Raw genomic sequence first — 65925 nt, forward strand, 5'->3', positions numbered from 1 at the left:
TATCAGCTACAGGGGTAACTCAACATGCAAAGAATATTTAGTAGATAGGTCTGCTGGAAAGGTGGGGAACCACCCCGGTTCTGCGGCCCCGGAGTCGAGTCTAAGTCCTGCCGGACCCTCTTTCTGTAGTTAAATTGCCTCTCGTGCAATTTAACTACAGAAACGTGGTCAATGTGAGAAATAAATATTCCCCTCATTTGTATTTATGCAGATTTATTCTGCCCTTGTCCCTGAGCTGCTGGTTCTTTTATTCTCTGTTCCTGCTCCCCGCTTGTTGCTAGCGAGCTGGGAGCTGTTTGACATGAATAAACACATCCCTGGCACCCCACTGGGGCAGCCCCCCTGGGCTGGGGCCGGGACCACGGGGGTCAGCGGGCAGTGATGACCGGCAAGCTCTCGGGCACAGGAGGAGCTGCTCCTCACATCAAAATGTGTCTGGGGGTGGGCTGTGCCCACAGCCCCTGCTCAGAACGGCTACACGGCAAGAGCTGATGGGGATGGGGCCAGATTTAATCAAATACCTTGAAAATTCCTCCTGGCCCTTTCACGAGCCAATGGGGTGACTGAGGTGCCCCCAATACCCAGGGACTCCAGTCCAGTCTCTCCTGCTGCGCCTCGCTCCTTCTACCTGGCCACGGCAGCCTGCGAGCAAGCGATGCCCCGAGCACCCCAACCTCAGCGGGGGGTGGGATGCCACCCCCACCCTGCCAATTAAATGCAGAGGTAACGATGCTATCGAGCTGTGGTCGTTAGTGCTGCAGTCAGTGCCCGTCTCCAGCCTCTCGCGCTGGCTGTAATGAGCACCGACGGGCTGGGGGCTCAGGGAAATTGGACTTTATGCCAACCAGCTGCATGTGCTCAGCAGCACGAAGGTGAAGAGCAGAGGGGTCGGGGTGTCCTTCGATGGCAGCGGCAGAGCTGCGAGGGGAAGGACAGGGACGGATGGCATTGCCTTGGCCCGAGCTGCCTAACGCATAACGCCTCGCTGGGCACGTTCGGTTTCCAATTCCTAAGGAAACAGAAGGAGCCGGATGAAAGAAAGTGCCAATTCCCAGCCCAGGCTCACTGGCTGTGAATAATTGCAAAGACAGGTGTAAAGATTTCCCCGGTAATCCTGGAACCAAAAATGCCAAAAAGCAAATCCTTCCAGGTGGTGTGGTGCCATGGGGGGGTGGTTCTCACCTCTGCTCCTGCAGAACAAGGGGCAGGTGGTCATGGGCTACTGTGAGCCCTGCAGAGCCAGCAGCAGCACCCAGGCTGGGGCAGGAGCCTTTCAGAGCAGCTGCAGAAGACAAATGAGATTGATGTAAGCGAAGAGGCAGGAATTTTGCACTGGTTTGATGCACCAATATTAATGTAAAATGGTGCCACGAGGGACGTCCCTGCCCCTGGCACTGCCTGGCTCCACTGTGCGAGGTGGGTGGCACTCTGACATAGCTCATGAGACCTGTCTGCAAGGGCACCAACATGGTTTTGTGCAGAATTTCCCCAGACAGTGCCCAGGGGTGTCACAGAGTGGGTTGGGGCCACCCAGCGGCTCCTCTCACCCCACTCATCCTCCCCGCGGTGGCTGGGACGTGTGTCCCCATCCTTTGCTGGCAGGAAGGGATGTTGGATGGCCACCTGGCAGAGCCCCTTGGCCAAGCATCACTCTCAGAGGTGCCAGCTCTTCCTGCCTGGCATCACCTCAAGCAGTGTTTGCCTTCGCGGGGTTTTCTCTGACCACACACCATCCTGCTCTCACCTAGCTTCTGTTAGCTCAGGAAACCAGGAGGTCTGGGACTGCGGGCGAGGGTTTACTTTGGCCCATGTAAACGCAAAACCAAAGCCGTGAAGGCAAACATCAGGCTGGGCTTTTCCTCTGGCTCCGCTCTCCTCTTTCGTAAGCTGCTTTGTGGTACAAGAGCACCCAGCCCTACCTCAGCTGAACAGGGGTGGGACAGCAGGACTGGCAGGTCTGAGCATCTCCTGGGCTTTCCCAGGGAACAAGGTGGGGAAAGAGTCGTGGGAGGATGAAGAGAAATCCATCACCTGAGGTGAGGAAAGTTATTGGCGAGGGGAAGCGGCTGGGGAGGACAGGCACTGAGGATTCCAGCCAGATGCAGTTTGTCCCCCGAGACCTGGGGCATCTTCCTGCTGCCCAGAGGATCCCGGCTCTCTGCCAGCAGGTACCATTGCTCCCGGGAGGCCTGTGCCGTGCTTTCTTCTGAGCATGGGATGAGGAAAGCTTTCCCACCAACAGTAAAAGGGCTTTTCAAAATGGAGTTTTGATCAAGAAACCACGGGAAGAACCTTTCTTTAAAATATCAGGGCATTTCCCTTTTTTAAAGAGAAACTGTTTTTTTGAAATGCCTGCAGTTTTGTTCTGAGAGCTTCAAAGAAAGCCTCCTACTATTCTTTTTTAAACTTCCTGTAATTAAACAACAGAACGACAACATTAAACAAAAAAAAAGAAGCAGTGGGTTAAAAGATGAGGCTAATTAACCCAAAGAGAATGGAGCATCTTGTTTAGGCTCAAAAGCCCTGTATCAGCTCAACCGAAAGTGAATCTTGTTTTTGTTTCTGTGCTTCAGCCATTACCCTTGGCATCTTCACGGATGCAGAAAGGGGAGGAGGACAATTCTGTCTGGCTTTTCATTTTCACAGCAGTGCGCTGAATATTAATCAGCCCAAACCCAGTGCTGTAGGCACTGCTGCAAATTACCCATTCTGCAGTCAGTCGTAGTTTGCTGTGTAATTTTTGCGTGCAAGCCAACAGCAGGGGCTGGGCAAGCTAATTCTCCTCTGTGACCTGACTTTGCAGATAGCAGACACACCATGTCCCCGAAGCACCCTGATAGCTCTATTAGAAATGCCGCTGTACATCAGGTTGCTGTCATACCAGGGTTTCCTTTCAAGGCATCGGGCACCTTTCTCCTCCTCGTTAGTGTGAGAAGTGCTCGCAGGGGAAACGAGGTTTGTTCTCGCATTAATCCTCTCCCCACGTGGCCGACCCAGCCCCGCTTCCCACCCTCACCCTGCCCTGCGCCCTGCAAGGGGCTCCTGGAAATGAAGCCCAGGGAATGCATTTTTTCCTGGTCTTAAGGAGATTCGGGTGTTTTCAACACTGACGGGCTTTGCTTTTGACACTGCTGAAGATACAACGAGAAAATCCCTCCAGGAAAAGGCACTCGGCCGGGCTGGCAGCCCTGTCTGTCCCAGTGCTCCCGGTGAGAGCAGCAGCTCCCCACAGCCTGAACGCTGGGGAAAGCGGCTCCGACCCAGTAGGAATGGAGACCCTGGTCAAGGTCCTCCTTGGAATAATGTGAAATAATTCCCTTTCACTTCTAATTTCCTAGAGGAAGCTCTTCTAATAGGGATGAGAACCTGCTAGGCACACGAAGCACCGCACCATGTCCCTGCAGCTGGCACATTACAATACACAATAGACAATAACGTGTACTTATTCATTGCACGGCTCTCAGATCAAGGGCTCCTACAGCTGGGGAAGAGGGCATCGGCTTTGGCCAGGCTGTGGTTTCTTTGCAGGTCAGCAGCTGACGGCTCAGCCACATCAGCGTGGGCAGAGCTGTGTTCCCACTGCGCGGGGCGGCTGCACTGTTCTGAATCCTTCTTTGCTGTTCGATCTCGTGAGTTCTCCAGGTAAAACATCAACATCGCTGACAATCTCCATGCTGAACACTGAATCGTGGCAGTATTTGCCTTCAGCAGTGGCTCAGCTCAGCCCGTGTTCCCATGGTTTGCCGCTGCTCCAGCTCCCCTACATCCCCAAGCTGTGCCCGTGTTGAAGCTCCAGTTCCTAAACCCTCAACAGCACCAAAATATCTCAAGCCACTCCTGCAAGGAGATATTTTGCTTTTTGCAAACCAGCTTTCTAAAAGGTCACCGATGTCCCAAGCCTGCCCAGAGCAGCAGCACCCGTATTCGACTTGGGGGCGGGGGGGATGTGGTTCTTCTGCCACAGCTTCTGCATCCTGCAGAAGGACAAGGGCAGCATCTTCCTGGCATCGCACCAGCCTCGCTGGCTCCAGCAACCCCAGAGGGTCGGGTCCAAGGACCTGAGGATGTTTTGGGCTCTCTGCAGTGGAGGGGGCTCTGCCTGCTCTCTTCCAAGAAGACCCCGAGGCTGCAGACCAGGCGGAGACTCTGCTGGCCAGGAAGTCCCTCCAGAGGGTTTCTGACCATCCAGGATTTTGGGGTGTGTGGCAGATGGAAGGCCTCTGCCGGTGATGAAGCTGAGCAGTGCCGTGCTCCAGGAGCAGGATCCCTGACCAAGGATGACCTGAACATGCAGTGTGTCCCCAGGGCATGGCCCAGACCAGATTTCTGACTGAGAAGGAGAACTTGTATGGGAAATAAGAGCTGTGAAGCACCTCTAGCCCTGGGGCTATTGGCCAAGGGCTGGAGCTGCTGCCTGGGCACAGGAGCGGGTACACAGGGAGCCTCCCCTGCAGGAGGGGGCACAGAAAGTAATTCTCTGTTTTCCACAGAGAGCATCCAATACAGCTGTCCAAATGAATTGCACCACCTTTGCCTCTCAGGAGGCACTTTAATTACTCTATTGACTCATGCTCTTGAGAGCACCCTGCGTGGCAGCGCTCAGCCTGGGATTCGAGGGATGCGGAGAGACGGAGCGAGGGAGCGTGTGGCCGTCCCTGCCAGCCCCAGTCCATCGTCCTTCCCTGCTGGCCGGCAGGCGCTCAGCCACTCCATGTGCACCCCTGAGCAGTGCCTGACCATCTTCACATCCCTGATCCCTGCCTGACTATTAAATAACTCAGCCAGCAGAGGAAAAAAAAAAAAAACTTGAAAAAATATCTTGGAAGATATAAAGCCATTAATGAAAAACATCAGAAAATAGATATCAAGTAATGACACCACGATGAGAGCTTATTAATAGGAAAGTCTAAAGATAAAACTAATTTAAACCTGATGAGACAGGACATCTCATCTTCAGGAGAATGAGAAGTCAATAGTTAGCTGTCAGCAAAGGAAAGAAATTGCTCACATGGGAGGAGGGAAAGCCACAGGACTCCCAAGCCCCAGAGAACAGCAGTTACCGTGACAGACTTGTAAGATACACTCTGAATTCACAAAACCCTGAAAAACCGGAGCTGCCATTCACCATCAGCGCCTCTGTCGTTGACATTCAGTTCACAGCCCAGAATCGCTCCAGGAAGGCTCATTGCTCCGGTGAGGGGCTGGGGACAGATGGAACCTCAGTCCCCAGCGCTGCCGGGATGGGTGGGCTGCAGGGCAGCTTGGGGCTGGCCTAAAGGGGGGGGACATCAGTGGGGTGACATGGGAGAGGTGGGCAGGGCTGCTGTGGTGGAGAGCCCGTTGTGTTTCCATCGTGGCAGAGTTCACCATCAGCAGCAGAGCAGCCTTTAGGAGCAGTCGTCACCTTCCTGCTGGAACCCAACCACAGCCAGTTCCAGAAAGGAGTGAACTGAAGATATAACTGATTTTAGAAATGAAAGACATTTTAAAAAGTTCTTTATGTTGCATTAAATCCCTAAGCTTTCCACAAAGAGCTAGTTTCAGCAATGGTGATGAAAAGCCACTGAAAGAAACCTCCATGGACCTGCAGCCCACAGCAGTATTGGTAGAGGGAGGAGGAGGCGGCCTGGGGGGAAAAAAAGGGCTGGCAAGCGCTTGAAGCCTGTCTGCTAAAGTGAAAACCCACGAGAAAAGGGAAGGAGAGTGTTCCAGCCCCGGCACAGCCTGGCAGGCTGCTTGGCGCATCGCTCGGAGGCAATGCATCTCGTCACCTGCCACCGCTTCAGCAGAGCAGGGGTCTTCGGCTGACCTGAAGCAAACTGTGCTTACAAGCCGCCATCAGGGAAAAATGTCAATCTTTCCCTCCAACTTCATTGATATTCCGAGGGAAACCAGATTGCAGAGCACTGGGGGTTCTGGGGAAGGACGTGACACACCACAGCCAGTTCTGGCACCGGGAAAAGCCCAACTGCTCTGCCTTAGTTGCTTGGAGAAGGGAGCAAGGCTGGGGCGGGGGAGCGTAGGCAACGATGAGCATCTATTTTGAGATTGTCCTCAGGCCAATAAATGGCAGCGATGAGCAGATCAACACTGTCTCAGAGCGCCCGCTGCCGTCTGTCCCTCCTCTCCCTAAGCACAGCCAAGACCTGAGGACAAACAGGTTCACTCTTAAAGGCTGTGTGACAGGGTTCTGGAGAACAAACGGGCTCTTGTTCTCTCAGAGACTGACCTTTCTACCAGGTGAAGGTATTTGTGTGTTCCTGGTGATGTCCAGCATCACTCAACACACACTGCCAGCAGACGAAAAAGCACGCAGGGTGCGTGTTGTGAAATCCCAGTGGCAGGAGATGCCTCGGGGCATGGCCAGTGCTTGAAAGTAAACGTCATCCCAGGACTTTAGCTCTGTGCTGGGAAAACTGATCTGACAAACACCTCGTTAGGTGTTTGCCCACGGGTGTAACTGGGGTACAACTGGCTGGACAGAGGCAAAAAAAAATTAGTTTGTGTGTTCTCCAGAGGGACCTTGGGACAATTCCCTGGGAAGGAGGGAGGTGTTAGAGAGGTGAGGTGGGACAGGGATCTGCTCACCCCCAAAGGGACCAGCCAAGTCCTCAAGATGCCCGAGTAAGTGCAGCCTGTCCTCCTGTGCAGCTCAGCCCATTCAGTGCCAGAGACGGGACCTTGTGTAAATCCTGGTGCCCCGCAGTGTTGGGACAGGCTGGAAGGACTAATGTTCCTCCTCCCTCGTGCGAGAGGCTGAGTGAGAGGGCAGAGTGCTGGCACTGCCGTTACTATTGCCGTGAGCTGCCGTGTAACACTAAGATCTATCTGACACTCACCTACAAGCCCAGCCCCATCCTACTCGGGCTGGGGGGACGGGGACCTGAGGGAGTCGGGGAGTCAGAGAGGTGTGAAGGAGAACTGGTCCCCGGAGCTGCTCTGTCCTGGCAGCAGAGATTGTGCTCAGAATGAGACTCCACTTTAATCAGAAATTAAATTAAAACAAACCAAGCAGCTGAAGCCACAGGGCAGGGGCTGTGGAGCCCGGCAGCACCATCCTGTGCCCGGTGCTCACTGTCGCTGCAGCCAGGGCACGGAAGACACCACAGACCTGGCCTCAGCAGCACTAAATCCCAATTTTTATCACTCCGTACCAGTAACACTGGAACAGGTTGAAGCTGCAATGTTGCACTGGGGTCCCCAGGCACAGGGGTTTTACTGACACAGCCACAGCAGTGACCCGCAGCCCATGCTCGGCGCAGCACAAGTCACCAGGAGCATCCCGAGGGACGTTTCGTGTCTCTTTTATGGAGCCGACTGAAGTCCCCAGAGGGTCACACAGGCTGGAGGCTGACTGCCTTTTTTCTGAGCAGGTAGAGTTTAAGCTCTTCCCCTGCAGTGCCCTCGCCACCCAGCCCTGCCACTGGCAAGCGAGGGTTCACCACCTTGGCCACCGACTCCTAACGAGCCTGGTCTAGTTCCGCATGTACCAAACGCGACTCCTGGGCTCCTGACTGAAGGAGTTTTATGCTGATGCTCTGCATTTCACACACATCCCCCTAATCCCCTGGCTCTTACCTAAAGAACCTGCCTCAGCAAAGGAGCTGGACACAGATCACTGCTGTGACTTTTCCTGTACCTTTTCCAGGGTGTGTCCAAAACACAGCATTTCATGGGAAAGGTTCGAGGCAGGGTTAAAAGGTGGTGGGTCTCCTTGATTTGGGAAATCCACTCTGCCCAATACTGGGAATATAAACTTGGAACCATAGGAACATAAAGAGCAAGCAGATAACCCCAAAACCATGTGAATAAATACTTTCATTGCTCTGATGTGCTTTTTATTACTTTTTTTTCCTGCCTCCTCCACCTGGTGACTTCTGGTCTGGTGTTATTGCCAGTAGTTTCCATCCCAAGCGAGTGGATACAGGAAAGCTGAGCACACAGAACTCTGGGGCTGCACAGTGAGGAGGGATTTAGAGTTGTGGGTCTGACCCGAGGAAGCCTCCCGAGAACAAAACATCCCGAGAACAAAAATGTTACATCCCGAGAACAAAACACCACCCAGCGTCCAACCAGTAGCGTTTTGCCTCTGAGGAACATCTCCTCCTGTGCCCAGAAGCAAGTGGAACCTGGCAGGGGCTGACTGCGGCTCTTTTCCAAAAGAACAAGAGTGGGATCCAGCTTTCAAATTATACCAGGGGTGCTGTGTCTTGGGGCCCCTCAGGAACCCACCAGAACTTGTGCCGAGAGTTTGGAATACAGAGGTGAGGACTGAGCTTCATTACAAGACGCATCTTACGAGGACACTTACAAAATTAGCTGAAATTAAGACCTTTAAACACTATACTCTGGGTAATGAAAACATATCAGCTGGTAACAAATCCCAGATAGCCATGTTCTTACTAAGTCTGGGTGCTGATTCCTGGATCCGTGTTTCTCTACATAGCGGAGATAAAGCGCACGTTTACTTTAACCACTATTTTGGTTTGGACCCAGAGCTGTGTCACAGCAGCAATCCCAGCAAAACAAATCCCTTCCAGCGCTGAGGTATGCCGAAAAAACGCAACACTTCAGCTTCCAATTGCAGAAGGCACAGGTATAAATCAGCCTGGGAGATTTAAAAATTCCATGGAGTTCAGGACTCTCGTTCCTGCTCAGACTGGGAAAAGAAACGTCGAAGAATGAGCAGGAGGCAGAATGAACACAAGACAGAAGCTCAGCTTTCCCAACAATTGAATTCAGGGAGCAAGTCTGTCAAGTGATACAGAAACCACATCCCACCTCTAGCCCCCGAGAAAAAAACATCCCTGCTTTCAGGCAGCACCAAATGACTAAACTCAGCCTCCAAGGTCACCGTAAGCGCTTCCTAATGGTTGCTTCGCTGCCTTAAAACCTCAGCCTTCATTCCCGAGGCCTATAAAAACTAAGGAGGCGAGGCAAATGGTGAGCGCTACGGCTCCTTGGGGAGTCTGTGCAGTGAGCATTATCACCTCCTCATCAAAATGTAAAACCCAGCTCTCCTCCTCATTAGTCTCTTGCTCTTAAAATAATGATTGTAAAACCACCACAGCTGGCCTCAAAGCTGGATGGAGCGGGGAGGGCACACCACAGGCTGCATTGCTCGCTTGGAAGAGGTGCTTGTGGGGAGACGGTCAAAAGGAGCAGTGAGAAGTGGGTGTCAGCCCTTTTCAGGGGGTGCTGGCTTGGGCCACGGTTTCAGGATGCATGGAAAAAAATCTGCTGAAAGAGATGCTGCAGGGCAGTGAAAACTGGGCCACTTATCCCAGTTGTTTTAATTAGCAAGCACATGTTGGCTTCGGTGCCTGTCACTTCTGAGGGATGACGCTTACACACCCTGCTCCTTCCTTTGGTACCTCACACCAAACAGCTTCTCGCTGTCTCTTCCTTAAAAACCCGCTGGCCCAAAGCTTACGCTCACCAGGCAGCAGAGGTCCAAGACCTGGTTTGTGAATTTGGGCCTAAGACACTTTCCCCTGTGGAGGCAGGATTGCAGAACAGCAGGGCGTACGTGTGTGTTAGCACCCACACGGACTAGTGCTGATGGTGCAGATTCACTTCTACCGGAAGAGAATCAGCTCTGAGATAATAAGCAAAATGTATTTGTTTCTTAAACTAAGGTCTGATGAATATTCAGTGAACCATGCTGTTTTCAAAGAGATACAATTATATCACAGAAAGAGCTGAGCAGGAGAGAGGACTTCTAGCAAAACCCTTTCATGCTTATTTAAAAATTCTGCAAATTCATGTAGTGACTGCTCTATTAAGAGCTGATCAGCTGTTCTTTCAAAATTTGACACTGGAGAGAGCCTTTCACAATGATTTATTTTAATAACGTGATTATCTATATTAAAAGGGATGATTCTTTCTCACATCTCTTAAGAGAGAGTTTACTTGCAAGCGCAGGTTACAGGCATTTGCTGGAATTTAGCAGATCAGCCTGGAATATGACATGGTGTGGCCAGGGTTAGCTGCAGGCTGATACAAACAAGGACCTGTACGATGCACTTAAATAAGTTATTGGCCATTTAAATTGGTACAGACATTTCTCTCCTCCAGTGAGCAAAGCAAAGGACATCCACAGATGTTTGGATTACAAAGCTGCACCTAAAGTTTTAACGGACTGGAGATAACCCTCGGCCAGCAGCCAGTAACTTACATGCATCCCCTTAAGCCTGGAGACAGAGAAATCCTTCCTCTCTAACCTAGATCCAAATATCCCCAGTGTAGGGGTAAGGCTGCACTCCCTCAGCCACAGAAACAACAGATTAACCATCACTCATGCACATTAACATCATTTTATATTCCAGAGTTGGGTGCCATATTCCATCATACAGATACAGTGCAGGTTCTTCCCTGCCCTTTCCAAGCATTTTGCAAATAGGGAAGTTACCAATATTTGGAAAGAATTCATCACAATCTTCTGTTCATTGAGTTCTTCGTGCCCTTTGGCATTACTCCTTCCATTCTCCAGCAGTTCCTGGAGCTGTATTTTCTAGGCACTACCAATTTTTGCAGCTCCTAAATTCAACTGAGCCAGTAGGAACAACCTGCTCTGCAGGTAGATGTTTCTCAGGCCGGGCTGCAGCAGGGGACAGGACCAAAGTCAGGGGACAAGACAGACCGTCGGCACTGCAAGGGTGGGCCAACCTGAGAGCAAGTGAAAATACAAGATGACACTGTTTGGCAAGTCCATACCCAGCTTCCATCCCTTTTGCCTACAGACTTGCACAGATCTGGGGGTGGTAGGTTGTTGCCAAAACAGAAATAAATATATATTATTATTTATATATATTTATATATAAAAATATAAATATATCTCCCTGTTTCTACCCCATCTCCACCTGACCAAGCTTCCTTGTTTCTTCCTAGAGAAAACACGCTGCCTTTGCCCGCTGGCAGCAGGGACACCTCAGCGAGAAGCCGCAGAGCAGGAGAGGGTAGTACGGCAGAGCAGAACTCCCTTCAAGGTCTGAGAGCTGGCAGAGGTTACCTGAAAGAAACAGCACAACAGTCCTTAGGAGCAGAAAGGCTGAGGAGGATCCATTCTAATTTTAGGCTCTCCTGGCAGCAGCTGCTGGAGAGAACAGCACTGAGCAAGAAAAAGAGCCCAAGGAAACAAGTGTTGTTGACAGGTCACCTTCACCAACACATAGTCCCCTGGTTGGGCTCTGACCGGAGCCTTACAGCCCGCAGCATCCTCTGTCTCAGCATCGGGGAAGATCACCTTGATGTTGCCGTCATTCCTCCCACACAACTCCAAGGGAGAGCGCTTGCTGGGCTGAAAGGAGGACAGGGAACATTACTTGCATGGCAATAGCTCTGATTCACTGCTAGGTTTTACTGCCTCAGGAATTAATTGAGCACTATTGCCAGTATTAAAATCCACGTTCCACATTGTTAAGTGTGCCATGTAACAAAGTCCTATGGCCAGAGCTGCTGTGTTGACACCCACACACCAAAGCCAAAGTTTCAAAGCCTGCTCTAATTCAGTGCTGGGCCAGAGACGTGTCTCTGACCTATGCCATCCCCCTGTGCTCAGCTCAGTGCTCTGCAGAAATCAGGCTGTCTGCTTAAGTGTGAAGATATAGAGTCACTCGATTGTGCAGGAACAGTGAGAAGGGAAGGCAGAAGTGACGATTACTGTGTACAGCCTAAGAGCCTCTTGGCCAGCAAAAAGGGAGGACAACTCTGTTCCAGGCACACTCACCCCCTCCACCAGCACCAGCTGATTCTGGCCCACCGTCGCCTCATTTGCCCTTGCAGCCTCCTCTCGGAAGACAGTAATGAGCTCCTCCAGCCGCCTCTGCTTTACGTCTGCAGGCACATCGTCCTGCAGCCGGTGATATGCCCGTGTTTTCTGTAAACAGACAGAGCAAGTGCGGCTCCTCAATAACCAGACAGTGAGATCAGAACCCCGTCTGACCCCAGGCAGCTTGGCTGCTCTTCAAGCAACAGCTTCTCACACATTACAGTTTGTATTTACAAACTCAAGGAACTTTTTCAGCACCAGCAACATCCTTGAGTTCCTCACATTCTTTCTGCACCACCTTTTTGGTAGAAGGTCTGATGTATCGGTGGCTGTGTGAAGAAGTTCTGTACCTCCTATGTGAGATGTGTCTGTTGTCTGTCTGTCCATAAGCACAGGCAATGGATTCTATTACTTCGAGACTCATGTGCTGAAAGGTGATCCATACTCCTGTGCTTCCTTATGTTTCCCAATCTCCTGTCTTCTTCCCTGTCAGCATCTTACACTTTGGAGAGCATTCTAACAAGAGACTTGTCAATTATTCACTCTTCTCATGGAAATACCTTCTGAAAATTCACCACTTCTCTCCAAACTCAATTGACAGAGTCTCTGTAGCCGGGCTCCAGCCCAGCTACATCAGCACAATTTCTCATCAGCAAAGAAAAACGTACCTGCAGCCAGGTCTCTGCAGACATGGCTGCTTCATTGCAATCACTCTGGAGCATCTGCAGAACCAGGTCATCCAATCACTAATCAACCCTGACACTGACACAAGGGGGCTGGAAGCCTTTCAGGCACAGAGGTGGCCCTTGCAGAACCATACACCCTAGAAATGCCGCCTGCAAGCAAAAAATTCTACCAATATCAACTCTTTAGGTATTATTTTCAATAGCTATTTTTTTTTTAGTGTCTTATTGTGAGAAACAGCCCTCAGGAATTAGGTGACATACCCAGAGACAAGAGTCTTCTCCATCAGGTCCTGCACTCACCTGTCTCATGCTGTAGGCAAACAGGAATCCTACGTTGTAGCGGACTTCCCGCAGCAAGGACACAGTCTGCTGGTGATCTTCTTCCGTCTCTCCACAGAAGCCAGCGATGAAATCGCTGCTTAAGCTCACTCCTGTAACAGAGATGCAGCTTTACACTTCCCTCAAGGAAGAGATGAGCACATCACACAAGAAAGGACAGGAAGATACAGCTGTGCTGAGCTCAGACCAAGTTAAAGGGAGCCCCTACCTGGAATGGACTCACGCACGTGGTGTACAAGCTCTAAATATGCTTCTCTTGTGTATCTGCAAAGAACAACACGTGGATTCGCTAATCAGAAAACCACAACATTGGTGAGGAGAAACCAGCATTCTAAATCAGAGGGTAGGGCACAGGATTCCCCATGGCGATTGCTCACCCTCGTCGCATGGCCTCCAGGACTCGTGTGCTCCCACTCTGGGCTGGGAGGTGAAGCTGTTTGCAGATGTTGTGTCGCTCCTGGATAAGCTGCAGGACCTGTCACGGAAAATCAGGAGACAACATCACGGAGAGCTCAAGTCTACAAGGATGCCAAGGGGAAGAGTCTTCCTCGGATAAAAGCCAGCAAATTGCAAACCTGCCAGCTTTAGCACAAACATTCCCCCTCCCAGGAGCTGCTGTTCCCATTCCGTGATCCTGTGTTCCCTTTGGGAAGGAAACACAGCCCACATCCAGCAGTTCAGAGCTGCCTCCTTGCCTGCAAGCAGAGGTCCAGCTGTTTATTTCACACTTGCCTCATCAGGAAAATCCTTGGGGTGTGGAGAGGTGAAACGGATCCTCATTTCTGGATCAATTCTAGAAACCTGGTCTAGAAGATGTGCAAAGCGCAAGCCTCCTGGTTTAGCTTTGTAGACTGTGCTAAAGCCACGACTGAGGACCGGGGCAGCAGCCGACTGAAACTGCACCTCAGACATGTCTCGAAAGCTGTTGACGTTCTGACCCAAAAGGGTCACTTCTTTCACTCCCTACAAAGATAAACAGGAAAAAACATAACCTGACGAGGATGGCTAAGCTGAAAGGGCAGCCACATTTTTCCTCTTACTTCAAGGAGTCCCCATGGGAAGCTCTCCCTTCCCTGTCTGTCTCAGAGCATTACAAGGGGAATCAAAAAGCCACTGGTGGAACCCTACAGTAACCTTGTCTCCACAGATCAAGGTGGTGTATGTTGGTCAAAGGTATCCCTGAAAACACTTTCACTGAGAACCATCCCTCTGCCCATGGTTTGGGGCAGGGAAGGAGGCTCTGCCTCACCTGATCCGAGAGCATCCTCACTTCCTGCAGGATGGAGGCAATGGGGCGGCTCCTTTCACGGCCACGGGTGAAAGGTACAATGCAGTAGCTACACATGTTGTCACAGCCCCGCATGATAGATCTGCCGAGAGGTAAAGTACAGGTCATGCTATGATTGCTCCAGCAGAATCATCCCTGTTGCATCCTGCCCTGCTCTGACTTGGCCCAGCACTCCCTTGGCCGGCAGCACGCGCAGCACCAGCTCGAACACGCTTCTGCAGCTTCCCCTTACACACCGCTCCAGCCAGAGCTGGCTTCTGCTTGCCCCTAGCCAACACCTTCTCATTTTTTCATGCACATTTCGAAGAAATTTGGAAAGCAACTAACGAGGCACAGACTTGCACTGCAATCTAGCAGCGATGAAAGATCCTTCTGCATCCTGTTCCTACAGCGGGTGACACTGTCCTCCTGTCCTCTATGGCCACACTGAGCAGAGTCTGATTTCACGTTCGGGAATCTTATTATCAAAACTAAACAAATGGAAACAAAACCCGCAGAAGTTCCAATGCACACAGGATTAGAAGAATTAAGTAGGAAAACCTGGGGAAAGACACAGCAGAAGGCAGGAGATGAGAGAGGCATAGACTTCAGAAAGGCACAGACGTCAGTGGGACAGAAACCAGTCGGTGCAGCATCAGGCTTAGACAAGGAACGTTCTCAAAGGAGAGTAAGAGAAGCCTGCAGACAGCCAGAGCACGGGGCAGTCTCTCCAGGGCTCAGTCAGACAGCGAAGAAGCAGCAAACACACAGTCTGGTAGACTCCTGCCTCTGGGCTGCCGGGAGCGAGCGCAACCAGACATTGCATCTCTTGGGTAGCTGCTGTCACTGCCATGTGTGCTCTGCACAGCAGTATTTCCAAACCAGAACCAAATCAGAAACATGCACAGCAAAAAAAAAAAAGGTACTTACACAAATGCTGTGGTGCCACCTGCGCTAGTCTGGACAGGCAGAATATCTGCATAAGTCTCATCTAGCGATAGCAGGACATTAGCAGCTTGCTGGCCAGACTCTGCCACAGCCAGCAGCCGGGGAAGGTCACGATACGCATCAGGGCCTGCCACAATATCGACTAGCTTCTCCCTGTGCAGAATCTCCTCCTTAAGCCTCTCAGCCATGCATCCTGCCGCCAAAGGAGAAGGGTCCTTGTGAGGAAGCGCTCCCCCTCTGTTACACCTCCGCACCCCTTCACCAGCTGCTTTCACCCTGCAGAAAAGGCTTGATGCTGCCAGAGGGGAAGAGGAAAGGCAGCACGATGGGATGTGGCACCACAGTGTCCCGCCAAGTACCTAGAATCCCAATGCGGAGAGGTAAGCGAGCCGCCTGCCGCCGGGCTTTCAGCGCCTTGAGGTGCCGCAGGCGATTCCAGATAGCCTGCTCTGCCTTCTCCCTGGGAAGCCAGGAAAACCGTGGTTATTCTGATTGTTGTACTTTAACAGCCCCCCAACTTGAAGCAGCCCAAGTGCTTTGAGAGGAGAATTCAGCTAAAGACAGGGAATCATCCACCTGATGGATCTGATGACACACGAAAGTGCCATTTGTGGTGCATGGATTATGTCTTGACTCTATCTTATCTCCTATCATTTCGCTTGCTTGAGAGCATTTGCGCTGCAGAAACAACCCGGGGACTAAGCGTTTGCAGAGAAAAAGTCTGCCTTTGCCAGCCAATACGAGCTACCTTGAGAGTGACAATCAGCATTTGATACTTTCTGCGTTCAGAAAAACAAAGTTCCCTGTATATTTATATCCCAAATTGCCCCTAAATGTATTTCCCAAATTTTTAAAGGACAGACTCTGTGCTAGAGAGTCAGTTGGTTCAAGAGAAGACGGAATTAAAAAAAAAAAAAATTAAAAATCGTCAAAGCACAAATCTGTGCAGGTCTCTAATGGCCCATGATGTATACACAGAGCTTATGCTACCAAAGAGCTGCTTCTCACTATACAGAAAAGCAATTCATAGCATGATTAATGTTACACATCGTAACATCAGGCAGCTCGACCCTCACCTAAACAGGCAGCGTAACATCTGCATGCTCTTTTCTGCACGCCAATACATTTATTGCCTTGGTTTTCAAATGGTAATTCCTTAAAAACTGTCCAAACCCAGCAGTGACAGAAGTGTCCTTACCTGACGGAACAGGTGACAAGGAGAACCACGTCTGCCTAAATGGAAAACAACAGAAAAAAGATGAATTTGTAAAAGCCAAACAATAAGTACTCATGCCCTGCACGGGTAACCTGAAGAGGGAGACTGTAAAACTCACTTAACTCAGTGAAAAAGATCTGCCCGAGTACACGGTGGGTTTCAACAAATTAAGGTGCAAGAAACTAAGAGAAGACAAGCAGAGTCTTCCACTAAACGGTAGAAGTAAACTCAGACAATGATGTGGCAGGAGCATCCCGCTGTGTCCAATCGCTCTCCAACTGAGAGGAAACCCAGCAATTTAAAGGAAAAAAACAACCCACAGCCTTCTACCATGCTTGTCAAGTAGCTTCCTTTACTCTGCAGAGCTTAGACTGCAAAAATCACAACATCCTGCAGGACTTCACTCCAGACAAAAGCTGGGACTCACAGGCACGGCAGCGGTGCGTTCCCTGGCAGATCTGCACGGCAGGAGAGCTGCCAAGGTGCCTTACCTCATCTAGCTCCTTTGTCCTCCTGTAGCCATTCTTCTGCAGGATGGCCCAGGCGATCTCCGTGTCATTGACGTTCATCTGGCAGCCATACGTCTCCAGGTACACTGCAACAAAGGCAGTGTGACGCAGAAGCCTGCCTCGGCTCTCATCTACAACCTGCTTCTATGACCTTTTTTCCATAGGAAGGATCCTTCAGTCCCACCGCTGGGGAGGTTCAGGCAAGCGGCACAAAAGCCACCTTCACTTGCAGCCCATAGAGGATAAGCCAAAAGTAAAGATGGGCTCTGGGAAAGCTGAGCGCATCAGAGCGCATCACTCCAACACCACAGGTGTGGCTCGGGGCTTGTAGAGAAGCCGAAGCTGTGTCCTTACTGAGATGTATCACTTGGTGCAAAGAAAGGTCCCCTCCTCAGGGCATCACAGCCTGAAAGCCCCCAGCTTTCAGCTCACAGCCCCAGCTGGTAGCCCAGCACACAGAAGGTGGAGAGGTCCCAAGGACTCTTTGTCAGGAAACATAGGGACAGGACAAGGGGTAATGCTTTTAAATTGGAAGAGGGGAGATTTAGACTAGATACCAGAAAGAAATTCTTTACTATGAGGGTGGTGAGGCACTGGAACAGGTTGCCCAGGGAAGCCGTGGATGCCCCATCCCTGGAAGTGTTCAAGGCCAGGATGGATGGGGCTTTGAGCAACCTGCTCTAGCGGAGGCGTCCCTGCCCGTGGCAGGGGGGTTGGAACTCGATGATCTTTAAGGTCCCTTCGAACTCTAACCATTCTATGATTCTAAATCCGGCCCCCAAAGCATCTTCATGGCGAGGAGAGACACACTAGTGGGCACATGGCCAACGAGCTGGACATTTTCTAACACCAACATCCCCTTTAGGGCCCCCAAAAGCACCCAAACTACTCGTTTCCCCCACACACGCTGCAGTGACCCTCTGCTCCGGCTGCGAGGAGACACCACCGGCCCTCACGGCTGGCCTTGGCCCGGCTGCGAGGCCACAGCCGCAGGGCACGGCTAGCCCCGCCAAGCCCACGGGGCCAGCTCGGCCCCGGCCCAGCCACCCTACGGCACCCGGGCTGCCCGCGGAGTGGGGACGGCGGCACCACAGACCTCTCCCGGCCCCGGGGGCCGAGTCCGGCGGCGGCTCGGTCCGCGTCTCCCCGGCGGCGTCCCCTCTGAGGAAGTGCCGCAGGTCCGGCCCCGCGGGCAGCGCGGTCCCTCGCCCCACCGGCCGCTCGCCCGCTCCGCAGCGCGCCCGGCGGGCGGCCCCGGGGCCCGAGCGGAGGAGCCCCGCCGCCCGCAGCGCTCGCCCCCAAGGCAGCGGCATGGCCCGGTCCCGCGGGGAGGCCGCGCCAGGCCCCGTTGCCGCGGTGACGGACGGGGCGCGACCGAAGAAGGCGGGAGGGGTTGAGGCCACGCCGTGCGCCGCCGAAGCCGCCCCGCCGCCGCCGCCCGGCCCTCGGCGCTGCGTTCCGCCCCGCCGCCGTTCCGGCGGGCCCGCCCCGCTGCCGGGCGGAGGAGGGGAGCCGCCGCGGGAAAGGGGAATAAGGGTGGAAACGTGATCGTAGAAGCACAGAATGGTTTGGCCGCTTTAAAAGCCATCTGGTCCGACCCCCCTGCGGTGACCAGGGACATCTCCAACCAGGTCAAGTTGCTCAGAGCCCTGTCCAACCTCACCTAGAATGTTTCCCACAAAGGGGGATTTTTTTTGTTGCTTTTTCCTTTCCCTTACTTTTCGCCTGACCCTTCTTGGGGGATGAGGGGGAAGGGGTAATTGAGCGGCTGTGCGGCCCTAGGTGACGGCTGGTTAAACCACGACACAGTGACAGCACCACCAGAGCCACGAACCCAGCGCCTTTATTGCCACCAACTACCTCTGGCGTAGGGGAAGTGGGAAGGGGACCAGGGACCCCCAGCTCTCAGTAGCTCTTGGGGACACAGGGTTCAGGCCTCGGGGGTGCTTCTGTCCCTGGCTGTGGTCCAGGGCAAGGCAGGCAGCGAGGAACACTGCAGCAGAACTGATGGGGGCCGGGTGGAGGGAAGAGGTGAAGGGGACATCGTTGGTGCTCAAGATCCTTCTTGTCGGCTTATCTCTATACCCGGGGCTGATAGTGAACGTTTGCTCCAAGCAGCAGTAAATTCTGGGAGAAAGAAAGAAAGTGTGGGGCTGTGACAGGCCCTGGCAGCCACTTTCGGTTGCGGGCTGCTGTGCTCCCGGAACCCACCACATTTTGGGGGAGGGAGGATGGATGGGCACATGTGGTTCTGCCAGCCCCTGTGCCTAATTTTATCCCTGGAAGGGCTCTGAGGACATTTCACAGCCTTTCCTTGCAATAACTGTTCAGCATCCCCGTAGTGGCACTCCTCTGGGGCTTCTCCAAGGCCTCCCACAAGAAGGGCTTTCTCTGCTCCCTAGGAGAAAGGGGAGGGCTCCTTCCACAGGGGCTGGCAGGAGTTGCCTGTCCCACCACAGGCAAATGTGTCCAATGCACACGAAGCATCCCGCTGGCTGGAGAAGGCAGGAGCTCCGGGTAATGCTGCCACAGAGCTGCGTGGGCCATAAAAAGTGTTGTGGGAAATTCTGGCCCCGGGTTTAAGAACTGGAGAATGATGTGGTGCCGCCCTGGGGGCGCTGAGCCTGGACCCCCACACATGGACAGCAAAAGCGGGGCTCTGTTTTGCAGCTCTGCTGCTGGGATCCCAGCTGAGTGTATCCACAGCATCCCAGCACGGGTCAGGGAATGGGGTTAGCACCGTGCCAGCAGCAGCAGGCAGCCAGCCTCCCCGGCAGAGGGAGCAGGACGGGCTCTGGCCGGGGCTGGGTGCTCCCCACACTCACCTGGTGAAACTGCACGAGGATATTGGAGAGCTGTATTCTGTCCAGCAGGGGCAGAGGGAAACCTTGACCTAACCTGTCTGGAAAAGACAACACACGTGGCCACATTGGGATGAGAATGGGACCAAGAGAGAGCACAGGCTGTGCAAAGCATGCGGCCACCTCCTCATCCCAGGCCTTTCTTCGCCCGCGCTGCTCCAGGGGTAGGCAGAGGAAATTCCTCCCAAGCTCCACGGAAGGGCTGGGGGCTGCATGTTGTGATGTGCTACCCCCCCCGCACCCCTGCAGCCGCCAGCCCCACTCTGGCCCCACGTGCTGGGGAGTCATGAGAAGCAGGGAGCCGGGGAGAGGGTCTGGAAAGCATTAGGATGTGTGTCGTGCTCATTTTTTTCCATTGCGTTCACTGCTGGCTGCGTGTCACAGCACCGAGAGGCTCCCGCGCACCGTGGCTGGGCGCTTTTACTGCCGCCTCCTGCGCTTGCTGCAGGCTTTATCCACTGATCAGGCTTGGCGACAGGATTTTAATTATTGAGCTGGCTATGCCCAGGTGGAGTGACCTGAACAGTGACTACCCCAGTGCCCCTACACCCCCCAGCAGGTTCTCACCATTAATACGTGGGATGAGGATACTGGAAGCAAAGATGTTCATTATGGACTGCATTGTTCTCACCTGGGGAACAGAGAGAGGGGGAAGGAAAAGAGCTTTAGCTTCTTCAGTGAAATTCCAAGAGAAAAATTCAGTGAAATTCCAAGAGAGTGGGTACCCAGACACTGGAGGATAATGAGGAAAATAAGCAGAGATGAGGAGTTGGGATGGGCACATGCTTCACCAGAGACCAGCAGCTTTGTCTGGCCCTGCTCTCAGGGCAGATGTGTAGGGATGAGAGAGGCAGCGGCAGCTGGCTCTGCATCCTCTCCCAGTCTCAAAGGCTGAGGCAGGAGGCATCCATGGTGCCAGTATGGGGCTTGGGTGCAGCCCCATGTCCTGTGTTGGGGGGCAGGGGAGAATGAGCCCCCTGTAGGCTCTTGCCTCCATGCTGGGGGATCTGGCTATGGTCAGGGATAGCTCACCTGGAAAGTGCCGACATCTGAATGCTTCAGAGAAAGCTTCATCCTATGCAGAGACAGAAGTGGTGCTGTAAAGGCTGTCCCAATGGAGGGACCCGTTCCCGCTCCAGTGCCGCTTGCCGATGGCCGTCCCCACACCCTCCACCCTGGTTCATCCCCGCTGCACTGTGTTCCATCTTAAGGACCCCAAAACAATAGCACACCCCCAGCCACTCCACCTCCTACTGCTCCTCCTCCTTACCTGCCCACGGTCAGGTTCCCAATGATGTGGCCAGATTTCACATTGATGACAGCAGACACGTTGCCTGTCTGGGGAGAGAGTGCAGAGCTCTGGCAGTGCTCACCCCACCTCACCCCAAACCAGACACCCAAGGGAATGGCCCCGACCAGCTGAAACGCAGTGGGACCACTGCCCGACCAGTGGCATGTTTAGTCATTTGTCAGTTTGAATATGTCTCTGTTGGGGACAGGTCCACTGCGCTAGGACTGGGCTGGTTTTGGATGGCGTCTGATACCTCTCCTGGCAGGAGCTTGGCACCAATGGCTCGGCATTGCTGAATGCAGCAGGAGGATGTTGCACAGCTCAAACTCCCATCTTGCCACACTGAGATGCAGGGGAGAGCTCACCAGCCACACTGCATCAGCCAGAGCTGTGACTGCTCCAGGAGCTGCCCATTGAGAACCAGAGTCACCACTGCAGGCTGTTCCCAGACTCACCAGGCTGAGGAGGAAGAGAGGAGCCAGGCTGGAGTTGGGAAGGATGGCGTAAGCCTGGATATCCACAACAGGCTTGAGTGAGAGACCTCCTGGTCCGATGTTCAGGAATGGAGCAGAAGGCGCAGAGAGCCTGAGCTTCATCTGCATGTCTGGGTACTTCTCTTCCAGCTGCAGAGGAGCAGGGAGATGGCAGTGACAGTGGCACAAACCCCTGTTCCTGGGGGACACCACCTTGCACAGAGCAAACCCCTAGCTGTGCACAGCAGGAGTCCTGTGGAGGGAAGGCTGGACGACTCACCTGGGGAACAAAGGCTGAGAAGGTGGTGGTATTCAAGTGGAAGTCAAGAGTCTTTGGGATCTGCAGGGGGAAGACAGTCACACAAGGGCCATGCAGCACAGCCGAGCCCATGGTGATATCAGCCCTCCCGTCCCCACGTGCTGCTGTGCCCAATGGCCCCAGCCCCGACCCTCAACCCCCAGCTCTCAGTCTCCAGGCAGCTCATCGGAGGAGCCCTCCAAGACCACAGGCTGCTGCCAGAATTTCTCTGCAAAAGGAACCCACTGCCTGGAGGCACAGGGACAGCCCCTGTCCCATCTGTGCCACTCACCATGGAGTCTGTGATTTCGAAGACCAGTGCTCCAGCTTTGTGGTAGGCAAAGCTGGCTGTGTTGAAGAAATAGCTGGAGGCCCCAAAGTAAACCATGCGGTCATGATCCGGGGGCAAGGTTAGCGCCAGCGGAGAGAAGGGGACGGCGGAGCGTTGGGCCAGGGAGTAGCATTCACCCTGGGAGGATGGAGAGAGGTGAAGCAGGAGAGACGAGGGTGGTGGGACTCACCTGCTGATGCAGGCTGGCAAACAGCATTTGCAGGAGGTGCCTAAACCTTGTTCCTCACCTGCCTGCAGCGGTGGCATCAGCCAACTCAAACCTTCCCAGGGCAGTCTCTTACCTTCATTGCTGCATCCAGGGACTGGGTGGTAGCAGTTGGAGGTCCCACCAAGGAGTAATCAACCCCAGCAATGGCATCTATCTTGGCTGTGACTGTAAAACAATGGACAAATGCATGAGCAGGAGTGACATGGCACAGGAAAGCAGGGAGGAGATGGCCTCTGCTGACATCCAGGGAGTGCCATGCCTGGGCTTCCCTGGTGCAACAGCTCAGTTCCACTGTCATGTCATGTCATGTCATGTGTGCTTGCTCCTGTTTAGAAGCAAAATATCACATTTCCCTCCTTAAAACCCCATGCAGCACCCCTCTGGTACCTGGCAAGGTCTGGACGTACGGCTGGAGATTGCTGCGCACAGACTTGGCCACGATATCACAGATCTGAGGGAAAGAAATGCAGCGAAGCTGAGCAAGGGCAGCTCTGCCGGGGGTGGATAGTTCATGTGCCCCAGGTCAAAGCCTCAGCCGCGCTCTCTGCTTTGCTTCCCAGTGCCATTTTTCTGCCTTGCAAAAGCCTGCTTAAATAAAAGAGCACACAATGGCATTTTTCTCTACCCATTAGGTACCATATTAATTAAGTATCCAACTTACAAGCAGGGTTTATTCCCACAAACATCTGCTTGCAGCAAGCTCCCCACTCACACTTCAGCTCTGTGGAGGCCCTTGGAAGCAATCTCACGTGTGCCCTCAGACACTTTCTGTGCCCGTGCTGGAATTGATTGTGCTGAGCGGCCAAGTCTTGGCTGAAGCAGAGCAACTGAAAGAGGTAACACACCCCTACAGGTGCAGGACCAGTAATTGCACCCAAAAAGAAGAGCTCACATGAGTTCCTACAGCTCTGTGCTGCCAGAGCAGAAAAGCAAATCTCTCCACCGCTGTCATCTACGGGTGAAGCCTCAGCATTAGTGGGAGATTTAATTGCAGGCTAAACACCAGCCCTGGAAATTTGCTGCAGGGCACAGTCCTGCAAATGGCTGAGATAATCTGCACAAGGTCTCTTCCAATGCTTTCCCCATAATGGCACAGATAATGCCAGGTAGATCAGACCATCATCTGTTCAACCGGGCATCCAGCCTGCAGCTACTGATGGTGAAATGCAGAGTGGCTGTGCAACACCGGGGAGGAAGAGGAGGGAAAGAGCCTTGGGCATGGTCTTACTGGCTGCTCTTTCCTGTGCCCAGCCAATATTTGTTGGTCTAGGAACACCCTATCACTGCCTGGGAAGACAAACACTGATCCCAGTGACCGGCACCTTCCAATGTTTGAGTACTGTGGAACCGGGAGCACAAGGACAGCACAAGCACCTGCAGTCAGAGCAGGAGGCAGATCTGGGCTGCCAGGGCTGGGGCTGGGTTGGGATGGGGCTGTGCCCCAAGGCCTCAGTGCAGTACAATCCTAGCCCTTGCTCGGGAGCTCCCCTCCTTCCAGGAGGAGAAGAAGCAGAAAATGCCTTTGAGCCCCAGCTTTGCCCTGCTGCCAGCCCATCTGCTGCTGCAGGTCCTGGGGGCCTTGGGAAAGCCACTACACGGCATCGGGAATAACGCCTGGGCAAGATGGGATCTGCTGTGGGAGTGGGATTTGCCTGTTCTCCAACTGCCTCCTTCCTGAGCAAGGTTCACATCCAGGGAGGCTGTAACTCCTGCCAGTTAGCCTTGCAGTAATTATTGCTAACAGCTTGTTTCCATGTCTTCTTGCAGGTCTCCTGCACGTCCCCTTTTGTACCGGGTGGATGGTACCGGGGCCTCCCTGATGCACCCCGTTAAAACAAGACGGGAAGTGTCTGAAATCCAGAAGGGAGAGTTTCCCCCCCGGGTCTCCCCAAAGCACACAGGAGCGTGGCCCTTGAAAGGACAGCTCTGGTCAGGTTTCCTCTGTTACAGTGAGTTTGGCCAAGACATAAGATCTAATTAACTGACCACATGGAAAGAGAAGTCTTTGTTAATTAGGAACCAGTTATGCTGGGCTGTGGCAAAGGCTGCAGGTTTCAAATTCAGCCTGAGCCACACGATGCTACGCAGACAGCAGGTAGTGATGCCCATTCCTCCAGCTTTCACCAAATTGACAACAGACCCGTGTGCTCCGGCTCTAGTTTAATCTCTACGTGTGCTCTGACCCTCAAAGCACCTCAGCTACAAGTGAGGGCTAAACACCTCCAGAAAAACTCAGAGCTTTACCCTCCTCTGCTCACATACCTTGCTCTCCAAGATCTTCCGGAATTTGGACTCAATAGCTTTATGGAAGAGGTTGTAAAGCCATCTGCGGAGAAAAAAACAGAGAGGAGTCCTTCTTTAGCTCAGAGGCTGCTGCAGAAGTATTTGCCCAGGAAAGGGAGAGACTAGAGATGCAGCACTTTTGGAAACATCATTCGCTTCCTCATTTGGCATCTACCTTTGCCTCGGGGTTTACAGTTGCAAACAGACCTGCCTGTGAACCACCTGCACGCAGGACTATCGACTGCCTTAAATCTGCCTTAAACGTGCAGCCACAGCAGGACAAATTCAGACCAGATTTAAGTTCATTCAGTTGCACATCTGCATGAGAAGCATATGGCAAGAGTCCAGAGACAGTTCAGGATGGTGTGCCAGTGCAGGCAGCCCATGGGCAGAAGGGGCAGCCTCCAAGGGACTGCAGATATACCAGTATCTTATTCTTTGCATCAGGGCTGGAAGCCACCTTCCCACGAGAGATGGGCCCCACACCCCGATTCTAGGCCTGCACACTGAAATTACGTACCCTAACCTGCCCGAAAAGTGTACTCGGACTTTGGAGATGCGGGTGTTGCAATAAGATGTGTCAATGGTGGGTTTCCCAGAGGTGTTGTTGCCCAGTTTCAGGTTGATTTTGATATAGACGTTCTCCACCGTCACATCAAATGAACCGTGGTCTCGGCTGCAGGGAGAGGAGGACAAGAAGGGGACATTTCTTACTGGTGAATCATGATGAAGGGACCCCGAATCAGCCAGAGTTTTGGGATGCATCTATCTAACTCAGGCTCTCCCTTGTAGTGCGCACGTAAGAAGACTGAGAAGGCTTTTAAACTCAGGGAAATCCGATTTCACTGGAACATAAACTAGGAGAGGTAGCTTTTGAATAGAGAGAACCAAGAGCAAGTAGAGGAGATGGGAGAGAGACAGGAGAGTTGATGCACAGCTCCTCCATTGTCCACCTTGTTCTTGCCTGCTACTCTGCTTTATCGATCTCAGTGGTTGAATGAGTGGCAGCAACCTCCGCCCACCCCCGGTCCTAGCTCAGGTCTATCCCTGTGGGCACTCAGGAAGGCGCCCCCTCTGTGGAAGCAAGAGGGAAGGACTGTCCCTCACACCCCAGGTGCTACAAGAGGGAAGATGGCTTTCATGTTGTCTCCCCAACCACTTGCAAGTGGGATGAACTCTGCCTGGCCAGCTCTGAGGCCTTCTGGCCTGGAGAGAGACCTGGCTGGGCTCCCCCAGGTTGAGGGGCTCCCAGACATGCATTGGGAATACAGCGGCTACAGCCCGACTGCGGGAAAGAGAAGTCAGTGCATCTGGAGAGGGCAAAGCAACATCTGCCCAGACACGAGGGAGAGGGAGAGAAGAAAAATCACAGAGCCCGAGTAGGGAAGGAGGGAGCCAAGTACATACAGGAAGTGTATCTTCACCCGCCAGTTCCCATTCACATCAGCAAAGGCGTTGGCGATGGAGACCTGCAGGCCCACGTTGGGGACCAGAGAAATCCGCGAGTACGGCAAGTGGAAACTACGAAGGTCCAAACTAAAAGTAAATAAATATAAAAGAAGAGAAAAAGTTCTTGAGGGGGTTTGCCTCAACCCTGCACACATGGCTGGGGATGGTTGCAGGAAGTATGGCCATGGCACCAGCAGCATTTCCAGCTCCTGTCCTGCTGTAACAAAGCAATGCCTGGCTGAGACACACAGACCAAAGCGGTACCTTTAGAAACAAGGTCCCTGCAGCCACACAGACAACAGCTCGAAACCCCATGCAGCAGGAGCAGAGAGGTGACACTGGGCAGTGAGGAGTTGGAATCTCTGCAGGGGCTGGGCTCCTGCTCCATGGCATGGACAGGCACCCTGCTCACACAGGCAAGGCCACCTCCACCGCCTGGGCTTCAATTGCACAAAATCCGCCTGCACCCAGAGTGTGGTCACCCTGGTTTCCTTTTTCCCCTTTGGGCAGAGAGGGGAAGCAAAAGCGTCTCTGCCTGCACCAAGAACAGGGCCAACATCTTTGGGAGCTCTGGAGAGGACAGAAGGATCCTCGCTGCTCCAGGGCTCCCCATTTTCCCCCACCTCCCCTGCCCCTCGCGTGGGTTGGGGGCAGCGAGATGCTTTGGGGAACTGGCAAGGCTCACCTGGAGAACTCATAGCGCACCTTCCCCACAGGCCGGATGCGAAAGTCACCTGAGATGTCTGGCAGCTTCACATGGGTCAGCTCCTCCTCCAGGATCGTGATCCCATACTGATGGGCTGCAAGGGCAGAGGGGAGAGCGTCACCAGCCCTCGCTTCCCACAGGAGCTGGCAGCACGCACCAGGAGCACAGCAAAAAGGTTAAAGGAAAGATCCAGGCAATGCCCTGGCTGCTTTCCACCTCCCAGGCTATCTTTAAAGCTAATCTCAGTGCACAGAGACCTCTGAGCACACCGGCAACTATCTGAGGGCTGCTCACTTGCAAGCCCCAGGAGAAGGTGGTGGCCAGGAGGCATGGAAAGGGGGGAGGGAGAGGTCCCAGTCCTTCGTCTCTGGGCTGGACACTGTGAGAGGTGTGCAGGAGATGCCAGGCACTGTGCTGCTCCACAGTCAGCACCTTCGGGCAAAGCTGGATGGAGCCCACATCCCAGGGAGCAGCACAGCGTGAGTGGGTGCTGCATCCATCTGGGAAGGGGAGTCACGTCCTCCTCTCCCGCACGGCTGGCAGGGCTGCCGGGTAAATGAGCTGTTTCTCACACAGCATATTTCAATCCATAACAGGGCTCTGCTGGAGCCGGGGCTCTGCCTGCCTCAATAAAACCAGCACAGGGCCCATCCATCTCCATCACTGCCCCCCCTGCAGCTCCCCACCTCCTCTCTTCTCTGTCACTCACTTCTGAGGGGCTCACAGCTCGGCTGCCCAGAAGCAAGCCATGAGAGCAGGACCCTCTCGCCCTGCCAGTCCTGCGCCTCCCCGCAACACCGCTGGGACACAGCCACCCCACCCGCCCCGAGACCCCATGAAGGTGGCGGTGGAGGCAGACGGGTGCATCATCAGGAAGCCCCAGGTGATTGTGCATGCAGCACCCACAGCCAAGGATCCCCCCCTGACCTGCCCCAGGACCCTGCACACTCCATGTGAGTGTCTGACTCCAGACCTCAGCCACCAGCATACCTGCAAGGAGAGAAAACAGAAGCTGAACCTACCATAGTCCAAGCCTGCCTGTGTGATCCTCACCACGAAGCCAGGGTTGGTGGCCCCGGCGAGTGTCAGGCACAAAGCCAGCGCCCCGCAAGCCACTGCCAGGCTCTGTGCTCCCATCCTGGCTGCGCCGCGGTGCTGCACTGCTGCCGGGCTCTCCCTGCCCACACCGCCCTTATATTCGTGCCAAAACAGGATCTGCGGACGAGGGAGGCGTGCATAGCCACTGCTGTAGCCCACGCGGGACGTCCCCTACAGCCTCAGGGCTTCCTGCTTGGCTACCGCCCTGCTTCTCTGCACTGGGGGCACCAGTGCCTACAGCATGGCACTGCATGTCACAGCACATCTGCACCCAGCGGCACGTGTGGTGCCTCACCTCACAGACAGGGAAGGGATAGTGAAAACCAGGAGGCAACAGCTCAGTTTCCAGCTCTCTGCTGGGTGCAGTCCCTGGCTGCAGCAGAGGCAGGTGCTTGGTGAAGCAGACCTGCTGTGGGCAAGGGTTTGGCTCTGCCAGTTGTGTTCGATGGTTCTATGTTCTCACTGCATGCTCTGCTCTGTCTTCACTGAGCAAGGGCTGGGGACAGCCCGTGCCATCCCTGAGCCATCTGTCAGCCCTCCTGTCCCTTGCCCTGTCCCACAGCACTCTCAGGCTGCTCTGCGCTCCTGAACAATAGCTGCTGCTATCACGACACACACCTGCCAAAGGCACCAGTTGCAACCAGAGCAGCATTCGGCACAGCAAGGGTAAAGAAAGCAAGTTACGGTTCCTCAGTACACATGAGCAGACCCCAACATCCCCATACACCCAGCAGGGCTGGTGAAGGGGCACCTGCCTGGGCTGGGCAGCCACAGCGGGGCACCGGGAGTGACTAAATCAGCGAGGTGCCTTGTGCCTCCAGCCCCAGGCACGGGGCTGTGTCATAGAGCAGCCATGCACAGGAGCAGACATGAAGCACACTGGGAGCAAACCCCAAAGGCAAAACTTCTGGGGCCCTGACGTCTCACAGCTCTTGGGCTCAGGGTGGTTGGAGATTGGTGCGGAAGCTGGGTGCCACCAGGAAGGGGCAAGGGGGGATCAGCCCTACAGCCCTGGCCCAGAGAGCAGGGCCGGACCCTCCCCACAGGCTGCAGGGCAGAGGTGAGGGAAGAAGAAGTGATTTAAGTTACTTTCATTTCCTGTTGGGAAACCATCAGGACCCAGTACAGGAAACCCGCTGCAGCTGATGTAGGCAGATCTCATACTGGATCCAGGGAAGTCCTGCTTGCCAGAGGACACATCCCTCAATCAGGCACTTATGAAATGCAGCTATTGCTCAAGCACAGCCCGTGGCTGTGCCCCGTGGGGCTGCAACCTGCTCCCCCAACCCATCTTCATCGCAGGGGTAGACACACCAGTGGGCACATGGCCAACAAGCTGGACTTTTTCTAACATCAACATCCCCTTCAGAGCCCCAGAAACACCCAAAATACTTGTTTCCTCCACACAAGCTGCTGCGACCCTCCGCTCTGGCTGCGAGGAGGCACCACCGACCCCACCGGCCCTTACGGCTGGCCTTGGCCCGGCTGCAAGGCTGCAGCCGCAGGGCACAGCTAGCCCCGCCAGCCCAGCCCAGCCACCCCATGGCACCCAGGCCACCATTGGAGGGGGGACAGTGGCACCACAGACCCACAGACCTGTCCTGCCCCAGAGCTGAGTGGAGGGGCCCCACCACCCACAGCGCTTGCCCCCAGGGCAGTATGGCCGTGTCTCACAGGGAGGCCGTGCCAGGCCTGGGGCCAGGCCGCGTTGCCACAGTGACGGCCCGGAGTCATGGAATCATAGAACAGCTCAGGTTGGAAGGGACCTTTAAGATCGTCAAGTCCAACTGTTAACCCAACACTGCCAAGTCCATCACTAAACCATGTCCCTCAGCACCACATCTACATGTTTTTTTAAATACCTCCAGGGATGGTGACTCCACCGCTTGCGTGGGCAGCCTGTTCCAGTGCTTGACAACCCTTTTGGTGAGGAAGTTTTTCCTGATATCCAATCTAAACCTGTCCGGGTGCAACTTGAGGCTGTTTCCTCTCAGACTCGGTGCTCAGCCTTCTTGAACCCCAAACCGTTGGCCTCAGCCCATGGATCCAGCCTGTCCAGATCCTTCTGCAGAGCCTTCCTACCCTCAGGCAGATCAACACTGCCACCCAACTTGGGTGTCATCGCAGACTTACTGAGGGTGCACTTGATCCCCTCATCCAGATCCTTGATAAATATATCACACCATTTGTGACCAGCTGCCAATTGGGTTTAACTCCTTTCTCCACAACGCTTTGGGCCCGACCATCCAGCCGGTTTTTCACCCAGGGAAGCATATGCCTGTCCAAGCTGCGAACAGCCAGTTTCTCCAGAAGAATGCTGTGGGAAGTGGCGTCAAAGGCTTTACTAAAGTCTAGGTAAACAACATCCACAGCCCTTCCCTCACCTCCTAAGCTGGTCACCTTGTCATAGGAGGAGATCAGTTTAGTCAAGCAGGACTTGCCTTTCATGAACCCATGCTGACTGGGCCTGATCGCCTGGTTGTCCTGTATGTGCTGTGTGATGGCACTCAAGATGATCTGCTCCATAACCTTCCCTGGCACCGAGGTCAGACGGAAGAGAAGACTGAGGGAGGATCTGATCAACGCCTATAAATACTTAAAGAGTGGGTGTCAAGAGGATGGGGCCAGTCCTTTTTCAGTGGTGCCCAGTGACAGGACAAGAGGTAACAGGCACAAACTTGAACATAAAAAGTTCCATCTAAACACGAGGAGGAACTTCTTTCCTGTGAGGGTGGCAGAGCACTGGAACAGGCTGGCCAGAGAGGTGGTGGAGTCTCCTTCTCTGGAGACATTCAAAACCCACCTGGACACATTCCTGTGCAACCTGCTCTGGGTGACCCTGCTCTGGCAGGGGGGTTGGACTAGATGATCTCCAGAGGTCCCTTCCAACCCCATAGCATTCTGTGATTCTGTGACAGGCCTGTAGTTCCCCATATCCTCCTTCTGGCCCTTCCTGTGGATGGGTGTCACATTTGCTAGCTTCCAGTCAGCTGGGACCTCCCCTGTTAGCCGCGACTGCTGACAAATGGTTGAAAGCATCTCGGTGAGCGCTCCTGCCAGCTCCCTTAGTACCCTTGGGTGGATCCCATCCAGCCCCATGGACTTGTGTGTGGCTAAGAGGTGTAGGAGGTTGGTAGCCATTTCCCCTTGGATTATGGGGGCTTTATTCTGCTCCCCACCCCTGTTTTCCAGCTCAGGGAGTTGGGTACCCCAAGAACAACTGACATTACTATTAAAGACTGAGGTAAAGAAGGCATTAAGTAGCCCAGCCTTTTCCTCATCCTTTGTCAATGTTTCCCCCTGCATCCAATAAAGGACGGAGTCGGGGACCTCGCAGGCAGCGGGGCATGGCCCAGCCCTGGAGAAGTGAAATAATGAAAACATGATGGGCCATGGTGCTTTGCAATGACCACGCAGACAAAGATAACCACAATGGAAGTTTCTGGGTGCCTGCCTTCCCCTGAGGGGGGCTCATGGCAGCCCATGGCCGCCCCAAGCAGGCCTCAGGCCCAGTGCAAAGGGCCCAGGGAAAGTACCACAGTGACAGCACCAACACAGCCATGACCCCAGCACCAGCCACCTTTATTGCTACCAGCTGCCTCCAACAAACCAGAGGAGGGAGGGGAGGAGAGGCAGGGAACCCCAGCTCTCAGTAGCGCTGGGTGAGGCCCAGATGGGACACAGAGTTGGGGACCCGGGGTTGCTTCTGTCTCTGGCTGTGGTCCAGGGCAAGGTGGGCAGTGAGGGACGTTGCAGCAGAACTGGTAGTTTTCAGCTCCAGGAGCGGGGACGGAGGGAGGGAAGAGGCAAAGGGGGCATCACTGGTGTTCGAGGTCCTTCTTGTCGCCTTATCTCTATACCCGGGGCTGATAGTGAATGTCTGCTCCAAGCAGCAGTAAATTCTGGGAGAAAGAAAGAAAGTGCGGGGCTGTGACAGGCCCTGGCAGCCACTTTCTGTTGCGGGCTGCTGCGCTCCCGGAACCCACCACATTTTGGGGGAGGGAGGATGGATGGGCACATGTGGTTCTGCCAGCCCCTGTGCCTAATTTTATCCCTGGAAGGGCTCTGAGGACATTTCACAGCCTTTCCTCGGAATAACTGTTCAGCATCCCCGTTGTGGCCCCAGGTTTAAGAACTGGAGAATGATGTGGTGCTGCCCTGGGGGTGTGAGCCCAGACCCACACCATGCGGACAGTTACAGAGAGGTTCTGGTTTGCAGCTCTGCTGCTGGGATCCCAGCTGAGCATATTCTCCTGCCCGCTGCATCCCAGCACGGTGCGGGGAACTGGCTTCGTACGCTGTGCCGGCAGGTGGGGGGCTCGGGGCAGTGGGACGGGCTCTGGCCGGGGCTGGGTGCTCCCCACACTCACCTGGTGAAACTGCACGAGGATATTGGAGAGCTGTATTCCCTTTGGCATTGGCAGAGGGAAACCTTGACCTAACCTGTCTGGAAGAGACAACACACGTGGCCACATTGGGATGAGAATGGGACCAAGAGAGAGCACAGGCTGTGCAAAGCATGCGGCCACCTCCTCATCCCAGCCCTTTCTTCGCCCGCGCTGTTCCAGGGGTAGGCAGAGGAAATTCCTCCCAAGCTCCACAGAAGGGCTGGGGGCTGCATGTTGTGATGTGCTACCCCCCCGCACCCCTGCAGCTGCCAGCCCCACTCTGGCCCCACGTGCTGGGGAGTCATGAGAAGCAGGGAGCGGGGGAGAGGGTCTGGAAAGCATTACGATGTGCGTCGTGCTCATTTTTTTCCATTGCGTTCACTGCTGGCTGCGTGTCACAGCACCGAGAGGCTCCCGCGCACCGCGGCTGGGCGCTTTTACTGCCGCCTCCTGCGCTTGCTGCAGGCTTTATCCACTGATCAGGCTTGGCGACAGGATTTTAATTATTGAGCTGGCTATGCCCAGGTGGAGTGACCTGACCAGTGACTACCCCAGTGCCCCTACACCCCCCAGCAGGTTCTCACCATTAATACGTGGGACGAGGATACTGGAAGCAAAGAAGTTCATTATGGACTGCAGTGCTTCCACCTGGGGAGCAGAGAGAGGGGGAAGGAAAAGAGCTTTAGCCTCCAAGAGAGTGGGTACCCAGACACTGGGGGATAATGAGGAAAATAAGCAGAGATGAGGAGCTGGGGTGGGCACATGCTTTGCCAGAGACCAGCAGCTTTGTCTGGCCATGCTGGCAGGGTAGATGTGTAGGGATGAGAGAGGCAGCGGCAGCTGGCTCTGCATCCTCTCCCAGTCTCAAAGGCTGAGGCGGGAGGCATCCATGGTGTCAGTATGGGGCTTGGGTGCAGCCCCATGTCCCGTGTTGGGGGGTAAAGGGGAATGGTCAAGCATAGCTCACCTGGAAAGTGCCGACATCTGAATGCTTCAGAGAAAGCTTCATCCTATGCAGAGACAGAAGTGGTGCCGTAAAGGCTGTCCCAATGGAGGGACCCGTTCCCGCTCCAGAGCTGCCTGTCGATGGCCATATGGTTCCCACTCCCTCTACCCTGGCTCATGCCCTCTGCACTGTGTCCCCATCTTCGGGACCTCCCCAGCTCACCTCTGTGCTGTGGAGCCTAGAACAGAAGCACCCCCCACCCACCCCCACCTGTAGTGCTCCTCCTCCTTACCTGCCCACGGTCAGGTTCCCAACTATGTGGCCAGATTTCACATTGATGACAGCAGTCACGTTGCCTGTCTGGGGAGAGAGCGCAGAGCTCTGGCAGTGCTCACCCCACCTCACCCCAAACCAGACACCCAAGGGAATGGCCCCGACCAGCTGAAACGCAGTGGGACCACTGCCCGACCAGTGCATGTTTAGTCATTTGTCAGTTTGAATATGTCTCTGTTGGGGACAGGTCCACTGTGCTAGGACTGGGCTGGTTTTGGATGGCGTCTGATACCTCTCCTGGCAGGAGCTTGGCACCAATGGCTCGGCATTGCTGAATGCAGCAGGAGGATGTTGCACAGCTCAAACTCCCATCTTGCCACACTGAGATGCAGGGGAGAGCTCACCAGCCGCACTGCATCAGCCAGAGCTGTGACTGCTCCAGGAGCTGCCCATTGAGAACCAGAGTCACCACTGCAGGCTGTTCCCAGACTCACCAGGCTGAGGAGGAAGAGAGGAGCCAGGCTGGAGTTGGGAAGAATGGCATAAGCCTGGATATCCACAACAGGCTTGAGTGAGAGACCTCCTGGTCCGATGTTCAGGAACGGGGCAGAAGGAGTGAAGACCCTGAACTTCATCCGCATGCCCGGGTACATCTCTTCCAGCTGCAGAGGAACAGGGAGATGGCAGTGACAGTGGCACAAACCCCTGTTCCTGGGGGACACCACCTTGCACAGAGCAAACCCCCAGCTGTGCACAGCAGGAGCTCCACGTAGCGAGGGCTGGACGACTCACCTGGGGAACAAAGGCTGAGAAGGTGCTGGTGTCCAAGCGGAAGCCAATGCCCTTCGAGATCTGTGGAGGGAGGACAGTCATGGTGGGGCCATGCAGCACAGCCAAGCCCATGGAAATAGCCCACCTGTCCTGTGCCATGCCCGACAGCCCCAGCCCCGTCCCTCAACCCCCAGCTCTCAGTCTCCAGGCAGCTCATCGGAGGAGCCCTCCAAGACCACAGGCTGCTGCCAGAATTTCTCTGCAAAAGGAACCCACTGCCTGGAGGCACAGGGACAGCCCCTGTCCCACCTGTGCCGCTCACCATGGAGTCTGTGATTTCGAAGACCAGCGCTCCAGCTTCGTGGTAGGCAAAGCTGGCTGTGTTGAAGAAATAGCTGGAGGCCCCAAAGTAAACCATGCGGTTGTGATCCAGGGGCAAGGTCAGTGCCAGCGGAGAGAAGGGGACGGCGGAGCGGTTGGCCACGGAGAAGAATTTGCCCTGGGAGGATGGTGAAGAAGGTGAGCAGAAGGTGGTGGGACTCACCTGCTGATGCAGGCTGGCAAACAGCATTTGCAGGAGGTGCCTAAACCTTGTTCCTCACCCGCCTGCAGCGGTGGCATCAGCCAACTCAAGCTTTCCCAGGGCAGTCTCTCACCTTCATTGCCACGTCCAGGGACTGGGTGGTAGCAGTTGGAGGTCTCACCAAGGAGTAATCAACGCCAGCAATGGCATCTATCTTGGCTGTGACTGTAAAACAAGGGACAAACGCATGAGCAAGAGCAAGACCAACATGGCACAGGAAATACAGAAGCAGATGACCTCTGCTGACATCCAGGAAGAGCCATGCCTGGGCTTCCCCAGTGCAACAGCTCAGTGTCAGTGTCGTGTGCTTTCTCCTCTTTAGAAGAAAAAAAAAACCACACACACACACACACAAAAAAAAAATCACATTTCTCTCCTGACTGTTTTTCAGCCATGCAGACTAACTCCTGTACATGAGGAACAGTCTGGGTCCCGAGTAAGTCAGCCCATGCACCCGCCAGCTCCAGGGCACAGCTCCTTGGAGGCTGCGTGCAGATGAGCAGCCTCTGTGGCCGGAGAGGGTGCGCAGTGACAAGTCTCTGCTGATGTGGTGTTCCCCAGCTCCCAACTTGAGTGTGGAAATACAAGGAAATGGGGAGTGGACACAAGGTAAAACCCTGCTCTCGTGGCCGGGAAATGCAGGGAAGAAAAGCTCGTAAAACCTCATGCAGTTCCCATCTGGTACCTGGCAGGGTCTGGAGGTACGGCTGGAGATTGCTGTGCACAGACTTGGCCACGATACCACAGACCTGGGGGAAAGAAACACAGCGAAGCTGAGCAAGGGCAGCTCTGCTGGGGGTGGCCAGTCCTGATCCCCCAGGTCAAAGCGTCAGCCATGCTCTTTGCTTTGCTGCCTGGTACCGTTTTTCTGCCTTGCAAAAGCCTGCTTAAATGAAAGAGCACACAACAACGTTTTCTCTGCTTATCAGGCAACATATTAATTAAGTGTCCAAGACACAAGAAGGGTTTATCACAGAATCATTTAGGTTGGAAAAGACCTGTAAGATCATCAAGTCCAACCGTAAACCTAACACTGCCAAGTCTACCACTAAACCATGTCCCTAAGTGCCACATCTAGACGTTTATACCTGCAAACATCTGCTTGCAGCAAGCTCCCCACCCACACTCCATGGAGCCCCTTAGAAACAATCTCACATGTGCCCTCAGACTTTTCCTAAGGCCCATGACAGAATGGATTGTGCTGAGCGGCCAAGTCTTGGCTGAAGCAGAGCAACTGAAGGAGGTAACACACCCCTACAGGTGCAGGAGCAGTAATTGCATCCACAAAGTAGAGCTCACAATTTCCTACAGCTCTGTGCTGCCTGGACAGAAGTGCAAATCCCTCTGCTTGTCATCCACAGGTTATGGATCCTCAGCATTAGTGGGAGATTTAATGGCAGGCTAAACACCAGCCCTGGAAATTTGCTGCAGGGCACAGTCCTGCAAACAGCTGAGATAATCTGCACAAGGTCTCTTCCAATGCTTTCCTGATAACAGCACAGAAAACACCAGGTAGATCAGACCATCATCTGTTCAACCGGGCATCCAGCCTGCAGCTACTGATGGTGAAATGCAGAGTGGCTGTGCAACGCTAGGAAGGAAGAGGAGGGACAGAGTCTTGGGCACGGCCTTATTGGCAGAGTGTTGCTGCTCTTCCCTGTGCCCAGCCAGTTTTCATCCCTGGGGGCTAGGATACAAGGACTCCCCATGTGTGTGCAGCAAAAGCAGGAGGCAGACATGGGCTGCCCTTGGACCCTGGAGCACAGACTGGTCCCAACTCTGCCCTCTCATGCCCATCACCCCTTGCATCATCTCACACATGGAGAAAGACACAGAGAAACGTGTGTGGGGCAAAGGGGGCTTGGAGGAGGTGCAGAGGGCAGCAGAGCTCCCATCTGAGTCCCAAAGCTGTCTCCTTCCAGGAGGAAAAACCAGCAGAAAATGCCTTTGAGCTTTGCCCTGCTGTCAGCCCATCTGCTGCTGCAGCTCCTGGGGGCCTTGGGAAAGCCACTACACGGCATCGGGAATAACGCCTGGGCAAGATGGGATCTGCTGTGGGAGTGGGATTTGCCTGTTCTCCAACTGCCTCCTTCCTGAGCAAGGTTCACATCCAGGGAGGCTGTAACTCCTGCCAGTTAGCCTTGTAGTAATTATTGCTAACAGCTTGTTTCCATGTCTTCTTGCAGGTCTCCTGCACGTCCCCTTTTGTACCAGGTGGATGGTACCGGGGCCTCCCTGATGCACCCCGTTAAAACAAGACGGGAAGTGTCTGAAATCCAGAAGGGAGAGTTTCCCCCCCGGGTCGCCCCAAAGCACACAGGAGCGTGGCCCTTGAAAGGACAGCTCTGGTCAGGTTTCCTCTGTTACAGTGAGTTTGGCCAAGACATAAGATCTAATTAACCGACCACATGGAAAGAGAAGTCTTTGTTAATTAGGAACCAGTTATGCTGGGCTGTGGCAAAGGCTGCAGGTTTCAAATTCAGCCTGAGCCACACGATGCTACGCAGACAGCAGGTAGTGATGCCCATTCCTCCAGCTTTCACCAAATTGACAACAGACCCGTGTGCTCCGGCTCTAGTTTAATCTCTACGTGTGCTCTGACCCTCAAAGCACCTCAGCTACAAGTGAGGGCTAAACACCTGGAGCTTTACCCTCCTCTGCTCACATACCTTGCTCTCCAAGGTCTTCCGGAGTTTGGACTCAATAACTTTATGGAAGAGGTTGTAAAGCCGTCTGCGGAGAAAAAACAGAGAGGAGTCCTTCTTTAGCTCAGAGGCTGCTGCAGAAGTATTTGCCCAGGAAAGGGAGAGACTAGAGATGCAGCACTTTTGGAAACATCATTCGCTTCCCCATTTGGCATCTACCTTTGCCTCGGGGTTTACAGTTGCAAACAGACCTGCCTGTGAACCACCTGCACGCAGGACTATCGACTGCCTTAAATCTGCCTTAAACGTGCAGCCACAGCAGGACAAATTCAGACCAGATTTAAGTTCATTCAGTTGCACATCTGCATGAGAAGCATATGGCAAGAGTCCAGAGACAGCTCAGGATGGTGTGCCAGTGCAGGCAGCCCACGGGCAGAAGGGGCAGCCTCCAAGGGACTGCAGATATGCCAGTATCTTATTCTTTGCATCAGGGCTGGAAGCCACCTTCCCACGAGAGATGGGCCCCACACCCCGATTCTAGGCCTGCACACTGAGATTACGTACCCTAACCTGCCCGAAAAGTGTACTCGGACTTTGGAGATGTGGATGCTGCAGCCAGAGGTCTCAACGGTGGGTTTCCCAGAGGCATCATTGCCCAGCTTCAAGTTGATATTGATATTGATGTTCTCCACCGTCACATCAAATGAACCGTGGTCTCGGCTGCAGGGAGAGGAGGACAAGAAGAGGACATTTCTTGCTGGTGAATCATGATAAAGGGACCCCGAATCAGCCAGAGTTTTGGGATGCATCTATCTAACTCAGGCTCTCCCTCTCTCACCCAGAGGAGACCAAGAAGGCTTTTAAACTCAGGGAAACCCAATTTCACTGGAACATAAACTAGGAGAGGTAGCCTTTGAATAGAGAGAACCAAGAGCAAGTAGAGGAGATGGGAGAGAGACAGGAGAGTTGATGCACAGCTCCTCCATTGTCCACCTTGTTCTTGCCTGCTACTCTGCTTTATCGATCTCAGTGGTTGAATGAGTGGCAGCAACCTCCGCCCACCCCCGGTCCTAGCTCAGGTCTATCCCTGTGGGCACTCAGGAAGGCGCCCCCTCTGTGGAAGCAAGAGGGAAGGACTGTCCCTCACACCCCAGGTGCTACAAGAGGGAAGATGGCTTTCACTAGTGGAGGTGTCCCTGCCCATGGCAGGGGGGTTGGAACCCGATGATCTTTAAGGTCCCCTCCAACTCTAACCATCCTATGATTCTATGATTCTATGTCGTCTCCCCAACCACTTGCAAGTGGGATAAATTCTGCCTGGCCAGTTCTGAAGGCTCCTGGCCTGGAGAGAGACCTGGCTGTGGGAAAGAGAAGTCAGCACATCTGGAGAGGGCAAAGCAACATCTGCCCAGACACAAGGGACAGGAGAAAATACCTGTCCAGACCTAGAGAGGCAGACACAGAGCAGAGCACCTGATGGGGGAGGGGAAGACGGAGGCACTTACGCGAAGCGTAACTTCACCCGCCAGTCCCCGTTCACATTGGCAAAGGCGTTGGCAATGGAGACCTGCAGACCCACGTTGGGGACCAGAGAAATCCGCGAGTATGGCAAGCGGAAACTATGGAGGTCCAATCTAAAAATAAACAAACAAAAAAATAAGAGAAAAGGGACTTGAGAGGGTATGCCTCATCCCCAGGCACATGGCTGGGCAGAGACGGAGGAGTAGGGCCACTGCGCTAGCAGCCTCCCCAGCTCCCATCCCACAGCAGCAAAGCAATGCCTGGCAGAGACTAGCAGAGCAGTGCTCTGCCTCTGGGAATGTGGCAAAGCAGGAGCGTCTCTGCCTGCACCAAGGACAGGGCCAACAACCCTGGATGCTGTAGAGGGGACAGGAGGGTCCTCACTGCTCCAGGGCTCCCCATCCTTCCCCACTCCTCCTGCCCCTCGTGTGGGTTGGGGTGGCAGTGAGCCACCCTGGAGTGATGGCAGGGCTCACCTGGAGAACTCATAGCGCACCTTCCCCAGGACCTTGATGCGAGAGTTACCCGAGAAGTCCGGCAGCTTCACATTGGCCAGCTCCTTCTCCAGGATTGTGATCCCCTGCTGACGGGCTGCAGGGGCAGAGGGGAGAGTGTCACCAGCCCTCGCTTCCCACAGGAGCTGGCAGCACGCACCAGGAACACAGCAAAAAATGTTAAAGGAAAGATCCAGGCAATGCCCTGGCTGCTTTCCACCTCCCAGGCTATCTTTAAAGGTAATCTCAGTGCACAGAGACCTCTGAGCACACCGGCAGCTACCTGAGGGCTGCCCACTTGCAAGCCCCAGGGGAAGGTGGTGGCCAGGAGGCATGGAAAGGGGGGAGGGAGAGGTCCCAGTCCTTCATCTCTGGGCTGGACACTGTGAGAGGTGTGCAGGAGATCCCGGGCACTGTGCTGCTCCACAGTCAGCACCTTCAGGCAAAGCTGGATGGAGCCCACATCCCAGGGAGCAGCACAGCGTGAGTGGGTGCTGCATCCCTGCATCCATCTGGGAAGGGGAGTCACGTCCTCCTCTCCCGCACGGCTGGCAGGGCTGCCGGGTAAATGAGCTGTTTCTCACACAGCGTATTTCAATCCATAACAGGGCTCTGCTGGAGCCGGGGCTCTGCCTGCCTCAATAAAACCAGCACAGGGCCCATCCATCTCCATCACTGCCCCCCCTGCAGCTCCCCACCTCCTCTCTTCTCTGTCACTCACTTCTGAGGGGCTCACAGCTCGGCTGCCCAGAAACAAGCCATGAGAGCAGGACCCTCTCGCCCTGCACCTCCCTGCAACACCATTGGGACGTAACTCCCCCAAGACCCTGCAGGGCCAGGCCCTTTGCAAGGTTTCCATGAAGGTGGCGGTGGAGGCAGACGGGTGCATCATCAGGAAGCCCCAGGCGATGGTGCATGCAGCACCCACAGCCAAGGATCCCCCCCTGACCTGCCCCAGGACCCTGCACACTCCATGTGAGTGTCTGGCTCCGCACCTCAGCCACCAGCATACCGCAAGGAGAGAAAACAGAAGCTGAACCTACCATAGTCCAAGCCTGCCTGGGTGATCCTCACCACGAAGCCGGGGTTGGTGGCCCCGGCGAGTGTCAGGCACAAAGCCAGTGCCCCGCAAGCCACTGCCAGGCTCTGTGCTCCCATCCTGGCTGCACCGCGGTGCTGCTGCTGGGCTCTCCCTGCCCACACCACCTTTATATCCATACCAAAACAGGATCTGCGGGCGAGGGAGGTGTGCAGAGCAGCTGCCACAGCCCACACGGGGCATCCCCTGCAGCCCCAGGACTTCCTCCTCAGCTGCTGCCCCACACCTCTGCACTGCTGGCACCTGTGCTTGCCACATGCCACAGCACATCTGCACCCAGCGGCACACACAGCGCCTCACCTCACAGGCAGGGAAGGGTCAGTGAAAACAAAGAGGTGACAGCTCAGTTTCCAGCTCTGTGCTGCCTGCAGTAGAGGCAGGCACTTGGTGAAGCAGACGTGCTGTGGGCACAGGTTTGGCAAGTTATGGTTCCTCAATCCATGTAAGCAGACCCCAGAGACCCCCCACACCCCCAGAAAAGATAGGGAGGGACTCTTTATCAGGGACTGTGGCGATAGGATGATGGGTAATGGTTTTAAACCTAAAGAGGGGAGATTTAGATTAGATATTAGGAAGAAATTATTTCCTGAAAGGGTGGCAAGACACTGGAACAGGTTGCCCAGAGAAGCTGTGGATGCCCCATCCCTGGAGGGGTTCAAGGCCAGGCTGGACGGGCTTTGAGCAACCTGGTCTGGTGGGAGGTGTCCCTGCCCATGGCAGGGGGGTTGGAGCTGGATGATCTTTAAGGTCCTTTCCAATCCAAACCATTTTGTGATTCCTTGGAGCTTCCTCCCGAGCCCTCCTTCCATCCCCCAGCCCCACACACAGAGGTGAGGGAAGACAAAATTATTTAAGTTACTTTCATTTCCCATTGGGGAAGCATCAGGATCCGGCACAGGAAACCCGCTGCAGCTGATGCAGGCAGATCTCATACTGGATCCAGGGAAGTCCTGCTTGCCAGAGGACATACCCCTCAATCAGGCACTTATGAAATGCAGCTATTGCTCAAGCACAGCCCTTAGAATCATAGAATGGTTGGGTTGGAAGGGACCTTAAAGATCATCAAGTTCCAACCCCCCTGCCCTGGGCAGGGACACCTCCCACCAGACCAGGTTGCTCAAAGCCCCATCCAGCCTGGCCTTGAACACCTCCAGAGATAAGGCATTCACAGCTTCTCTGGGCAACCTGTTCCAGTGCCTCACCACCCTCATAGTAAAGAACTTCTTCCTAATATCTAATCTAAATCTCCCCTCTTGCAGTTTAAAACTGTTTGCCCTTGTCCTATCGCTACACTCCCTGAGAAAAAGTCCCTCCCCATCTCTCCTGTAGGCCCTTTTCAGGTACTGGAAGGGGCTCTAAGGTCTCCCCGGAGCCTTCTCTTCTCCAGGCTGAACAACCCCAACTCTCTCAGCCTGTCCTCATAGGAGAAGTGCTCCAGAATCACACAGAACCACAGAACCCCTTGGCTGTGCCCTGTGGGGCTGCAACCCCCCGAGGGACAGGGTGAGCACAGCCCAGGTGTCTGTGCTGGAGGAACCTGACACATGGAGGATCAGAGCTGGAGGGACCGGGGCTCTCAGATCTACTCTGTCCGTCTTTCTTCCCCCGAGTTTCAGACGTGGGCATGTGCAGGCTGCCTGGCAGACACACAGCAAACGCCCACCACACCGGCATGTGTGGCTACGGCTTTGGAGAGTGGCACCACAGTCATTGTCTGCTCTCGGACACAGGGCAGGAAAACAAGGACACAGCAACCCAGCAGGTCTGGTGCTGATGGTGCCTGCCAGAGTGGGACAAACTGCCCAGGGATAAGCTGTGTCCCATGGGCACCCAGACACCATCCATGGGCTGTGATCCTCCCACCAGTGCTGTCCACAACCCGTCCCTGGGGTCTGGGAGCCCATGGCAGAGCTCATTTTGCCCAGAAAGAAGCCAAGAGCAGAGGAGAAGGTTAAAAGGCCAAATCCACGCTTGCAGTCTGCAGTGCCACAACCTTGCCACTGCCTGAAGTTCCCCAAACCCACATGTCCATGACACCGTATCTCAGCAGGGCCATTTCAAAACAATATTTAAGACATTCAGGGCGAGCTTTGAGGAACCAGAACCTCTTCCATGAGGAGAAATGAAATTATATAAGGAGCAGCACAGAGAGGAAGCAAAACCAGAAAAGTCTTCCTTCTGGGTTTGAGCAAATTTTAAAGTTGAACTGATAAAACCCTTCAAATGGCACAAACTGACCAAACTCTCCTGTGTTTGGCAAGAAACGGTTGAAACCACATCTAAGGCCCGACACTGCAGGCTGTTCCTGGTAGTGCTTCCTGCGACACGTGACAGCAGGCAATTGAGCATGAAATACTGCCCTGCCTGACCTGACCCTTCAGAGGGGAAAAGGCTTCACCCCACAGGCTGCTCCGCTGGGGAAGGACTGGTCCCCCCAAAGCTGCTGGAGCTGGGCTGGGGTTTGCTGGGCTGTATGTGCAGGAAACAGCCATTGTCAGACAGGAGCCAAGAGGCTGGGAAGGCAGGGAGCTCCAGGAGGTCCATCTCCTGTGCTGCCAGCTGTCCCTTACCCAGGGCTGTGGGTCAGGACACCTTCTCAGCTGTTCCCAGGCCACCCCCAGCTCCCTGTGTCAGGGCTTTCTCTGACCCCACACGCTCCTCAGCATGTGCAGGCAGTTTCTGATCCTGTCCGCAGCTCTTTCTGCATCACTTGTGTGTCGCAATGGTCCAAACCACTCTGCAATCGCAAGCTCGGGCTCCTCGGGGGGACCTCGGCAGTTCAACTGTGGCTCTGCTGCATCCCCAGCAGCCATCAGTTTGGATCCACTGGGATCATTGCCACAACAAACTCCTTCCTGGGTGAGCACCCAGCGAGGGCTGGCTGCACCTCAGCTATGCCCAGGACAGCCCTTGGCAGATGCAGGGCAGCGCGGCAGGCGTTATTGATCCCCAGGCTTCAAACAAGGACATCCGGACGCGTTTGCCTTCTGCAAGAAAAATCCGGCCACATCCGTTTGCCACAGTGCCACGACCACCTCGGGAATTCCCCAGGGCCCGGGCAGTGTGTGCTGGTGCCAGAGGCATTGCTGCTGCTGCTCATTTGGCTCCCAGCCACACTGAGCCCCTTCCCGGGTGAGCACCCAGCGAGGGCTGGCTGCAACCCAGCTGTTCCCAGGACAGCCCTTGGCAGACGCAGGGCAGCGCGGCAGGCGTTATTGATCCTTGGGTTGCGAGCTGGATATATTTACCTTCTGCAAGGAAATACGGCCACATCTATTTGGATCCACCAGGCTTGTTGCCACACCGAGCCCCTTCCCGGGCGAGCACCCGGCGAGGGCTGGCTGCACCCCAGCTGTCCCCAGGACAGCCTCTGGCAGACACAAGGCAGCGCGGCAGGTGTTATTGATCCCTGGGCTTCAAGCAAGGACATCCGGACACGTTTGCCTTCTGCAAGGAAATCCGGCCACATCTGTTTCCCATGGTGCCACAACAACCTCGGGAATTCCCCAGGGCCCGGGCAGCGCGTGCTGGTGCCAGAGGCATCACTGCTGCTGCTGGTTTGGCTCCCACTTTGGAGCTGTGGGGCAGAGCTGTGGCTGGCAAACACCCTGCTGGGGAAATGCAGGGGAAAACCCGGGGACTTGGCAAGAAAAGTGAGAGCAACCCAGCTGGTTTTGGGGGGGGGGGGGGGGGGGAGGATCGGAAAAGAGAAGTCCGCAGCCAGAAATAGAACCTCCTTTTCTCCACTTCCAGACAGGTCAAATTCACTGCCACCAACAGAACAGGGCTCTGACCAGGCATGGCCACCATGGATGTCCCCAGACCTGCAGGGACTTCACCCAGATGTCGGTGAAATATTGTCAGCACCGAGATGCGGAGGAGCTGCAGCTCCTCTCCGCTCCCACGTGTGTGTGATCACTGCCAGCCCGACACTACCCACTGTCACCTGCAAGTCCCCGACAGCCTTTAATCCAGCAGCATCTAAAAATACAGCAGGGGATGCTCAGGGGCTCCTCCGCTGTTGTTTTCCCAGCTGCAGGATCTGCGTGACCCAGCCCCAGCTGCTCCTGGAGCCCGGAGGACTCTCCACCAGCACGGGGTCACTGCTGACGCCAGCCCTGACCGCTGCATCAAAAACAGGCGACCGGGAACACCCGGGGACCCGAAAGCCAAACAAGCAGGAGCTCTGCAGGGCATGGCGAGCAGCTGTGCCTGGCAGACAAGGACCCTGGGTGCAGGGACATGGCCACAAGTGACAAGGCTCCCAGCAGGAGCCCAGCCCTCACCCTCCCTCCACCCCAGCATCCCGGTGACATCCCAGGGGTCCCCCCAGGGACCAGCACTGCAGCCATGGCAGCCCTCGGTGGGTGGAGAAGACGCCATCACCCCCAGACAGGCAGGCTCCTCTTGCAGCACGCCAGCTTGTGACACAAGGTCTGGGAGCCTCATGGGACACAAAAGGGGACGCAGAGAACCGAGGGGGATGATTTTGCAGAAAAGTAAAAATAAAAAATGCAGGAATGGTGACCTCGGGCAGAGCCTGGGGGATCTGAATGGTGGCTCTGTGCCGGCGGAGGGGCAGGGCAGGAGGCCACATGCAGCTTGTCCCAGCAGCTGCTTGGGACAAACAGGACATGGAGAAAGGGAGCAAAAGAGGAGGGTGAGCTCATGGGATCAGGGGCCCCAGGGGCACCCAGGAGGCCCCCAGGAACTCTGCCTTTTGCTGGGCAGGCTTGGTCCCCAGCACCCCCACTCCCACCTCCAACCCTTACTCTCTCAGGACAGCAGGAGGGCACAGGGAGGTACTTTGGAGTTCTACAGGCTTGTGGGGCTGGATCCAACCTCGCTGGGTGCATTTGCAGGGTGGGCTAATTTAGCACAGCTGATGAGAGCACCCCAGGATCCAGGCTGGGAGCTGCTGCCCTCAAGCACTCCACAGTGCCAGGGTGGTGAGGTCCCACCAGGCTTGGCTTCATGTCCTTCTCCTCCTGCTCACCAGTGCCACAGAGGGATCCTACCTGCTGGTGTGGGACCTGGTCAGCCCCATGCTGCCTCCCTCCTCACCCAGCCCCGGTGCCTTTCAGAAGACATATGAGCCAAAGTAAGTTCTTGGGCTCATTTCAGAGGTAACCAGGCAATTAGAGAAGGTCAGAGCATGAGCTCATGCTCCCCTTGCACTCAGTGAAACTATAAAAAGGCTGAAGCAGAGTCTGTGAACTAACACAATTAAAGGAGAAATTGGCCACTGGTGAGGAGGGGAGGAGTTGGCCCAGTGGGCTCCAATTTGCATTAGGGCTCCTGGGCAGACAGCTTGGACTGTGTTTGAGCAGAGGGCCAGCCCTGCATGGAGCTGTGGTGGTTCTGGTGGCTCCAAAGCCATGCGATGGGCTACAGCCGGGTGTTCCAGCCTTGCTCCCTATGGTCTAGCCTCTGCCCACCCTGCACAATCACTGGTGCCTGAGCCCTTGCAGTACTTGGTGGTGTGTACTGGTGACGAAAGGGCTCTTGCTAGCTCCCAAGGAAGTGGGAAGCAAATGCAGAGCCCTCCCTGGCGCCGTCCTCCCTCCAAACAAGCCAGCAGCCCAGCTGTACCTCCTCCTGTCTCGGCTTGTTTTCACAGCGTGTCCTTTGGCCGCTCGCTAACCCCTGGCCAAATGTTTGTTACCGAGACTGCCCCGGCGGCTTGCAGCCCACGCTGTGGCCATCGCACACGTCCCTGGTCCTGTCCCTCATCCTAGCACCATCCCATCCCTGAGCCTATGCCCATGAACATGACAGTGAAGATGATTTCAGGCTGAGCAGGGCGCAGAGGCTCCGAGAGCACTGGACACCGTGCCCGGGGATTGAAGAGCTGTGCTGAGCAGCAGCGGTTTGCGTTAGGATAGACCAAACCTGCGGCTTTGGCTCTTACGCCGATTGTTTTTGTATGACTTTTGCTTGCTAAATCCCACAATTCTGCCTTCAAGGAGGTACTTTCCATCGTTGAAACATCCAAAGAGCCATAAGAGGCGCTTTTCTTCTGCTGTGCTTTTAGGCCAATTCAGAAACGAGAACTCGGGAGCGGTGCTAAGTGCTCTGTTCCGAATACAAACCAGCCCTGACGGGGCCTGTGTTTATTTAAAAAGAGGGAAGCCACCACCAATACCGCCTGTGTGCACACACGCACACGCAGCTTTGCCTTTTCCCGGTGCTGGGCAGGATCCCCCGAGCCGGGAGAGGGGGCTGCCCGGAGCTGCTCCGGGGGCCGGGGGGCGGCGGAGTGCCCCTGCCCGGTACCGTGCCCGGGGGGCTGGGGCAGGATCCGCTGGGAACTTTTTTCTCCGGGGGTCTTGCACCTCCCCACACCACCCCCCCCCACCCCCCACCCCCCCCCGCCCCGTCGCCCGGGGGACGGAGCCGGCGCCGCGTCCGTCCCCCCCCCCCCCCCCCCTCCCGCCCGCTGCCGCCTCGGGGGCACCGGGCGGGGGGACACAGGGGGAGCTCCTCGGGAGAAGCCGCCGCCTCGGGAACACGCTCCGGCCGCTCGCCCCGACACCCCCCCCGCCCCGTTCTGTTCCGTCCCGGCCCCCCCCGTCCCAGCGGCGCTTGTAACCACAGGAGCGGAGCCGGGCGCTCCCCGAGCCGCCCCCCGCCAGCCCCCTCCCCCGGCCCGCCCCGCCGCGCTCGCCCTTTCTTCGCCTTTTCTTTCTTTTTCCTTCTTTTTTTTTTTTTTTTCTTTTTTTTTTTTTTTTCCTTTTTTCCCCCAGAAGAGGCGCGGCGGGCGGAGGGAGCCGGGCTGGGGCCGATGGGGCCGGGGCTGCCCGCCCCCGCCCGCCGCTCGGGGAGACGCCGGCGGCCGGGGAAGAGTCGCCCGTGGACCGGCGAGCGGCACCGGGCGGGAGAACCGGGGCGGTAGGGGAGCGCTCGGCCCCCCCTGGAAGGAAGAGGGAAGGGACAGTTGGGTGCCGCGGGCCACCCCGGCCCCTCTGCCACTTCCCAGTAAACATGGTAATTCCTTCTGCTTTCCTATCCTTTCTGCTGACCTTCCCCGCTCGCTGCCGGCCCCCGCGAGCACCTGCGGCCCCCGGCCCTCCCGAGCACGGGGTGGGCATCGGGAGCCATGGCGGAGGTCGGGTGCGAAGGCGGAGGTGGCCCTTGGCCACTCGGGCAGTCGCCTGCGGGGCCGCAGCCCGTGATGCTTAAAACTTCCCTGCAAAGTTTGGCAGGGGGATGGGGTGCGGCAAGTGGGTGCCGCTGCGTGAACCGTCCCTGGCACGCGGGTACGGGATGCTCGGGGGAGCATCCCTTGGGCTGGCCATCTGGGTTGTCACCGCAGCCATCACGCGCCGTTGCCCCGGGTTCCCCGGGCGATGCTGTGCTGAGCTCTGGCCTCCCGCTCCGCCGGGCTGGGGGCTGTTTGTTAGCGTTTGCATCGTGCCCTGCCAAAGTTGCTGACAGCGAGACAGGGAGAGGAATTGTTATTCAGGGCTGGTCCTGGCGCTCAAAACTCTCTCCTTCCTGAGCAGGAGGGAGAAAGGAGATGGAGCTGAGTCACCCTGTGGCTTTGGGTATGAGTTAAATAACTTTATAGTACCAAAACACCAAAGCCCAGCTCGTCTTGTTGGTGTAAACCACTTTAAAAAATATGGGTATTTGGGGAGAAATATCAATCTCTATTTAACAGCACTTTGGCTTATTAAAATGGAAATAGCTTTGCAAATGTAAATCTCCTTATGCTCTCTAATGCCTTTTGTTTCGGTTCTGTGCTCTCTCGCAGCTGGCGGAGGGATGGGGGCTAATTGGTTGCCTTTGGATTTCTAGCGGCTCCCCGGCCGGCCTGGCCTCAGCTTCCCCAACTAATGCAGCGCCGCGGTTACCCCAAAACCTCCCCCGGTGATGAAGTGCTTTGTGACACTCAATGAAAACGTTTTTAGTCAGTCCAGGCCAAACTACTCCCCAGTACAACCCAGGCTGCGTCTGGTGCCTCCATCAGTCAGTTCTCTCCCGCCGCTGGCTCACGCTGTCCCCGCTGCTGGATCAAGTCCTGGCCTTTTTATTCCATTGACAGGGGAGCGGCTTTGTTTATTCAGTCCATCCATCCTCTGGCGCGTCCCTTTGCTGTGGGGTTTGGATAGTTGTTTGGAAGATTGTCCTTTCCCCCCCTACCCTGCAGCAGGGCTGTCCCTTCCTACAGACACCCCGAGTTTATCCCAGTGGGTTTACCCAAATTCCAGGCGTTTCTCCCCAGTTGCCAAAGTGCTGGACTAGGCGATGCTGGGGAGCCGGGCTGTGTGTGCCAGGAGAGGCTGCTCCGTGGTTTGGGGGGATGGTGTTGTGAGAGATGGATGCGGGATGGGATTTCTGGAAGCGTGTGCCTTGGCCCCCGTCGGACTGCACCCCTCTGCCCTGGTGGCTCGGCCAAGCAGGGGTTGGCCATGTTTGGGGCCGCCGGTTGTCCTGCGGCCACAACCTGCCCAGAGCTGAGCCCTGGTAGCCCTCCCAGTCTCAGGGAAACTGGCTTCTCTTTCTGTTTTCGTTTGCTTTTTTATCAGTGCCCCATGAGCTCAGCCGGGAAGAGGTCGGTTTCGAGAGAGTTGGTTGCACGTGCCAGGGTTGTGCAAGGGTGATTCTGGGCAGCGGGCTCTGGGGCAAACAGGACCAGTCCATCTCTCGTGGCAGCACTAGGAGCTGCACGGATCCCCCTTTGCTGTTGCAGACAGTGGCTCCTCACCTCTGTGCTGGGACGGGGAAGGCACCAAGCTCGGTGGTGCCAGGCAGGGAGGTGGCAGGTGCCCAGCCGGACTCGGTGGTTGGGAGCTGGGCTTTACCCTGCAGCAAGGATTTTCCAGAGCAAGGTCTCCCATCCCTCCTAGGAGAGCCGATGCCCTGGTGTGCAAAGTAAGATGAGAGAAGACGTGTTGTCCAGTGGCAGGAAGCCTGGCACGGGAACACCCTTGTGGATCACGGCCCTGAGAATGGCCTTGCTCTCCTCCTGCTCTGCCCAGGCCCCATGGCTTCTCCTGCCAGGGCAGGACATCTCTGTGTGAAGACATGGAGAAAAAGTCAAGAAGAATTAACCAAAGCGTGACTGCAAAGTGCTTTAACTAAAGAGCATTAAAGCTAATTAAGCTGAATTAACTGAGGCCACTTTGTCTTTATACGGGCTTCCAGGCCAGGGATTAGCTTCCTGAAACTAATTTCCACCTTCAGCTAATCCCACCTGACTTCCTGGGTGCCTGTGCAGGAGCACGGGGACAACGGTGAGCCACGGCTGCCCAAGGTGCAGGACCTGGCCACTGCCTTGGGAGGATGCTGGTCCCTGTGGCCACTCCCCACCGGCTGCCTGTGACACTGGGGTCTCTCCAACTGCGAAATCCAGAGTCCAGCCCCAGGTGATGAGCTTGGCTTTGGCCTGGGCTGCAGCTGGTGGCAGAGCTAGGGGCTCCTCGGTACCTGGTGAGTGGCAGAGGTAGCCCACACCACGCTCTCCAGGAGGAGGATGAGAGACATCCCGCTGCAGAGCAGCAGATCCCTGGCCAGCCAGGCTGGACCTGACCCCGCACCAGCGCAGAAACCTGCATCTCTCCCACAGCAGCACCGATTCCAGCAGAAAAGATGCCATTTAACCACCCACCCCAGCTTTGTTTGTTGTTTATCTGAGCCTCTACTGCAGAAATATCCACCAAGGAGTTGGGGAAGTCTCTGTCTTTCCCACTTGCTGATGGGCTCCTTTTGGCAGCCATGCCTGTAGTCCCCCCCCATGCTGCCTGTAACGCAGTTGGGATTTAACGGGAGCCATCCGATGGCTTCCCCCCACGTACCCCCTATGCCAGCCGGATCTGCGCAGCTGACATCTCCTGCAAAGCTGGGAGAGCAAACTGGGAACTGCCAGTTTACATGTGGCATGAAACCGGCATCCTCACCGCAGTCTGGAAGCAGCACCGGGGAGGGGGCTGTAACCCGGCAGAGCGCTTCCCAGAAAACGCTCAGAGGACTCATTTTGAGTTCGGCGAATTCAGCGATGAGTCTGAACCAAAACACCCTATCCATCTTCAGATGTTTGTCCTTCCTCCCATCCGCTGCATTCCTCCAGCAAGCTGCTGAGCCCGGCACATCCCCATGCTCTGTGTCTGGCTTGCCTTAACCCCTTGGCTGCTGCGGCTCCTCCGCCTCCGCACGGCCAACGTTCCCGAGCGGGGCAGCAGGCTGTGCTCAGGGCTCATCTCAGGCTCCTTCAACCACAGCCCAACGCTGGGAACTGGACCCGGCCATGCTCATATGCCCTACATCCATTTCCTCCCCAGTTTACAGCCCAGGAAGGTTTGCAGCCCCCCCCCGAGCTCGGCGGTGTAGTCAGCGTGGGCGTACCAAGGACCAGACAGCGTGGGATGGCGGGCACACACTCCATAGGGGGGTGACGGCATCCCGTTGTGGGGCCGCTCTCCCCACCAACGATGCTTTCCTCCCGCAGGACGCTGGGTCGCTGGACACAGCGGTGCAGAGTGCTCTCCAGGCCCTCTACCCTCCCTTTGAAGCCACAGCCCCCACAGTCCTGGGCCAGGTGTTTCGGCTACTGGAGACCAGCTACCGGGGAGATGGGCTCTGCTGCCTGCTCCAGTTCCTCATCCCGGCCAAGCGCCTGTTCGAGCACGTGCGGCAGGCAGCCTGCGTAAGCCCACACATCCCCCCTGCCACGGTGCCCTGTGCCCTGATCCCGGCCATGGGGACTTTGCCCTAATGCATGACACCCTGCCAGGCTGCAGGCTCCCCCTCTGCATGTCCCCTTCCCTATCCCTGTCCCTTCCCGGCTCCTCAGGATGGCTCCAGTGCAGAGCCTGGCACATGCAGACCCCGCGATAAGAGCAGGAGGACTCCCAGGTCACCTTGTCTCACCCCTGGAGAGGCTCCAGTGGGAATTTCTCCTCTGTTAGCGTATGGAGAGCGTTCAGCACCCAAGGAATGGCTGTGGGCTCGGGGTGGGCTTGCAGGACCCTGCTGTGGCTCAGTTCAGGGACATCCCACTGGTCACCAGGCTCTTCAGTCCCCATCATAAGAAGCACAGAAATGGGCAGTGAGAGCACAAGGGACTGGCCGGGAGGGTACGGAGCTGGTGGGAGCTCTCACTCACACGCTGTGTTCTTCCTCCCTCCCAGGCTCCCTACTTTAACTGCATCTTTCTCCATGAAGGCTGGCCCTTGTGTCTTCATGAGAAAGTGGTTGTCCACCTCGCGCCGCTCAACCCCCTCCTGCTGCGCCCTGGGGATTTCTACCTGCAAGCGGAGCCCTGCGAGGAGCACTCAGCGCGCATCACTGTCAAGCACCTCTCCCACGACCTGCGCACGGTGGAGGAGACACCCGTCCCCGAGGCCACCTACGCGCTGCTCTTCACCAACGAGTGGCTGGAGGAGATCAACAGCAGCCGGGCCGGAGCTCCCCTGCACACCTGCCTGGTGGCCACCGAGAATGGCATTACCCCACTGCCGTGGAGCAAGATTGCCACGCCGGACTTCATCGACAAGCCCAAGGCTGGTGCCAACAGCGTGCCTGCGGGCACCTGGCACGGTCCTGCTCCTGAAACTGCAGCCGAGCCAGCAGCACCCAGCACATCTGTGCCCCAAAGTGACATCCCAGCACCCTATGGCAATGTTGCAGGCACCATCCCGGGCTGCGAGGTCACCTCTCGGAGGTCGAACCAGGGAAGATACCCAGGACTGATCAAGGTGGACCAGAGTGGGCCACGGAAGAAGCCAGCCGTGCTGGCCATGCCCAGCCTCTACGAGATCATCAGCCAGAACCTGGAGGGGGAGTACGTGGACCTGCTGGAGCTCTCCCAGGAGCAGCTGGACCTCCTGTCCAGGTCCCTGCCACCTGCCCGCCCAGCAGGGCCGATGGGGGCTGGGGCCAAAGTGACACTCCCCTGGGCGAACGGGGGGCTGGAGGCAGATGCCTGGCCCTGTGGGGGGGCACTGAGCTCGGAGGAGGGTCCCTGCACCCCATGCCTGGGGAGGAAGCTGAGCCAGGAGCTGGGGCCACACAGCCCACGGTGCCGCCCCCGTGACTCCTACCTGGCCGCGCTGCAGAACCCGGTGAGCTTCGGCCCTGGGCTGATGGCAGCCATCCTGGAGGAGCCAGACGTCCCCAGCCCCGGCCCTGAGCCACCCCCTGCCACCCACTGTGAGACCCCCGCACAGCATGGGAGGGGGGCTGGCAGCCCCACTGTCCTCACCCGCCGTCCCCGCCGAGCGAGTCCCGGGGCGCAGGTGGAGGCACTGGTGCGTCAGGGCAGCCCCCGGCTCCCCCCGGGCTCCAGCCACAAGTTCTCCTTCCTGAAGGGCCCACGGCTCGGGGTGGCCGCCGGGGATGAAAGAGCTACCAACCAGCATGAAGGAGCCTGGAAGAAGATGTCTGCCATCTACTCGCCCAGGATGGGCAGAGCCAAGCCAGCCGGGAAAGGTACCATCCGAGCGGGGCTGTGTCTCCTGCCCAGGCTCTGCGGTGGCTTCTGCATTTCTCTGCCTCATTGTGTGTCACCAACTCCTCTCTCCTCTCTCCCCATGGGCAGGTACGGATGCAGCAGCCACTGCCCCCATGGAGGAACGGTCCCTGGAAAGCACCGGCTGCAAGAACGGTCTCTCCGTACCCAACACGGGCAGCCCTGGCCGGGAGCCGCTGGGCTGGCAGGACCTGCACGCCGGGCTGCTGCGGTCGGGCATCGTGTGCCTGCCAGGTACTGCCAGCATCGTGAGACCCTCGGGGAGATGTCGGGAGAGGCCTCTGGAGGGAAAACACCATGCTGCTGGAGAGGGTTTTCTAGAGGAAGGTTTCAGGCCTTTGCTGGAGGCCAGAAAGCCCCCAAGTGGAAAATTTCCTTTCAGCTGGGCAAAAAAATTAAAAACATAAAAACAAGCAGTCTGCTCTGAGCAGCTGCCCTGGTTCCCAGCTGCACCGAGCCCTCCCACACCATTCCTCACCAGTGAAGCCGTTCAGCTTTTAGCTGCCAAACGCTAAACATTTGGCTTCTTCCTTTTCCCAAGCGCTGAAAAACAGCGACAAAATACATCTTTTTTTCAGGAAAAACATCGCCAGCAGCTCTTCCCTGGCATTTCCAGGGGCAGTGTTCTGCTGAGAGCCCTCATGGGCTGGCACTGCCCCTCCAGAGGGGCTGGGGGAGGCTGCACTGGGGTGACACAGGGGTGGCACCATAGTGGCCTCTGCGCTGCCACAGTATTAACCTGGGCTGAGCCCCCCGAGCCGTGCTGGAGCAGAGCCCCCTCGACAGCCATCCCTGCGTGGTGAGAGGCAGTGAGGCTAATGGGACCCTCGGCCCCTCTGGGGGGTTACTCAGCACTGGGGTTTGCAGCTGTTGGGTGGCTACTGGAGGGGTGACTTGTCCCTTTCCCTGCAGGGAGCTCGGACAGGCTGGGCAGGGCCCTTCTGCAGGTGACCACCAGCGGCAGCGCTTGGGGGGCTGCGTGGTGCTCAGCTGCCGAGCTGGGGAAGCTCATCCTCTACCTCTGCTCCCTCCCCAGGTAAGGGCCAGGAGGACCTAACAGGACCCCCAGCTGCTTCCCAGCTCAGTGGTCCTGGGCAGCCAGTTCCTGCCTACCCTCACCCTGCTGCCCGTGGGCGCGGAGCCACGGGAGAGGGCTTCGAGTGGGTCCTGCCCGAAGGGAAGGACCCCCACTTCATGTTCCGCTTCTAACCAGTGCGATCTGCCGCCTACTTTATTTCCCCTTGCTAGGCGAGAAGCGAAGGACGGTGCGCTCACCGTCGTGTTGGATGCCAGGAAGCAGCCGCCCGCTCCTGTCCTGTTCTCGGCCCTCCGCTCTGTCCAGGTACACCAGGCTCTGCGTGCCTCTGCCATGGACTTGCCGGAAGGGGGGTCCCTGCCCGGGAGTAAACACTGTCACCCTTTGGGGGGGTCCTTCAGAGCCTTCCCTGTGCCCTCTGCACAGTGCGGTTCCCCCGGCTGGGAGCATCTTCTCCAGCAGCCCCCGGCACTGCTGTGCCTGAGGCCACGGTTTTTATCTCGCTCACAGATTTTACCCATAAACATTGTGGTGCAGATTTACCGAGGCAGCTCTCGGCTGCATGGCAATGCGCTGATCTAGAAAACCCACGTCTCTCTTGCTGCTTCCTCCCCCATGGCCAGTCCTAGCTCCTGACTCCCTGTAGGTCTGGCAGCGCTGAAACTGCCACTTTGTTCCCGAAGTTGCTGATAAACGTCTAATTTCTGAGCGCATCTGCAGAGGCACAGACCATCCCCCAACAGGGCAAAAGGACCCTGTTTCCCCCAGCCCCTGAACTGAGCTCACACTCGGCACTTGCATTTCTCCAGCTCCTCAAATGCCAGCTGCAAGGCAGCCACAGTTTGGGACCAAAGGTCCCCTTCCCAGCCCCACAGGATCTGTCCTTGTCCTCTGCCCCGCACCACAGGGTGCCCCCAACCCCTTCAGCATCCCACTAGCTGAGCTCACCTGGAAATCAGCTGCGCAGTGACGGTCGATTCATCCGGGCAGGGTTTCCATGCTGGTGCCAAGGCGGTGCCGTGGGAGTGCCCTGTGCTGTCCCGAGGGCTGTGAGGTCCTCCCCGCTGCAGTGCCCTGATCCTCTGCCAGCTCAGGGCTTGCTTGCAGCCTGTCCGATAAATCCTGTGCCAACCCCAATGCTTCCCGCGTGGAAAAGCATTGCTGATGTGAGCGAAGGGTTTGTTCACAAGGCTCCATCCCATTCTGCCAGGGAGCTGGTGGATAAGGATGAGGTTATAGCCTGAGCAACCTGCTTCCGTGTCCCACACCAGGGAGCTCAGGAGCTTTTTTCTTTGTAATGAGCTCACTGGCTTCAGCTGACTCGGGCAACCAAGCCTCTGGTATTACCATGGGTAGCCAGGATGTGCACCATGGGCTTTGCTGTGGTGACTCTTCCCTGCCTCCTGCAGAGCATCTCACCGGGCTGCATCCACACCGTGCTGCTGCTGGCCGAGAAGGAGCTGGTCGCCCACCGCGAGAGGCTGCCTGGGGTGCAGGTGAGCCTGTCTCCATCCCATCCATGTGTCCCCACGTTGTCTCCCACGGGAAGAGCAGAGTCAGGGTGAAAGGAGCCTCCTGCCTCAGGGGACCCTCCATCCCCTCACTTGGGGACCCCAATTCCCCTGCGCAGGGACCCTGGGCAGAGCAGCACCTTGCCGGGGCAGGTCCCCCCTGGCACCGGGTGCAGGGTGAGGCCCTGGGGGTCGCTGGGCTGTGCAGGCGAGCAAAAGCTGCCCCAGGGCTTCCCCAATTACCTCCAGTGGCTGGACACAGGCACTGGGATAATAAATCTTAACTCGAAAGGGTTTATTGTTCTTTTAGTGCTGCTCAGTTTAATTAATATAATGTGAAATATTAATGAGCTTGATCGTCTAGCTTGGCTGTTGTGGCAGATTATTGCAGTCCTGGCGATCTCCCGTGCATTCAAACGCCATGAAGCCTCCAGGAGATGCTCTGAGCAGAGCTGCCACACACACAGCACTCCTGGGGCCACAGCAATACATGGGTTAATGGGGCAGGGTGGCTTTGGGACAGGAGAGGGTTATGCCCCCTGCTCCAGGCTGTCCCTGGGGATGTTTCAGGGAGGGACCTGGTAGGGTGCCACGGCGCTCATGATCCCTGTGCCCCACAGGTGGAGACCCTGGCATCACTGAAGGCTCTGGGCCGCTATGTCGACAGCTCCCAGCTGACACCGGAGCTGGATGGCACCTTCCCCTACTGCCACGGCGAGTGGGTTCAATTCTTCCAGGTGTCTGTTATCACACCATTTGCCATTGCCTCACATCCCCATGGTGCCCTTCCATCCCCACCGCGGCTTCCATGTCCCACGGACCTCCCCGGAAAAGCAACAGGAAAGCCCAGGAGAGGGGAAGGAAAAGGAGAGCTCTGAGCACAGGAGGGCACCCCCCCTCCTGCCTGCTTCTGACTGCTCCTGCCTGTAACTGCTCATCCACCTCCATGCTCCCTGCCTCCTTGGCTTTAACCTGGTGCCCCGTGGTATTCCCTGCTCTGGCCTGGCACTGCTCCTCCTCCTCCTCCTCCTCCTCTTCCTTACGGGAAGGCTGCCCTCCCACCCCGGCCCCACTGACCTGGCTCTGTGTCCCACCTGCAGAAACTGCATCCCTTCACGGCCGGCCTCAGGCAGGCATTGGAGCTGCTGCAGAGCTGCATCCAGGAGCTGCGGAGTGCCGACGCGCTGGCAGGGACGCAGGTAATGGGCAGGTTGTAGGGTTTTCCAAAGAGTCCACCTGCATTCCAGCACACAGCCACATTTCTCCCCCAAAGCCTGGGTGCAAACACTCCTGGACTGGCAGCTGTGGCCGTGGGGCTGTCCCCTGTCCCCTTTGCTCATCCCTTGGGGTGCAGCCTCAGGTGCCCATCCCACGCTGGCCCAGGAGCTACTGGGTGAGGCCCGAGGTGAGACGTGTGTGTGACCCTCCCTCTGCAGGATGCGGCCGCATGTATCGAGAGGCACCAGGAGCTGATGCGGAAGGTGCTGAGCGACCCACAGCTGGTGCATGTGCAGCGCGAGGGGGGCGCCGTGCTGGCCAGGCTGCGCAGGGAGGCCACGCGGCTCGGCGCCTCGGCCAACGTCAGGTAGGAGGGGGCAGCTTCACCAGGAAAGGGGTGCCAAGGCTGGGGACCTCCATCCTCCTCCACTGGCCAACAGAGCCACCTCCCCAGGGACAGCCCGCTCCCCACAAGCATCTTTCCAGCGCACCCTGGAGCTGGCGTCGTGCGCCCTCCTGCCCTCCAAACTCCCTCTGAGCCTGGAGCTCGCATCTCAGACAGTCCTTTGCAGCATTTCCTGGCTGGGGAAGGTGCACATGTCCCCGGGAGGATCTCATGCCCCGGGGCCACGCTCAAGGGCTGCTCAGCAAGGCCTGCAGCGAGCCCTCCAGGCTCATTTCAGGCAAAGCCACTAGATGGGGCCAAGCCCCGGCGATGCCGCACTTGTCCGATGGTCCGTGCATGTAGGCAGTACTAATCCCAGTGCTCCCTTCTGCTCCCTTTTCTTGGCTGAGCCAGGCCACACCAACAACCAACGCTTTCCCATCCCGTGTTCCCTGACCTCCAGCTTGCTCCGTGGGACAGGGAGGTGCCAGGGTGCTCTACTGCAGCGTGGAGCCCATGCATGCCGGACATGGAGCCCTTGTGTCCCGGCTGGGCTCTGAGGATGCATGAGGCGAGTGGGGAGGTGGTCTCTTGGTAAGCTCCTGACCTGGGCACCTGCAGGGCTCTCACCAGCCACACGTGCTAGGTGGTTGCCCATCCACTCCTTCGGCTCCCAGCTGCCTGCATGGCCACATGCCAGTGCCCACTTCCATAGAGCTGCCCCATCCAGAGACTCCTGCCCACTGGAGAGCTGTCTCGGCCAGTGTCTTCAGGAGGAGCCAGCAGCTTGCCCAGTGGCACCCGGCACTGACGGTCCCTCTCCTCCCCAACCACCAGGACCAGCATGGAGTCGGCTGAGGGGCTGTACAGCCAGCTGGAGGAAGAGCTTCACAACCTGGTGTCCCAGTCCAACAGCTGCTTGGAGCACCTGGAGTTCCTCCAAAAGGTCCGCGAGCTTGAGGCTGAGTTTGGCAAGGTGAGTGGGGCTTCCCTGGAGTGCCACAAGTTAAAGTTGTCCTCTGTGGTGTTCCTACGGCTGAGTGTTTCAGGCACATTTCCTCCATTTTTGATGAAGAAGGAAGCCCAGAGAATAACAGGATTGCCTGAGCTTTGATTTTCATTATGGGGTGACTCTGTGTGTAACCACGCCTGGGATGGGATGCCCTGGTTGGGGAAGGAAGGGGAGGTGCTGTGGAAACGCCGGTGGCCGGTCCTGCCTGACCCTTGTCCCTGCCTGACCCTCATCCCTGCTCTCTCTTGCAGCTGGGATGCTGGCTGGATGGGGAGGCAGCAGTGCGGCTGCAGGAGATGGGCACTGAGGAATGGAGCCCCGACACCTTCCAGGGCTCTACTGAGCAGTTTAACGAGTTCTTCGTCCAGGCAACAGTATGTTTGGAGGGGGCTTTTCTGTAACGTGCATCCCCAGGGTATCGCTGCCAGCAGCGCTGTTAGGTGGCTCCGGTCCCTGCCTGGCACTGGGCAGAAACTGAAAATCCCAAATTAGAAATGTTCAAACATCATTACAAAGTTTAATACTTTGTCCCCAGGCTGGCTGGGTCAAACTGCAGAGTTCAAGTCCAGCTTTGCTGGGGTCTTTGTCAGCCCTGCTCTAGTGAGGGGGGATGGTTGTACAGCTCCTTGGTGAACTTTGGGCTGGGTTTGCTGTTTCCAAACCCTCCTGATCTCCATCCTTCGCAGCCCCCTTCCTCCCGCAGGGCCGGGCTGCACAGCCTGGATGTCCATCAGCCAGCAATTTAATGTAGTGACAAGGATCCCATACCCCTAGATATGGAGGGTCTTTAATTACCTGCACTGCACAGAGGACAAGGTGACTGCACTCAGGACGGGATGATGCATTTTGTGCATTTTGAGCCAAGCCGGGACAGAGCAGAGATTCGGAGAATCCCCATTCTCTCTGTTTCTTCTCACTTGCCCAGAAACATTTCCCATGTAGCTTTGGTAGCCATGCTGAGTGCTGAACCTGCAGAGACCCTCACCCTGCACGTGTGTCCCAGCGCAGCAGGTCAGCACCGTTCCCCGAGCACGGAGCTTATTCTTTCCTACCATCCCTGCAGGCTCAGTACCGGCATGGCCTGGCCCTTTGTCAGGAGGCGGCTGAGGTCCGAGATGTGGCGTTCCCCGAGGCAGACCCCTTCCAGGTGGCTGCAGCCCTTTTCCGGACAAAGCTGATGGGCTTCTACAGGCAGGTGGAGCGGCGACAGGTAGAGCGGGAGCTACTGCAGGAGCTTGGCCGGTTCTCCAGCAAGGTGGGTGCATGGGCTGTCCTCCCGCAGAACCCAGTGCCAGCTGGGCAGCCTTGAAAACAGCCACTCTTGGCCTTCTTTTCTAGATCACGGGGCTGAAGCTGGACTGCAGGCAGTGCTCAGCTCGGGTGAAGCGCGGGGAGGGCCAGGCGCTGCAGTGCCTGCAGAGCTCCTTCCAGAAGCTGTCGGTGGAATTCGCCCTGGAGAAGCTGCAGGAGATGAAGGCTCAGGTGTACAGGATGCAGAGCAGCCAAGGGCTGGCAGCCTGGTCCGAGGCACGGCACAAGTACCAGGAGACGCGGCAGGTTCTGGAGGAGATGCTGGCCGAGCTGCAGGAGACCTGGGGACCACAAGCTGATGGGCAGAGAGACACCTTCAGCTCCCCAAGCTCAGGGTCTGCAGCCCCTTGCAAGGAAGCCCCAGTTTTCAAAGCAACCACCAGCCCCAAGCCAGCGGCGCTGGGGGCCCAGGGGGCAGCGGAGCAGCCAGAACCCACCACACAGGGGCCAGGACAGCCCCAGGCCAGCAGCGTTCCTGGCCCCGCGCTGGGTGGAAAGCCGAACTCCCCACAGCCCCACTGCCAACAGGGGCCAGAAGGTGACCGTGCCTTTCACCGTCAAGTCTCTGCTGACACCTTCCTCCCAAAACCTGAGAGTGGAGCCCGCTCGGGAGCTGCAGGACACCTCGCCCAGGAGCGCAGACAGCCCCTTCAGAGGCATTCCTTCACCATGCCTGCCCGGGTGCGTTTTCCAGGTTCTGATCCATTGTGTCACGCCACTGTGCCCCACGGGACTGTCTCAGCCCCCTGCACACATGGTCCACCTGCAGATAAGCGAACAGAAGCTACCCAGTACTTCCAGGTTTCCAGTCAGAGCAGTTTCTCCTCTGAAGACTCGGACTCGCAGAACTCCACTGAAGAAGCCCCGGCAGCGAGCCTGGCTTCGCACCGGGACCTCCAGAGTCCCAGACCATCTTGCCCCTCTGAAAAGGCTCCCCAGATTGTTTACCTGGAGAACCACCGCACCGAGAGTCCAGCTAAAGCAAATGCCAAGTAAAACCAGTCCCTTCCAGTTGGGGCCTTTTCTGTCCAGTTGTGGAAGTCTCGATCACCATCTGGATGAGACATCCCGTGCTCAGAGGTGGGATGCTGGGAACCGTTGCCCAACCCCGGGTCCCAGAGTCCTTCAGTTCCCCATACTTAGCACTCACCCTGCTGTGGAATGGCAATAACCCCATTATCACCAGCCTCATGAGGTTTGTTAATAGTCTACTAGGTGTGTAGCAATCCTCACCTGAAGTGCATTTATCCTTATCAGCACCGGATTTGCCTCAGGACATCGGTGAGGGCTCCCTGCAGTCAGCTGCCACGCTCGGAGCGTCCCATGGGAGCGCAAACCTGTGCCGAGGCGTTTCTGCCCTCCAGCCCCGCTGTGCTCCCCCCTCTGCCGGGCGATTTTACCTTCCCCTGCGCTGCTGCTGTGGCCCTGGCCGAGCTACAGTGATAGCCATTTTGTTCATGTGCGTTCATTAACGTGGGACTAACGTTATTAATGTTAATAAACCTGAAGAGAAGCGCCCAGCATGGTCCTCGTGGAGCAGAACATAAAGCCGTGTCCTGCTGATAGCCAGGTGCCAGATGTTCGCCCGGGCTCCCCACTGCTGCCCCAGCCCAGCGCCAATGGGCAGCTGGTGTTACCGCAAGAGCCTCCCGTGCCACCTGCGTGGGATGTGGCCACGGCCTGGCTCTCCTGCCCACTGCCAGCATCTTGCTACCGGTAGGATGGTCCTGCTCAAACCACTGTTGGCTCATTCCTGTTGTGCCCTGCCCTGACGGCCCCCGCTGCCATTTGCAAAATGAGCCCCTCTCGCTTTTTGGGGGGTTAAAAGAAATGCCTCTGTCTCAGTTCTCACTCCCATCCCATCCCCTCCCCGGTACATGGGCAAGGGTGGTGTCATCCTGCCCAGCCTTGTTGGGAACGCACTGTCCCAAAGCCTTGGGGATCCAGCTGAGCTGGGTGCGACCTTGCCGATCACCATCCAAAACAGTCCCGAGGTCCCCGGGGATCCCGTCCCCACCGGCGCATCCCGCCGAGCTGCGCTGCCTGTTTGGGTACCCGGGAGCGGGTGAAGCCAGGCAGGGGACGGGCTGTCCCAGCCAGGACCCTGCACCACCCGCCACCCCGGGCGGCCGCATCATGAGCTAATCAAGAGACATTGTAGAAAAAGCAATATCTCACGTAGGAGCCATTCCAGAAAACCACCCTCCTCCTCCCAGCCACGGCGCAGTCATGGCTCACGATGCTGCGCCTCAGCAAAGGGCAATTGCCCATCCCAGTGTTTGTGAGCGTCACTCATACCCCCCTCAGCCTTGTTTTTGCCAAATCCCCGAGCCAAGCCCCGCTGATCTCCTCTCAGGAGGCTGCAGTCCCAGCCACCCCCCACGGCACCGCATTCCTCCTGCCCAGGTCATTAACAGCAGTGTTAATGAAGACTGATCCCAGCCTTCTCCCCAGGCGCTGCCCTGGGACCTCCTGCCTGTTGCTTCTCCCAGTCCTACCCGTTGTCCACTCTTTACATCTCCTTACAGTTCTTTTAAGCTACATCTTCTCCAGCTCAAACACTAATTTCCCTTGGAGCACTTCTATCACTGCTTCACTTAAATCCCGACAGCTGAGTCTATCCCTTTCCTTTTGGCTTAAAAGTAATTATAGAGAGACCCCGAGGGAGGTCTGCACGACCCGTCCTGGGCGAACCCAGCCAGCTTTGTCCCATTCTCCCATCAAAGCCACATCCTGGATGTCACTGAGTTCACCCCAGCCGGGACATTTTTCCTACCTCTTTGTGTTATGATATTTACCTGTGCCCAAATGTCTGGCCCCGTGCCGAGTTTAAAGGGCTGCAGAAATCCCTTTGCTGTGGAGCTGATGTAGCACATAAATCCAGAGAAGGAGCAGACGGGCATGCTTCCCCCTGCCCTGATGTCCCCATGAGCCACCAGGGCTGGCTGTCCCTGCACTGGCCAGCTGAGCGTGCTGGCTCCCCGGCCCCGCACACGCGGCTGGAGGAGGCCATGCCCACCTGGACGGTGCCCAGCTCGTTGCGAGAGCCAAAAATCTCATCTACCTCCAAAAGCATTTAAAGCCTGACAGTTCCCTCGCTCAATTTTCTGCTCTACCGAGAGCTGATCTGTTGTATCACCCCGTTACACACTCGCCTCCGCAGCGCACCGAAGCAGCAGCAAAACCTTCCAAATTCCTCTTCGGATACCGATTTTTGCCTGTCGTTTCACAGAAGCCCGTGGCTTCAGAAGTCCTCGTTATCAGCCTGCGGCCACGTGGGGCTGAGCTCAGCCTCCTGCAACCGGCACAGCACACACATCCCACCCTGGGCTTTGCCAGTGCTTTGACGGGCTGGACACGCCGTCCACGTTACTCATGTCCCTTGGGGAAGGCAGATGGTGCTCATCATCGCCGCAATGGGCACGCCGGTTCCCAGGAAGGGATGTCTCTGTGGGGACTCGTCCTACAGCAAGGCAGCTCCAAGCCCAGCAGGGATGGAGACCACAGGGTCTGCTGGGGCCGAGCTGCCCAAAACCCAGGCAGATGCCACCACCAGCCCACCCGGCATCGGTGGGTGCAGAGGGTCCCTTCCCCATCGCTCCTGCTTTCTTACCATGCCCAGGAAAGTAGTAAATAGACAGGTATTAAAAATGAACCACTGTTAAATTGAACAAGAGCAAGGAAGAGGGATGGGAATATTATTACTGAAATAATATCGCGTGGAAGTGTTTGGGTGATGCCATCGTTGCATACAAACCCCTCGCTGTCAGGCAGTGTCACTGGATAAGTATCTCCCATCCACAGTCGAGGCTGCTTTTTATCACTCTGCAACGTTCCCAGAGTTACAGCACTGCCAGGCTGTGAAGAGACAAAAATGCTAATCAATACTTTTGTCATTTTTAGAATTGATTATTCTAATTAATTCTGGGAGCCGTTCAGCCCGGCTCTGAACAAATAGCTGCTGGTACATGGGGTGGCAGCCGGATCGGGATCTTGTTTATCCCATTGTATAATTCAGGAGATGAAACCTCTCTAGCGGCCACGAGTAAAACTTCGTATTGATTCCGAAGCGCTTTGCTTGTTTATAGGAATAACACCTCCAGTGCCCCAGAAGATGTTTTATGCTTTGCTGTTCTCCTGCACCATCTCCAGTGGTGACACGAGGTCAGAGGCTGAAATGATCCAAATCTGGGAAGGGTAGAAGTGTCAGGGACCGAGCCTTGGACTTGACAGCCCCGTGTGGAGAAGATGCTTCTTTTTTTAACTGGGGCAAGCAACATCTATTTTAGCTTCCACGTTGAAATGAAAGAGGTGCTCATCAGTTTTCATTTATTTTACCTGTGTTTAAAAAGCCGGTTTCCTGAGAGACCTTTGAAAAGGCACTCCTATCTATGCTGCTGTTCTTTAGTATCATCACACATGGAGCAAAGCCAGTTTCTGCATCTCAGCATCCCCTAATCTCGCCTGGAGAGATTTTGGCACCTGGGCCCCGGCTTTGCAGGGCAGCACCCCATCACCCCAATCCCTGCCAGGCACGGTGGATTCAGACCTTGCCCTGACCGCGACAGCCAGGTCTCAGTTCCAGGACGGGCTGCCCCAACGGCGGTGAGGAGCCAGAGGTAAATCCAGGAAGACCTGGGTGTGGGATTTAAGAGAGAAACTCAGGCAAGGGAAACTCCTGGAGACTGGGAAGAAAAGAGAATAGTCGAGACAAGACCAAGAGGCAGTAGTCCCGCAGCAGGATGGGTGCTCAGGGCCATACCGAGCCCCTCTTTTGCATCACGTTGAGATGAGGGTCTGATGGCGGTGAGCTGGGGACGAGGCAAACCCAGTGAGTTGGGGGCATTTTCTAATTTGCCCTTTTTGAGCAGCAGCAGTGTGGCAGCAGTAACAGGGATGTCCGCAGCGTGGGTTTGAGATTTCTCCTTTTAACATCCTAATTCCTCAATAAAATGCTGGGGAGAACAGGGAAGAAATAATTACTGACATGAATAATAAATGCTTCACATCTGCAACGCCGTTCCCTGCCCGTTCTGAGCGCTTGGCCGGGAGTGCTGGCGGGTCCCTGGGCTGCAGGGACCTCCGAGCTGGGCTAGTGCTGGCCAGTGTTTGCCTTCGTTCCAGCCTGGCATCCCAAGTCAATGGGATGCCCAAACAAGCTGGTGTCCCCAGGGCAGGAAGGTGCTGCCATCAGTCTTCTTTTCTCCACCCTGGTGGGAAGAGCCTTTTTCTCCCTCCTCCACTGTCTTCCTCAGCCAGGAAAAAGTTGGGACTTTTTAAATTATAGTTTTTAGGTTAGGGAGAGTAGCACTTCCATGGAGAAACGGAATCATCTTCCAAAACAGATGGAATTCAGATTCTTCTGAATAAAGAAAAAAAAAAAAAAAAAGGCTTTCCTGTTGTTTTTCTTTTTCTAAAAGAAAAAAAAAAAAAAGGATATTTTGCAAATCCTGAGAGTACTGATAACAAAAGGGAGAATTTCCGGCCTCTCGCTGGAGGGTGAATTGTTTCCTCAGAAGAGCCCTGTGCCCTCGGCTGCCCTCAGCCCCCACATCTGGGTGGGCACAGCTGGATACCTCCTACCAAAAAGTGTGTTTTTGCAACATTCTGCAAAAATTTTCTTATCTCCGCTGATCCTTCAGCACGTGATTTATGACTCCAAGTCTGACCAATTAAGCTCTAACCTTTCCAGAAAGGCAAGTGCAGGAGTTAATCAATGTCTCTTTCCCACCCAGGAAATGGCAAAATCATTTGTCACGGGTTGGCGGGGGGTGGCCGGTGGGACTAGGCTGGTGGGGGTCCAGCAGTGCCAGGGTGTGGGGCACTGCGGCCAGCCCAGCCCACAGAGGGGAGCTCCCGCAAGGCCCAGAGAAATACATTTTTCCAAAGGAAAAAAAAAAAAAAAAAAAGTAATAAATACTAGATGCGGAAGACGAGAATATGAGCCTGGATATAGAGATGGGCCACGGGCAAGGATGCCAGCCCCATGGAATGCACCATCCCCATGGAATCCACCAGCCCCATGGAGGGACTGCTCTCCTCTTCCCCAGGGCAGCTCTTGGGGGCAGCCATCCCCCCACAGTCCCTCGCTCCCTGCTCCAGCAGAGCAGCCGGTACTGGGTCGGCACCGAGCAGGGAGCTCCAGCCGAGGTCAACAACTGCACTCTTCCTCTTTCTCCTCCTCCTCACCGCCAGGTTCCCATCAAGCCGTGCCCTGCGAGGGCAAAAAGGATGCTGAGTTATCAACCACAGCGAGATGGAGGGAAGAGGAAGGAAGGAACAGGCAGGGCAAGGAGTGCTGGGGTCACGATGCTCCCAGGCAGAGCCACGGCCACGGCCTCGTCCTGTGCAAGGAGGAAAGCACGGACGATGGACGGCAAGGCAAAGGCGCAGGGAGAACTGTGAGAAAGACAACACAAACCCCGACAGATGGGCCTCCAAGCATTTCTGGTGCCAGCAGAGCTGCTGTGGGCCCCTTGCCGTTACAAAAGCGCCCGGCATTAGGG

General features: G+C 56.1%; 4 protein-coding genes across 4 annotated transcripts; 1 reads left to right on the plus strand and 3 right to left on the minus strand.

Moving 5' to 3' along the window:
* Positions 1-10930: 10930 nt before the first annotated feature.
* CDK5RAP1 (CDK5RAP1 mitochondrial tRNA methylthiotransferase) lies at positions 10931-18048 on the minus strand. The gene is made up of 13 exons (XM_074157579.1): positions 17832-18048; positions 16718-16821; positions 16209-16243; positions 15370-15470; positions 14993-15203; positions 14045-14165; positions 13528-13758; positions 13173-13270; positions 13004-13059; positions 12757-12887; positions 11729-11878; positions 11159-11299; positions 10931-11011 (listed from the first exon to the last, which is right to left on the minus strand). The coding sequence occupies exons 1-13, from the start codon at positions 18046-18048 to the stop codon at positions 10931-10933; spliced, it is 1677 nt and encodes a 558-aa protein (XP_074013680.1).
* Positions 18049-18555: 507 nt separating this feature from the next.
* On the minus strand, positions 18556-27819 carry LOC141470874 (bactericidal permeability-increasing protein-like). The gene is made up of 15 exons (XM_074157165.1): positions 27679-27819; positions 26636-26750; positions 25909-26037; positions 25022-25177; positions 24481-24544; positions 22606-22669; positions 22292-22383; positions 21951-22127; positions 21641-21700; positions 21343-21510; positions 20867-20934; positions 20629-20671; positions 20164-20227; positions 19561-19637; positions 18556-18862 (listed from the first exon to the last, which is right to left on the minus strand). Exons 1-15 carry the CDS (start codon positions 27791-27793, stop codon positions 18815-18817), a joined length of 1440 nt encoding a protein of 479 aa, XP_074013266.1. The 5' UTR covers positions 27794-27819; the 3' UTR covers positions 18556-18814.
* A 3789-nt stretch (positions 27820-31608) lies between these two features.
* On the minus strand, positions 31609-40533 carry LOC141470893 (bactericidal permeability-increasing protein-like). Its single transcript, XM_074157192.1, has 15 exons — positions 40419-40533; positions 39358-39472; positions 38866-38994; positions 37925-38080; positions 37385-37448; positions 35401-35464; positions 34789-34880; positions 34455-34631; positions 34154-34213; positions 33856-34023; positions 33381-33448; positions 33110-33152; positions 32727-32790; positions 32125-32201; positions 31609-31656 (listed from the first exon to the last, which is right to left on the minus strand). Exons 1-15 carry the CDS (start codon positions 40531-40533, stop codon positions 31609-31611), a joined length of 1440 nt encoding a protein of 479 aa, XP_074013293.1.
* Positions 40534-50572: 10039 nt separating this feature from the next.
* On the plus strand, positions 50573-60415 carry KIAA1755 (KIAA1755 ortholog). The gene is made up of 14 exons (XM_074157580.1): positions 50573-50773; positions 50925-51122; positions 51607-52906; positions 53016-53180; positions 53859-53982; positions 54195-54288; positions 55392-55478; positions 56114-56230; positions 56594-56692; positions 56930-57078; positions 57934-58072; positions 58360-58482; positions 59172-59363; positions 59447-60415. Exons 1-14 carry the CDS (start codon positions 50573-50575, stop codon positions 60413-60415), a joined length of 3957 nt encoding a protein of 1318 aa, XP_074013681.1.
* The last annotated feature ends 5510 nt before the right edge of the window (positions 60416-65925 follow it).

This window comes from Numenius arquata, chromosome 12 (genome assembly GCF_964106895.1).
Source record: "Numenius arquata chromosome 12, bNumArq3.hap1.1, whole genome shotgun sequence".
NCBI classification, from domain to species: Eukaryota; Metazoa; Chordata; class Aves; order Charadriiformes; family Scolopacidae; genus Numenius; species Numenius arquata.

Excerpts from the sequence above, each read along its gene's own strand:
- CDK5RAP1 (XM_074157579.1), bottom strand. The coding sequence starts at position 18,048 with ATGCCGCTGCCTTGGGGGCGAGCGCTGCGGGCGGCGGGGCTCCTCCGC. Across the intron at positions 13,759-14,044 it reads TGAGGATGCTCTCGGATCAG|GGAGTGAAAGAAGTGACCCT; the intron begins GTGAGGCAGAGC and ends TTATCTTTGTAG. Across the intron at positions 13,060-13,172 it reads CTGGAGGCCATGCGACGAGG|ATACACAAGAGAAGCATATT; the intron begins GTGAGCAATCGC and ends TGTTCTTTGCAG.
- LOC141470874 (XM_074157165.1), bottom strand. The coding sequence starts at position 27,793 with ATGGGAGCACAGAGCCTGGCAGTGGCTTGCGGGGCGCTGGCTTTGTGC. Across the intron at positions 26,751-27,678 it reads ACAGGCAGGCTTGGACTATG|CCCATCAGTATGGGATCACG; the intron begins GTAGGTTCAGCT and ends CTGCCCTTGCAG. Across the intron at positions 19,638-20,163 it reads CCTCATCCCACGTATTAATG|ACAGGTTAGGTCAAGGTTTC; the intron begins GTGAGAACCTGC and ends TGTCTTTTCCAG.
- LOC141470893 (XM_074157192.1), bottom strand. The coding sequence starts at position 40,533 with ATGGGAGCACAGAGCCTGGCAGTGGCTTGCGGGGCACTGGCTTTGTGC. Across the intron at positions 33,449-33,855 it reads CTCTCTTCCTCCTCAGCCTG|ACAGGCAACGTGACTGCTGT; the intron begins GTGAGTCTGGGA and ends CTCTCTCCCCAG. Across the intron at positions 33,153-33,380 it reads GGGAACCTGACCGTGGGCAG|GATGAAGCTTTCTCTGAAGC; the intron begins GTAAGGAGGAGG and ends GTCTCTGCATAG.
- KIAA1755 (XM_074157580.1), top strand. The coding sequence starts at position 50,573 with ATGCTCTGTGTCTGGCTTGCCTTAACCCCTTGGCTGCTGCGGCTCCTC. Across the intron at positions 57,079-57,933 it reads GGCGCCTCGGCCAACGTCAG|GACCAGCATGGAGTCGGCTG; the intron begins GTAGGAGGGGGC and ends CCCAACCACCAG. Across the intron at positions 58,073-58,359 it reads TTGAGGCTGAGTTTGGCAAG|CTGGGATGCTGGCTGGATGG; the intron begins GTGAGTGGGGCT and ends TCTCTCTTGCAG.